Source organism: Cucumis melo, chromosome 10 (genome assembly GCF_025177605.1).
Source record: "Cucumis melo cultivar AY chromosome 10, USDA_Cmelo_AY_1.0, whole genome shotgun sequence".
NCBI lineage: Eukaryota > Viridiplantae > Streptophyta > Magnoliopsida > Cucurbitales > Cucurbitaceae > Cucumis > Cucumis melo.
The window spans coordinates 7614147-7686235 of record NC_066866.1 but is presented as its reverse complement, the minus strand read 5'-3'; the positions used below and the strand labels follow the sequence as shown (position 1 = coordinate 7686235).

The following is a 72089-nucleotide window of genomic DNA, read 5'->3' as shown; positions in this document are numbered from 1 at the left end:
TTCTTTACCTGTATGTGAGTCATGCCTTGAAGGTAAGATGACCAAAAGACCTTTTACTGGAAAAGGTCATAGGGCCAAAGAACCTCTAGAACTTGTACATTCAGATCTATGTGGTCCTATGAATGTTAAAGCAAGAGGAGGATTTGAATATTTCATCACTTTTACTGATGATTATTCAAGATATGGGTATGTTTATTTAATGCAACATAAGTCTGAAGCCCTTGAAAAGTTCAAGGAATACAAGGCTGAAGTTGAAAACGCATTAAGTAAAACTATTAAAACATTTCGATCGGATCGAGGTGGAGAGTATATAGATTTGAAATTCCAAAACTATTTGATGGAATGTGGAATTGTATCTCAACTCTCAGCACCTGGTACACCTCAACATAATGGTGTATCAGAAAGGAGAAATCGAACCTTGTTGGACATGGTTCAGTCTATGATGAGTTACGCTCACTTACCTGATTCGTTTTGGGGTTATGCAGTGCAAACTGCAGTCTATATTTTGAATTGTGTTCCATTTAAAAGTGTTTCTGAAACACCTTTAAAATTATGGAATGGTCGTAAAGGTAGTTTACGTCATTTCAGAATTTGGGGTTGTCCAGCACACGTGCTTGAGAATAACCCTAAGAAATTGGAACCTCGTTCAAAATTATGTTTATTTGTAGGCTACCCCAAAGGAACTAGAGGTAGTTACTTCTATGATCCTAAAGATAATAAAGTGTTTGTATCGAAAAATGCTTCATTTTTAGAAGAGGACCACATAAGGGAGCACAAACCGCGTAGTAAGATAGTATTAAATGAACTTTCCAAAGAAACTACTGAATCTTCAACAAGAGTTGTTGAAGAGCCTAGTGCATTAACAAGAGTTGTTCATGTCGATTCATCTACTAGGACACATCAACCTCAATCGTTGAGGGAACCTCGACGAACTGGGAGGGTTACAAACTTACCTATTCGTTATATGAGTTTAACTGAAACCTTAACTGTCATATCTGATGGCGACATTGAGGATCCATTGACTTTTAAGAAGGCAATGGAGGATGTGGATAAAGATGAATGGATCAAAGCTATGAATCTTGAATTGGAGTTTATGTACTTCAATTCGGTCTGGGATCTTGTAGATCAACCTGATGGGGTAAAACCTATAGGTTGTAAATGGATCTACAAGAGAAAAAGAGGTGCAGATGGTAAGGTACAAACTTTTAAAGCTAGACTAGTGGCAAAGGGTTATACCCAAGTTGAGGGAGTTGACTATGAGGAGACTTTCTCACCTGTTGCCATGTTAAAGTCTATTCGAATACTTTTGTCCATTGCTGCATATTTTGACTATGAGATTTGGCAAATGGATGTAAAGACTGCCTTTTTGAATGGCAATCTTGAGGAGACCATCTATATGCAACAACCAGAAGGATTCATAATTCCAGGTCAAGAGCAAAAGATTTGCAAGCTTAATCGTTCTATTTATGGATTAAAACAAGCTTCTCGATCTTGGAATATAAGATTTGATACCGCAATAAAATCTTATGGATTTGATCAAATAGTTGATGAACCTTGTGTCTACAAAAGAATCATCAACAAATCAGTAGCTTTCTTAGTTTTGTACGTAGATGATATCCTACTCATTGGGAATGATATAGGTTTACTAACTGACATCAAACAATGGCTAGCAACCCAATTTCAAATGAAAGATTTGGGAGAGGCACAATTTGTTCTGGGTATTCAGATCTTTAGAGATCGTAAGAACAAAATGCTAGCTTTGTCTCGAGCATCGTATATTGACAAAATAGTTGTTAAATATTCAATGCAAAACTCCAAGAGAGGCTTACTACCTTTCAGGCATGGAGTTACTTTGTCTAAGGAACAGTGTCCTAAGACACCTCTAGACGTTGAGGAAATGAGACATATCCCCTATGCATCAGCTGTTGGCAGCTTGATGTATGCGATGTTATGTACTAGACCTGACATCTGTTATGCGATGGGGATAGTCAGTAGATATCAATCTAATCCAGGATTAGCTCATTGGACTGCCGTTAAAACTATCCTCAAGTATCTTAGGAGAACGAGGGACTACATGCTTGTGTATGGTTCTAAGGATTTGATTCTTACAGGATACACAGACTCTGACTTTCAGACTGATAGAGATTATAGGAAATCTACTTCAGGTTCAGTGTTCACTCTTAACGGAGGAGCTGTAGTTTGAAGAAGTATCAAGCAAAGATGTATTGCTGACTCCACTATGGAGGCAGAGTACGTTGCAGCTTGTAAAGCTGCCAAAGAGGCTGTTTGGCTTAGAAATTTCTTGATTGATTTGGAAGTAGTTCCAAACATGTCAAAGCCAATTACTCTTTACTGTGATAATAGTGGGGCTGTAGCTAATTCTAGAGAGCCGAGAAGCCACAAGCGTGGAAAGCATATTGAGCGCAAGTATCACTTGATTCGAGAGATAGAGCATCGAGGGGATGTGATCGTCACACAGATAGCTTCGACACACAATGTTGCTGATCCGTTTACAAAGCCCCTCACGACTAAGGTGTTTCAGGGTCACCTAGAGAGTCTGGGTCTACGTGACATGCCACATTTAACCTAGGGCAAGTGGGAGATTTACTGGGTGCATATTGTATGCCCTAGTTTCTTGTTTTGTGTACTATTATAGTATTTTATTTTTTATTTTGTACACCCCACTAGCTTTAGGGAAAGTGGAAGATTGTTGGGGTTGATGCCCTAAATCTCGTGGTCTTGTAGTTTGTAATTGTATATATTATACAAACTTTTTATTTATCTAATAAAATAAAGTGTTTTATTTTATTTGATATTTAGTTGCATTAACTCACAAAACCAATAAACTAACATTCAAGGTTATCTTCTGTAACCAAAACATGTATGTGGAGACATACAAGTGGATCATGTTTAAGTGATAACCTAAATGGTCTGTAGTAAATGGATAAGGCTGGATACCTTATCCTGGTGACACTACGAATACGGCCTGCTTTGTAGTTGTTACAATTGTTCTAAAGTGCTACAAATGATTTGATCCTAATCATTTATGTCGAGACATTAGAGCGGGGGTATTCTATACAAAGAGTTTGTATAAGACCGGACCATGAAATGAGTAGTCTCTCTTATTAACACCGTTACTAGTTGAGACTACATTTAACCAGGATGACTATAGGTGACTTGACCTGAATCTTCAGTGAGTTGTGAACTCCTGCCTATGTAGGCGATCCTTTGATTTGTATGGGTGAGACTGGCCTATGTAGCCGACTCAATATGCCTACCATTTTGGAGATTCGTCTGATTGGGGAGCTGGGAACGCAGCTACACAAGAAGGAATTCACTCCTTCTCTATAGATAGAGTAAGTAGAGAATTTGCTCTCTTAAGGGTTGATTTCAGGGCTTGAACAATGTGGCGCCACACCCTCTCTTGGCCTGAGAGGAGTTCAGTTATAGTAGGACTATAATTATTGTTCATTAGAGGAATCAATGGTACTTAAGGAGTTAGATGTAACTACAGCGGCAAAACGGTAATTTTTGGCCTAGCTGTACTTACGAGCAATTTGTGAAGGGTCATTGCACTGTTGATTGGTTATATCTAATGGACACAAAAATATATCTACAGTTAGAAGAGTGCAACTATTAGTCTTTAGTGGAATGACTAATAGTTAATGAATACAGATTAAATTTAATTAAAGAGTTTAATTAATTAATCTGATTTCATTAGAGCTTCAATCTGTAGGTCCATAAGGTCCCCTTGTTAGCTCAATAAGGATAAATGAGAATCAAATTTATTTTGGTTTAATTTGAATTGTTCAAATTGATTAAAGGGAATAAATTGTATATGATACAATTAATATAATGTATTTGATACATTATAATGTAAAGTTTTTTATGAGAGAAGTTAATATTTGAATATGATTCAAATAATAATAATAATATGAATGAGATTCATAAATAAACTATAGGTTAAAATTGAATTCGATTCATATTAGAACTATAGATTATATAAGAGATCTAAATCATTGGTTATATTATATATGATATAATATAAAGTTTATATTATATGAGATATAATATATTTGTAATTAAATTTATATTAATTTTATATTATATGAGATATAATATATATTAATTAAATTTATATTGATTTTATTTAATTTAATTAATATATATATATATATATATATATATATATATATATATTGGGAGTTATTCTACGTGGGAAGGATGGGGAAGTTATATATATATATATATATATATATATATATATATATATTTAAATAGAATAGAATAACTTCCCCCTCCATTGTTGAGATTTATTTTAAAAGAAAAAAAAGGGAAGATTTTTCTTTTTAGAACAGCACAACACAATCTTACGATCTCTCTCTGTATCCCAACAAAACAAAATTCTCTCAAAAGCTTCTTCCCTCACCAAAATTACAGAAGCCCACAACTCTCTGTGATTCTTTACTTGGAGAATAACGAGGAAGATTTTGTGGTGTCACGAAGCTTGGAAGAAGAATTGGTTCTACAAAGGTTAGTTTATTTTCACCTTTTCCATGAGAAGCATGTTTATTATTTTTCTTTGAATTTATTGGTTTCATAAATTGAATTTCATTCGCATGGGCGTTCATAAGCTTTCGCTTTAGGAATTCTATTCCTACAGAAGAAATATCAAAACTTACTTTCACAGTATTTTAGTTGGAGAAGTATTTCAGATCTTAACAGTCATTGTGATACTTGTGATGTAAAAGTATTTCAAATCGTGTGGATGTAAAAGTTCTATGATCTTTGGATGAGTCGTGGAAAGAGCAAACTCTTAAAGTGATACTTGTGACATCTTTCCTGGACAAGCATTTTTCTGAAGGGAGGTTGCTGCCGACTAAAAACATTTTCTCTTTAAACATTATGCTTTCTATTTTCATATTTGGTGTACACACTAGGACTAACGGTTTCTAGGATTTGGCATAGCACTTAGTTTGACTGCCAAGACTCAAAAGAACGTCTACAAGAAAATGATATCTACACTCACCACCAGTTGTTATAAGAAAAAACTAAATATACAAGAATGTAACTGATACTAGAAATAAAGTTTACAAAGAAAGAAGAACAAAAAAACAAATAGTTATTGACTCATTTTGATTTCTCAGCTTATAATGCCAATGGAATCAGTGTTTTTACCCTTTTGAGTTTGTCTTTCTCTATGTCTATATGAGGATTCAATAGCTCTTTTCCTTCAACAATCTGAAACGGTAAAATTTTCAGTCAGGATACTTGTAGCAGAACATTATGATTGTATTTATTCTTCATTTTTTTCATTTTCCAATGGCCTTAGCACCAACTTTTAAACTCTTTTACTTTCTAAGTCAGTCTATCCAAGTCATGAATTGAACAACTTTACCATAATGATCAAATAAACAATGATTCAGATAATAGAAATGAAAAGGGCAGTGATCAAATCCTGTTGAGAACATGATCTAATGCAGAAAAATCATCTCCACCATACAAGTCCCACAGGTTCCTCCACCAACACAGTTCAACAGAAATCTCGACTGTAAAACAACATCAAAACCATAATACGATAATCAAAACTAATTGAAACCCCAGGTTCCTCAACAAGTTAATGAACGGGGAAACTCACATAAGGTCCATACAAGTCAATATTAGAATACAACATTATGTTTCTAAGCTTTTGCCTGCCACAAGCTCGACGAAAGTGCACATCTGGAGTTCCATCAGAAGCAACACAGACTGAAAAGAAAATATATATATATATATATATATATATATATATATATATATATATATATTAATGAACATTTTATCCAAAAAAAACATCAATTCATCATCCAAAAGAATGTAACTGATACTAGAAATAAATTCGAAAATACTTTAAAGATCTATTACAGATACCTATTGAACCTTTCGGATGACAGCTAATCGACGCTCTTGCAACATATCTAGCCACAAGTAGACTAGATTTGAGTTTGTGAGACAGATGCCGACGTGCAACGGTGGTAGTGAGGGCTGGGCACGAACGTGGTCGAAGAAAAGGACTACAGACGGTGATGGCAAGCACAAAGACGATCGAAGAAAGGGAAGAGTGATCACAACAGTGGAGGCGGGCACGAGGGACGACTATGGTGGTGGCGGCGGCGACTGTTCGAAGAAGAAAGGGAACATTGTGAGATGAGAATGAGAAGAGAAGAAGAAGTTGGAAGGAAGAATTTGTGTGGGTCATTTAGAAAGAGTAAAGTAAGAGAGCGAAATAGTTAGTTTTTATTACAAATAAAAAAATAAAAATAAAATTAAAAAGGATTTTTAATGTTGCTTTTCAAAAGGAGGATAATGCTCCCTCTTTAATGTCGGTTTAAAACCGACATTAAACATCCGCTTTTTAAAAAGCGACATTAAAGCTCATTTTTCATTTTTTCCAACCGACATTAAAGGCTAGATTTCTTCTAGTGCTTACTTGTAATGCTCATTCCTTATGTTTGTGCTTGTAATGAGATCTTGACTGTTGGGGCATTTGATACATATATACTTCATATGTAAAAACATTTCTATAGTTTGCTTCATGTTTTATAATTAGTTTTTCAAATTTGATTACTTGACAAATCTTCACTTTAGTCTCTATTCCCTTGAACAAGTTCTTATTGATCCTGAGCTACTCCCTCTCCTTCCTTCTCTCTTTTCTAGGTTTGGGAGAAAGTTGTTGACTATAAAATTGTTGTAAAAAAAAAGGTTAGTATGATTTGTGTTTGAGATAACCCTAAAAAGGTTAGTATGCATTAGAGATTGATCTAGTGCTTTGAAAGAAATGGTGCACAGTTAGAATATGTGAAAGAAATGGTGCACAGTTAAGAAAGAAGACTTCACAAAATTGAGAAACATGCTCGGAGTAACAAATTAAGTTTAGGAGGAGGTGTTGTAGAAACTCGATTTTGGGTTAATATTTTGGCCTAACTAGCACTAAGAAAAGCCCAAATTGATCTAGAAATAGTCATTAGTATAATGTTGTAGAGAAAGTAATTGTAGGAGATACTTAAAGTAGAAATATCTAAGAAGTACGAGAAAATGTGTAGCGGTAGAGAATATTCTAGAGAAATTTGTAACCATTAAATTAAGAACGTGTTGGCAAAATCTTAGCCATACATTTAGGGGTGTCAACTAGTATAAATATAGATCATGTCCTACCACTTGTGTCGAGCTAAAAATTTTTAAAAGTGACTAATAACACAAGTAGCCTCTTTTCTCGATTCTTTTTCAAATATCCTCCAACATCCAAAATTAGTCAAATTAACATACCTCTCTTCTAGTATTTTATTATAAAAAAACTATTTAGAAAACATATGGGTGCTTTCCTTTAGGAAAAGGTGCCGAATTTGTGTCATTAGATGGGGTTATCAATTACTTTGCCCAAATAAATGGGGGCTTTATTAATTCACTACAAGAAAAACCCCTATTATTACAATTTGTTTCATCCCAAATTGAAATGATGGAACAAATAACTGTCAATGTCAAAAAGCGAATTTTTGATGGGAAAAGACGGTAATTTCAGAATGCCCAAATGCATGACAGTTATTTGCTGTCGTAATATGTAAATGCATTAAAAAAATTAATTAAATATGTTTTATTGAAATTAAAGAAATAAAGAAAAGGAAAAATCCCTCACTTTCCTTCTTCAAAATCCCTCCCTTTCCTTCTTCACGCACACTCTGCTTTGCTTCTTCATTAATGGGGTTTCTTTGGAGTACGTGCAATTTCACTTCAAGATTTCATTATGTTTATATTTCGCTATGTTGATAGAAAGTTATGTTGGGGGGTCTCAATGTGGTGGAACTTATATAAAATGTCCATGCTATTCCATTACCATTTTGCTATGCTATTTGTCAAGTTTAACTCAGTGCTTGTAGCTTCGGAGTTTAACTCATTGCATTTCAATATTCCAAAAGTATAGCTAAAGAATAGCTAATTGACTGATATTCACGGAAGAAAAAGATACGCGGCTTACAATGTGTTTGATTCTTTAAAGGTATCGTCATTCAAAAACATATTTTAACTATTTTGTGATTCTTGAAGGTATATTGATGGTTTTGTGAAATATATTGTTGGCTATGTGATGAAGCATTTTGGTAGCTTACAATGTGTTTGATGAAATGCCTTAATGAAGCATTTTGTTGATTTTTAATTGATTTTTGTTCATTAGAATTAGGAAATCGAGGCCAGGGGAGATTTCATGTCTATGGGAGGAAGCTTCGAGAAAAAGAGAATGAAAAATTAACGGTGAGATTTTAAACTTTGATGATGTCTAGGGCCTTTAAGCATTTTCTAGAGTTTAGTTGTTAAATTTTAAACAAACACTTTTAAAAATTGCTGCCATAATTCTCAAGCAGTAACAAAATTGTGCAGTGACATTAATGGCGGACAAAGAAACATGTAACGTCTTCCATTCTTCTCACTTTTATTTTTAAAATTGTAAAGAACAAACTTCATTCATGCTTGTCTCATTGTTCATTTTTTAGGATCGTTATTGAAAGTCTATACTTATAAAATTATCATTTTTAAGATTTTATGCAATGAACCTAAATGAAATTAAGTTTTCGGCAGTTGGTTTACCTGGCAGCAAGTTCTTTCGTTTAATGTGATGGTGACTTTTATAGATAAGAAGCATGTAAAATGTTTTCATGGGCAATGATTATGTGCATTTAATTTCGTTTCTTCAAATGAAACATGGTGAACGAGTTGATGACTACTCTTGTTTTGCGTTTAGTTGTTTTTACGATGACTGGATTTTTTATATGATAACAAGTATCTATGGAATTCACGATTTTGCAATAGAAGGAATTTTTTATATGGTCACAAGTATCTAGAAAATGGTGAGAGCCCCCACCATCATCACAAATTTGTACATTTCTTAACCTTAAAACTCAATCTCTGACGGTTAGATGGACATTATATATGGGCATTCTGCTTGAACGATGATCTGTTGCAACCATTTCTTTCATATTTTAGTATAACTTATGGGCAATTTTTGGCAAAGACTTAGAATGATTATCACTACATTATTTTTAGGTCTCAAGGTGAGTAAAATAGAAGCTTAAGCTATACTTTTCTTTCATTTTGTTAGAAATTTCTTTTAAATTGACCACTTGTATTCTAATGATTGTTATTTTTATTCTATCATTATTGTTTATGTGTTTCCTTAACATATATCAATCACTTCCCCCGAGTAAAAGTCTATTAACATTGTTTATGTCTCTAACTACGTTTTTTATTACTTATTAGTCTTATAAATTGAAAATCTTTGGTTTTCTTTCCCCCTTTTTTTTTTACTGAATTTTCAAAATATTATCAACTTTTAATAATTCAACATTCGCTCCATTTTTTGAACTTTATCAAAAGGGAATAATCGGGAATCTATATGTAATGAAGTGTTATATTACACGTTTAAGAGCCGAGAGATAATGTTTAGCAAAATTTAGTGATAGTTTGAAGAACTAAAATTGAAAATTTTGTTCAATATTATATTAAATTTGTCTTTCCCTAAGTTTAAGTTTCATCTCATCAAATTTCTAAACCAAATTAGTGCTAACACTAGTAACTAATTACCTATTTTTTAGTTTTCTTACAAATTTGTACCTATCTTTTTAGTAAGACATTATTTGTTTTTTATTGTCTATTTTTTTACTATGTTTGATACTATAATTTAGATATTTGGTATATTTTGTAATGTTTTGAATTGTTTTTTTTTTTTTGTAACCGATAGTTGAGAATTAAACTTCAAATCTTAGAGAGCTACATTTAGACGAATTTTTAGATATATATTCTCCATTGCTCAAGTTCAAATTTTATGTGGTGTTTTTTTTTCTTTTTTGATTAAGTTAAAATTATGAGCATTACTGTAACTTTATTACGAATGTTCAACATAGGTCAAACATTTGAGTGATTATTAGAGTCTCAACCTATGGAGTGAGAAAATTTCTCTCTCAAATGTCTTAGAGTTCTATTGCATATAGTATATTTTGTAATTCGATTGGGTAGGACAACTCAAGAAGATACCTAAATAGGAAAACTCTTGTTTTGCTTCTATTTGCCCCTATCTATGTACATTGAGAAAGTGAATTGCATTATTGTCTTAGTTATTGTAGGTTAGTTGGAGGGTTCATATTACAATAGAAGTGCTTTGATTATATACGATGATTATATATGCATTACTGCCTAATTGGGTTGTAAGTCCCTTGTGATGTTTTTAAACCAGAATATTTTTTTAGTTCCTATTATTGATTTCTCTTCCATGTCTCTCTAATGGCATCGTTCTACTATCGGCAGGATGGGAAGCTTCTTAGGCTTTTCTCTTCTTCAATTAGTAAGAGCTAATTTCATTCTTGATATCCACATTAGCTTCGTGTTGTGAGGGAAATGATTGTTTGTTCTAATTTCTTCAGATGTTTGCTTAATTTGAATATGTGAGCGAGAGATATGAATTCGATTATGTTTGGTCCGTGTCTATGCTACAGACTTGATGGAATTAGGGACAATCAAGAAGAGGAGTTTGTAGTTCCAGGAGTTGATGAGGTTGTAGATATCCTGAAATCAGATTATGAGAATGCCTACTTTGTTATTGGTACCTTCATTTTTCACATTTTCCTTAGCTGATTCGTTGTTTTCCTTTATCATACTTTGATTTATGAGTTCTTCCTTTAACTGCAAATTATTGACATTCTTTCATTTCTCTTGTACATTCTTTTGTTGAAAGATCGATTTTTTCTGTCCTTGTACATTCTTTCATTTCTCTTGTTGAAAGCTCGGTTTCATACCAAACCAAATATATAGATGTATGTGTGTATGAATGGGTGCTTGTGTAACTGACGACATTAAATAAAAAATGAAGCTTTTTGGAAATGTATCTTGTGATGGGCTTATACTGAAAACAGGGATATTCACTTCTGCAATTTATACTGACGATTGTCTTTTTGAAGATCCAACCATCAGATTTTGAGCTATTAATAATCACAGAAACTTCTAATAACTTAATCGTATCATCACAATGGTGATCCTATTTTCACCTTTTCTGTTTTCAAGTGTCCAAGATTACATAAACTCAAAATTAGAAGGCATAAATTGTTTCTTATCAATGAATCACTTTAAATAGCAGAACTGAATTGAATATTAGATTGAAAAACTCATTTGATCACTTTCATAGAAGTAATTATTTATCCTCTAAACTTTAAAACATGACTACTTAATCTTTGTACTTTCAAACTTGTAGCAACTTTTACTATAGTCTTTAGCATGTAATTATTTTTTCCTTGTATTTTCAAATTTAATTTCATCCATATTGAGAAAAATCTCGTAAAAATGAAATGTCAAATTCTATTATGAATTAGTTTTGTAGTTTGAAAACACATGTTACTTTTGATCACATACTTCATTTCAGCAATATTTTCAAACATTAAAGTTGCTTTATGGACTTTTAATCCTGTAGGCAAGGAGCTGTATTCACGGAACTTAAAGTTACTTATTCCCTTTATATTGTCCATCGATCTAATTACAAACAATTAATAGGATAATTTGATCTTGTGATTTAATCCTTCTTTTGACTTAGATTGATGAGTGAGTGAAATGAATGAGTTAATATCTTTTTTGGCCTTTTAGCTAAGATCAATAGCAAATGCATGATGCTGGGATTAGATTGGAAAAAATTTCTACTATTTTTCTTTTGATGTCTTGTGGGACAAACTTTTATTGAAATTTTTGGTAAATCTAGGATGTATATGGTTGCTATGATAGGGGACGAGTGAGTACTGAATACTTCATGGATAAAATGATCGGTCTTTCCAAAGAAAGTAAATTTTAGACTTTTACTTATTTTCATGATATACATGACTGCAGAGTAACAAATCTGAGGTTGAATTTGTGCTGGCAGCCTAGAAACTAAGGTAGTTAACTACATTCTTTTGAATTACTTGTGGCTTTGGAGTGCTAGGATCCTTTCGGGAGGAGACTAGTATTTCTTTTGATTTTCATGATATATTTACTTTCTTGTTTCATGATATACTTGATTTTCAGGTGTGCAATCTTTCAAGGGCTTCACGGAATATGTTTTTTGTTTTTATTTGTTCTTCAGGTGTGCAGTCTGTGAAAGTTGAGATTGATGGTAACAAACTGGTGGTATTATACTTCTACTAAATCTTTTCCTCATGTTATAAGTTGTGTTTGCTCTGTGTTTGGAAATTTTTGTGAGTTTAAAACTTCATTTTAGGAATGGATTAATATCACATGGTTTGTAAGGATTGAGTGGATTATAGAAACTAGTACACAATGGTTGTGGTTTATAGAAGTTGACATTCCACATTGATGGGCTTGTTGCATTGTATAAACGTAAGAAAATATTTTTCTTTTCTCCCTCGATCTAATTTTAGAGGTTTACAAAGCTCATAGAGACCAACAGAGGTGATATTATTTGCTAAATTATGTATATTATTCGCTATTTTAGAAGGCAAGGGATAGATAGTTGGACGTCCCTCAGAGGTGTGCTGTTAAGTATAACAAGGCGTAGTGAGATTCAGCGAGCAACATTTATTCTAGTATGTGATGTGTTGTGGAAGTGTGTTGTGTATGTGTTGTGTTGTTGAAGTGAATGTGTTGTGTTGTTGATGCGTAGAGTCATATTGTAAAATTTCTTTTTCTTTTCTTACTAGGTTTTGCAAGAATCCATTGGAATAGTGAAGCCATATTTGAGGCAATTCTTTGATGTATAGACCTTTTTGTAGGTTTGGTAGCAAAATTTTGGTTCAAATATACTTATTTAAATAGCTTGTTCATACCAAAACGTATATTTTCATTGCTTCATTGTATAAACACTTTACCAACAATTGTACAGATATTAGAAAGTCTATGTTAAAGAATATATATTAAAGAGTTCACCGTTTCTTTCCATATGGGTGTGTTTTTGTATAGTACTTTGTGATTGTATTTGTCTATGTAATGTCAAGGCGGTAAGAAAAATAGAGATTCAATAAACAATAGGGTAAGAAAAACAGGGACTGAAAATACAATTATAACATTTGAATATAAAAAAAAATTGTCATCGAAAACGTTTTCTTGAAAGTTAATTAAAGTCATGATAGGTGAAATGATGATAGTTAATAAGTGTCATAAATGATAAATAATGACATTTAATATCTATCAAACAAGATTAATAATGACACTTATTCGCTATCATAAAATATAAACAATGACAGTTACTATCTGTCATAAATATAAGTAATGACAGTTATTATTTGTTATCAAATCTAAATAATGACAGTTATAATCTGTCATAAAATAATAGATTTGTGACATTTATTATTTTTTATAAAAAAACACATTTTGCGACAGTTTTGTAGAACTGTCATAAGATACCTTCCATAACTGCCGAATTAATGACTGCAAAAAACTGTTGCGAAATCTTTCTATGACAGCATTTAAATGTCATCGTAGGCCTTTTTTCTACTAGTGATTTGGACACTGACAAAATCAAAATATCTATAGTGGCTCTTCTCAGCAAATGGTTGTGGCTATATTTCAAATGACTATGATGTCCTATGAAAAATTCTCGTTTGATGATAAATATGATCTCTTCTTTGGGAGCTTTCATGGATAGTTGTAGATATACAAGCTGGACAATATCATTAAATGCCAAAGTTTATTGCTTAGGGTGTAATATTACTCAGCAGGTTGATAGCGGAAAAATGGCTCTTCTATATCCATTTCCTTTCTTTTTGTTTATTTTGAGCTCTCGTTTATATCTATGTATAAACTATTTTTGTTGAATATATCACTTTTGGTTCCACAAATGATGACAATGTTAAAAGAAAGGTCAACTTAGTTTAGATGTTCCGTTTTACTCTAACCCCTCTCTATTAGTTTTCTATTTAAAAAAGAAAGAAAGAAATAAACAAGTGATGAGAGGCATCAATTTCCACTGTAACTAAACTAACATAAAGTTTGCGCTATTGAATGGTCTGTCAACAATGTGAAAATCTTTCAATTTGGAAAGAAAATTGTTATGAGGTCAGTCCTTTATTCTTATACAGACTTAGACTATGTGCTTTATCTACTCTTCCAATCTGCTTCTGTTAAAGATATGTTTGGAATTCTAGCATCTACGAATAGGACATTAAACTAAGACAACGTTTTCGTAGTATAGTTTCGAATACCAACAATGGGACAATACCAAACAATTATTTACCCTCCAAATGACAGCAAAGGTTATGATTATCCCACTTGGAACTTGGACACTGATGGCAAATTTATCGTAGCATCTGTTAAAAAAGCCATTACCAACTTGGATCAAAGAAATGAGACAAATGTCATTGCTGATATCTTCTTACAACTCTGGAAATCTAAAATTTCCAAAAAGGGCTGGTTCCTCAGTTGGTCACTCTCACACAACTGCATTAACACTTCTGACGTTCTCCAAAGAAAGATCCATTCTCTCGAGCTCAATCCTAATTCGTGTTCTTTATGCAACAAGAGATTGAACACATCTTTATTTCTTGCCAAATCACTAAGGTATTTTGGGCTAAACTTGAAAGTCTTCTCGGTTGGAGGATCCATCATCAAAGTGTGAAATCTCTCTATTATGATCTTTGTTCTATCAATCAATACAACAAAAGGGAATCATCAAATTCAACACTATTGCTTCTGTGTTCAACATGGTTGGAGAGAAATAACTGTATTTTCAAGCAAAAGGAAAAATCAATCATTGATCTTTGGGAAGGCATCTATGCGTCATCGGGACTTTGGGCTAGCAAATCTCTGCTTTTTACAAACTACATTGCATCATCTATTGCTATTAACCTAAATGCTTTCTAGTTTCGGTTTCTCTTAGGTGGAGAGATGAAGAGAGAAAGTAGAGAGAGATTATCTCAACTAATTATCAGTTTTTGCGCGCAATCTCAATTACCAACAACTTCACGTTTAATGAAGTTCTTCAATGTCAGCTACCAATATCAGCTACTCCGATCACTGCAAAAAAGAATAAAAGGACTCGTTAGCTTTTCGAAAAAGGTAACAACATCCTTTTCTCTTATTCCTCTCATCTTTCTATTTCAGGCAAAACGAAAATGGCTTTTATCAAACAGTTACCAAGAACATATCAACTGGAAAGGAAAGAATTCATTCTCTCTTTGGATAGCAAAACAAAATATCTCAAAATTTGGTTGACAGAAGTCTGTTACCACAAATCCTTCTCAATGGATATCACTTCAGAAACACTCGACTGGGTAAGGAAATGCTTTAGAGCATTACTTGAAACACCATCAAACAAACACTTTTTTGTGGAAAGAAGGCAAGCTGATAACTGCATGTGGATCAGAAAAATAAAAAGCAAGCATAAGGCAGGAAATACAATAGAAATTTTCAAGATCGATAATAAAGGTAGGAAGTACAACATTCTTGTCCCTGAAGGATCAGACAAAAAAGGCTGGCAATCCTTTTTATCCTTCATCACTTTTTCAGCTGATTGGGTTAAAAAAAACACAGAGAACAAGGTACAAAGTAAACCATGAAACCAAGTATATTTCTTCATCAAATTCCGAGACACTAAGGAAATCCTATGCTGAAGTGCTTTCCGCCAACAGTGAAGAGGATAGAGAAAAGAGACACAAAAACTACTCAAACGAAAGCTTAAGTAGAAAAGGATCAAAATCTGAATAAAAAATGGCAAGTCCTGTAAATGCTCCATTACTATTAGAGGGCATGGTTGTTATTACAAGCTGCTTCTTTCATGATGTCTGGAACAAAATTATGGTTGCACTAAAAAAACAAACAGAGTTTGAGTTTTCCTTCAAACCAATTCACGTAGACAAGGCAATCATCAACCTTTCTCCTGAAAATGCAAAGTTACTGTGTAGCAATAAATGTCCACAGGGATGGTCAACGGTGGGAAACTTTTACGTAAGGTTTGAAGAATGGTCATCGGAACTACATGCCACACACTCCCTCATTTCTTGCTACGGGGGATGGCTACATTTCAGAGGAGTCCCTATTCATCTATGGAACTAAAAAACCTTCCTAAACATCGGAAAAGCTTGTGGAGGTTTTATTGCAGTGGCAAAGGAAACAATGAACTTAGAAAACTTATTGGAGCAAAAGTTATTAAAGTTCATTATAACTATTATGGTTTCATCCCTACCTCAATCCTCCTTACTGATAATGAAGGCAAGCAGTTTGTGATCAATACTATCCCTCGACCTGAAAGTAGATGGTTTTAAGAAAGAAACATCAATATCCATGGTACTTTCAAAAGCGTAGCGGCCTCAAATTTTGACGAACATAATCCTAAAGCAGAACAATATTCCTCTGCCGGCTTCCATGCCATCCCACCGGAACCCTCAGACATCTCCCCAACAAACAAAGAGCTATTGACAGATAGCTCCTCTAATGCAGATCACACAGAGACCAAGAAAAATTACTCAGAGGATTCAGGCAATAACTCTCAAGATTTCAAATTAATTGAAAAAAAGGAGAGAGAAAGGAAAAGCTTTAATGGCTGAGGATAAAGCTTTTTTTATCTAAATCCACTAAAAGAAAGGTGTCTTTCTTCTCTCCCCTTTATTCCTCTGCGCAGAATTCAAATTACACTTTCCGCCGTCAGTTGAGAATTAATAGCCCCTCGGATGAAGAATATTTGGATCACTTTCAAAAGTTAAAGGCCAAAACCAAACCCTCAACAAAATCTGTCTACCGTATCAAGAAACAACTGGCAACAAAAGCTACAAAGAAGCAACTTCATTCAATCATTGTCAAAGACAAAGGAAAGGAAGACAACAGCTTATAAGTCAACTTGGAATCCCTTTCAATCATGGACAAACAATACAACTTTGATGATTTCAACAGTTTGGAATAGACCGAAGATATTCGAGTCCTGAATAACAAAGTACACAAACTTTGGGAGACAACAGCTCAGCTGCTACCCTTCAGAGTAAAGAAAATCATAATAAAGAAGCTGAAGTAGAAAAGAACAAGCCTCTAACTGATGAAAACAAAAAAGAAGATGAAGACAAGGCTTTTAAGAAAAGACTAGTGACTTGGCTAAAACAAAATGAGTTAAAAATATCCCCTAAAAACCCTTTAGAAGTCACTAGTTCCTCTTTGTCAGGAAAGCAAGATCCTATTGTAAACACTGGCCACGAGCCTAAGGAAGATTCTGATCAAACATGAAAATCTTAAGCTCGAATGTTAGAGGGTTAGGCTCTCCCTAAAAAAGAGCCCAAATAAAAACACTAATTTCCTCTTATATGCCTGATTTTGTCATTCTCTCTAAAACAAAGCTTTATTCTCTAAACAATTTCAAAGAAAACTCTCTTTGGTCCCTAAATCTTGTAAAATGGACAACTATGGAATCTTCAGGAAGGTCAGAAGGTATCCTCATTTTATGGAATCACCTTAAATACAAGATTGCAACCACCTATACAAGAAATTTCTCTATCTCTATCCAAGTGGAAAACAACAGTGGCTACATTTGGTGGCTCACAGCCCTCTATGGTCCTTATAGAAGTGCAAACAAGGATAGCTTCTGAAGGAACTAAACTCCTTACAAGCTATATGTAACTCAGCTTGGCTTCTTGCTGAAGATTTCACCATAGTGAGATGGCATTCTGAAACTAATGCCATAAATTCTGACGATAACGGTATGCACAATTTCAACAACCTCATCACAAGAAATTGTTTGATTGAATCCCTTCTGTCAAATAACAAGTACACTTGGTCAAATCTGAGAATAGTAGCAACTCTATCAAGACTAGACCGTTTCCTTTACATTGGAAACTGGGAACAGAACAACAATTTCCACTACCCTAGAGTCATAAGTAGATATATTTCGGATCATTTCCCAATCGTCTTGGAATCTGAACAAATTGAGTGGTGTCCTTGCCCTTTTCTGCTTAACAATTCTTCTTTAAAGGAAAGAGATTTCAAGACAAACATTCAAGTTTGGTGGGAAAATACTCGTCAACCTGGAAAACATGGCTATCACTTTTTGCAAAGACTCAAAACTTTAGCTTCCTAAAGGGTTGGCAATACAAAAAGCAGAAACAATTCCTTAGTGAAAGAAACCTTTTACTGCAGAAAATTGACCAAATTGATAAAATGGAGGCTAAATATCAAATGAATGAATTACTGTACTTCAAAAGAATGGCTCTCAAAGCAGAAATCAGTGAAATTGATCTCAAACAGAATCACCTATGGGCTCAAAGATCTCGAAGTAAATGGATTAAGGAAAGAGAAAAAAATACCACTTTCTTCTACAAAATATGTTATGTCAACCAACGAAAAAGACTAATCACTGAAGTTGAAGATCACTTTGGGGTAAAGCAGACTACAAATGTTGCCATCGTGGATTCTTTCATCCATCATTTTCAATACCTCTATAAAAAAGTTTCAATCCCCCTTGTGTGGATTCAAAACCTAGAATGGAATGCTAAACCCTTTGTGCCCTCTTCAACGAGGAAGAAATAAAACGAGTTATTCTCTCCCTTCGAAATGGTAAAGCTCTTGGCCCCAACGGCTTCACTATTTCCTTTTACAAAAATTGCTGGCATTTGCTAAAGAACAACATCCTCAGTGTCTTTGAAGACTTTCACAAAAAAAGTGTGGTCAACAAGAATGTGAACAACACTTTTATTGCTTTAATAGGAAAGAAGGATAAATGCCATAAAACTTCAGATTATAGGCCCATTAGCTTAACTACTTCCCTATACAAGATCATTGCCAAAACTTTGGCCACAAGACTCTAGGAGACACCGAAGGAAACAATTGCAAAAAATCAAATGGCTATTATGGAGGGCAAACAAATCACTGATGCTATATTAATAGCTAATGAGGCTATAGACTATTGGAAAGTCAAGAAGATCAAAGGTTTCATCCTAAAACTGGACATTGAAAAAGCTTTTGAAACTATAAACTGGAACTTTATAGACTTCATGATGGAAAAAAAAAAAAAGCCACCCAACCAGATGGAGAAGATGGATTAAAGCTTGTATTAGCAAAGTTCATTACTCAATTATTATAAACGGTAAGCCTCAAGGAAGAATCAAATTATCAAGAGGAATCAGACAAGGGAATTCAATATCTCCTTTTATCTTTATCCTAGCCATGGACTACCTAAGCAGACTCCTCAACAATCTGAAGAAAAGGAAAGCTACCAATGGAGTCTCTATCAATGAAAACTGCAACTTCAACCATTTGATGTTCGCAGACGATATCTTATTTTTGTTAAAGATGAGGACACCAGTTTGAAGAATCTCCAAATGGCCTTAAAGTTGTTTGAATTATCCTTTAGTCTCAAAATAAATGCAATAGAATCGACTATAAACCCTGTTAATGTGATCAAGGACAGAGCCAAGATCATAGTATATCAATGGGATATCAGCCTGCAAAATCTACCAATATCTTATCTAGGCACTCCCCTAGTTGGTAATCCACTGACAAAGTCTTTCTAGGAAACAACTATAGATAAAGTGGATAAGAAACTCCATGGTTAGAGATATAATCAAATCTCGAAGGGGGGTAAACTCACTCTAATTAACTCTTCCCTCTCAAGTACCCCAAATTACCTTCTTTCTCTGTTGAAGGCCCCAACTTGTGTATATAAACAAATTGAGAATTCTTGGAGAAACTTTCTGTGGAATTGTACCATCACTACAAGAACAAGACATCTAATCAATTGGAACCTCTGCATAACCCCCCGCTCCAATGGAGGCTTGGGATCACAAATTATCAGAGACACAAACGTCGCATTCTTCTCCAAATGGATCTGGAGATACTACAGTGAAGACATTGCTATGTGGAAGAATCTAATCGAAGAAAAATACCAGAAGAAGTCCATAGGAGATATTCCTCGTGATCCGAAACAAAGCTCCAAAAAGGCTCATTAGAGATCAATTCTTAAAACCTTAGATTGGTTTGAATCTAAACTCAAATGTAACCTAAATAATGGTGAAAACCTGTCCTTTTGGCGCTCAAAATGGTTTGGTGCATACACTCTTGCAAAGAGCTATCCAAGGTTTTTTGCCCTCTCTACCCAAAAGATATGTGGAATGCAAATACAAACAACTGGAAGGCCCAAACAAAAAAGAAGGTTTAATGACAGAGAAGAAAATCTTTAGCAATCCTTAACATCCTCTCTCCCACACCCTGATATCAACAAAGCGCCAGATAAACCACGATGGATCCTAAACAACAGTGGTTTCTTCTCTATTGCTTCAGTAAAAAATGCTCTTTTCGAAGAATCAATTGGGCTAACAGGATTTCCCATAAGGAATCTCACTATCAACTACAAAAACCTATGGGAATCTAGCATTCAAAAGAAATGTAAGTTCTTTCTTTTGATGTTAAGTCATGGCAAACTTAACACTATGGATGCCATTCAGAAAAGAAACCCAAATACATCCTTAAGTCTAAATTGGTGTATTACTTGCAAAATGGATGTAGAGGATATAAATCACTTATTTATTCACTGCAAGAAGGCTAAAAAATTATGTCTGCCATGACTTAACATGACACCATCATCTGAAGGATTACAATATAAGTACCATTGCCATGAATTTAAATGCTTTTTGCTCCTAACTGCTTTTGGTGTTTTTGATGTATTTGGGTTCCCTCTAGCCTGTACTGCAACTCCATTTTTAATAAAGGTAGGGTAAGCGGCCTTCCCCTCTTATCCGGTTTGTTTCTTCTAAAAAAGAAATGCTTTCTAGTTTCTTTTGTACTGGGCCTAACTGTAGCCCTCTCGTTGATTAGTTTCGTATTGTCCTTGCTTCTCGTATACTGATTCTTCTTATTTTAATGAAGAGGGAATGACGATGGTGTGCTAAGGGGGTGTCACCTAATAGAGATCTCCGGGTGCACCTACTGATCCGTTGTATCTTTTCCAAAATAACATAAAGTTTGCACTATTAATCTCAAGATCAAATGTTTCATTCTCCTCTCACATATCTTAAAATAACGTAAAAAAGAAAGATAGAAAAAAAAATTAGATGAGAAAATAAGTTTTTATATATATATATATATATTATTAAATATTAATTGTGTACAAACCTGAGTGTACTTATATGGCTCTCCACTCTCATGATATATGAGAAAGAGTACATGCAGTAATAACCATTGTATATAGTAAACTTACAAAGAAAATAAAGTTCACATCTTGCACCACAAAAGAGAAATGACCAATTTATTCTCCAAAAGTAAAGACTTCCTTCAAACAAGTTCCAACTTCCAAAATTAAATCAAGCTGAAGCAACCTTAAATACTGTAATAGGGCTTCGCACATTGTGAGAACCATCACTCCACACCAAAGAAGCAGAGGCCATGGATGGTCTAACAGTTCCCCTGATAGTTAAAGTAAAATTTCCTTTTTGTCCAATGCTATTGAATGACAAACTGGTAGGGTTCACTGTTATTGTGAGTCCCTGTGGAGTGCCACGAACCGTAGATGTATATGTCGATGCGTTTGATCCAACGTTCGTGAGAGTTCTTGTGAAGTATTGGTTGAAGGGTCTTAAAGGAGAGGAAGAAAGTACAAAGGAGGGATAGTTTAGATCCCATACTCTACCCATGTTAGTAGAATTACAAACAGTATTTTTGTCGTTGGAGAAACGTTGGACCATGGAAGTGGTGTAACCTTGACCACACAAGAACTTCACGTAGTCGCTTTCACTGGCATCATAAACCAACCCTGGATTTATCGCTTTTACTGGGTTGATCTGGCCTGAACCATATGCGAATTCTGCTTGCACATTGAGTTCAGCATTCAAGGGAGTAGCTATAGAAAAAGAATTGTGTTAAATCACCAATTATGAAATACAAGACCTACATCTCATATGCTAAGATGATCAAAATTGACCAAAAAAGTTGTTAGAAGAGAAAGGGCGTGGATGACACTAATGTACAGAAAATAATTTTAAATTCAACTAAACATGCTTTTATATAGACAACAATGAAATTTTAATGGTTAAAAAACCATAAATATTTTAACTCTCGTAACTTCTAAAAACTCCATGGACTCGATGATCACAATTTAATTTTAAAAACCAAAAGTCACATGTCAATTTAATTCCTATAACCCTTCTAATTCTCATTAATATTATGAATCTTTTATAATCGCAACAAAGGTTAAAGTTGTCAAGCTGATCATTAGTTACGGTAAATTTCATTATATCACCATTTTATCTGAAAGAATTGAGTCAAAACAAATAATGGATGTTTTTGTGAAAATTAATGCTATTGTCATTACCGGTAGTCATGAGAGCTGACTTGATTGCAGCAGGAGACCAAGTGGGATGGAATGTTTTAACGTACACAGCGGCTGCAGTGGCATGCGGGCAAGACATTGATGTTCCTGAGATTATATTATACACTGTTTTCCTCGAATCTATTACTCCGCTAGAGACCGGTGCATTGGGAGGCCATGCGGCCAAGATTTGAACTCCTGGGGCTGTCAAATCCGGCTGCATGCATGCAAGTTCGTGAAGAACTAATAATGATCTCAGCAAAATATGATAAAATTTATAGGAACATATATGCACACAGGAAATTTTAATTATCCGAATGCCTACATATCGGAAATAAGAGAGTAGTTAAGTCGTGATCGAATGTGAGGTATTTTAATCTTATTATAGACCTGAGATGCCTCGTGATAGTGAAACTTTTGAGTCAAATTTAAACATGAGATATTATTTCAAAACCATTTGACACAACAAAAGTAACTCATATATCTTATAGAAATTTAACTCTCATTATCTTTTCATTATTGAGATCCTGAATGAAGAATTCTCTTAATATTTATAATTTTTAGGTTGGTTCCTAATTTTTTTTTACATGCTATATTTTTGGATTGTACGAGTGCTGATACTATTATCAATTTTTTCTATGAAAAAAAAGAATGGTTAGATCAGTTGGTGTATCAAAACTTCTTTATTAAGTGGACATTTTCGTAGAACCCTCATCATCAAATTTATTAACGATATCATATCTAATAAAACAAGTGTATTTAGAGGTTTCATTTCAAAAGCAACTAGCAATGAGAGAAGTAACTTTTTTATGAAGTATATATTGTTAGGTGTTCTTTCCGTTTATTCAGATGTATGATCTATTGAGATTTTGGAAAGTTAGTAGAGTTGAAGAATCCCACATCAATTAAATTGAAGAATGAGAGGATGAGCTCCAAGCCTATAAAAAGAGCTTATGTCTTTAGTTTCATGTTATCTAGTTTAGAGACACTTTTGAGCTTAGTGTGCTAAATTTAATTATTTTTTTTTTGTATTCTCTTGTTTATTTTTTCTAACTTGTGGTTTTTTCCAAGTTAGGATTTTACTTTTTCCTCCTATTGAAGTGGGAGGTTGTTCCCAACCTGATTCAACTATTATACAAAAATTTCAACAGTTGCAAATCACTACTTTCTCTTTGCAAGTATATTTTAAAAAATGAATTAATTTTGAGATGAAACCTTATGATACAAAAATGTACCTTGAGAATGTCGAATGTCTGGGGATTGGGTCCTCTAGAAGAAAAAGAAGCTACTAAAGGAGCAGATGTATCATTAATTGCATTACTCTTAAAAATTGTTGCAGTTGGAGCTCTGTCAATCACAAGATCAATCAAAGGCAATATCAAAGCATATATGATATAGTGTTGTTTAGAGTTTAACCGTGTTAACATTGATATCGAGATCTATATTTTATGAAAATGTTGAAGCATGCGTGCATACTCATTTGAAGACATGTAGGTTTTGATGTTGTTCCCGTCTGCTGTCGTAAGATAGGAAGAAGGCAAGGGATAGGATCCTGAACTATCCTTCGCCCTGCCGTCGTTCATAATAACGCCGGCTGCATCACTGAAATTAACGAATCTTGAAGGGGGCAATACGGAATCACAAACAAGGATTTTTCCTTTAACAAGGTTGCCATTCACTGAGTTTGCAGAGCAAAATCTATTTTGGACAATGTGTGAAATGTTAGTAAAAAAAATTCTAAAAGTACTCATTCCCATAATGATATTTGGAGATTAGAATCATGAACTTTTTGGTCCCTTTTTTTGATACCTAGACATCGAGCCAGTGAAGCCTCCAGCAATATTGGGTGCATCTCTAGCATAAATTAGAGGATATTGTTTTCCCTCCAGATCAAATGTGTTAATTGTGTATCCCTGTGTCCAAATATTCAAATATGTATCATGAGAAAAACAAGATATATTTGAAATATAGCAAAACGAACAAATTTATTTACAAATTATGCTTTCGCTGAAATATAATGTAACGTTGTGCTGCATTTGTAAATAGTTAAAAACAATTATTTAAAACAATTTTACTGAAAACGATGGACAAACTGTTTGTTATTAAATATCTAATGATAAAATTACGGTTGCAAACTGTTTTCTCTGATTCTTTTTCTTTAATTTCTATAGAATTCCTTAATTATATACTATAGTATTTGTGGGTTGGCCTGTTGTTTAAGTGTTGTATTCACAAGTCTAATTATCAATTCTGTCATATCAAGAAGAATTGTTCATGACAATTTTAAAAGAAAAGCAAAATTATCGTTAAAACCAAATAAAACATGGAAATTTATTGATCTCAGATTAATTGTTTTCACTTTTTGAGATATCCCGATCCACCTGCAAATCATCCCATACACCTAGTTGTTAAATAAAAAAACAGTTCGTGCCATTTATCAAATCTACGTAAAAACAATTACATTTCGCATGCTTCAATGGGAGAGGATGTTATAGAGCTATGCTTTCAAATTATTATTGAAGGATTAGGTAATAAGAGAGATACCTGATAAATATTCCTATTGCCAAGCTCCACATTGGACACCAACTTTCTATCAATGGTGCTTGCAGCCATGGAAAGAAGCCATGGAGCGACATTTGAGACGGAGAAGTAGTTAGGGCCTTCATTCCCAGCGGAGGTTGAGGTCAATATTCCATTCTTCATGGCGTGGAAAGCTCCAATGGCGATTGGGTCAAAAATGTAAGGAGACGATTGGCTTGGCCCGACTGAAAGAGATATCAGATTGACACCGTCGTCAATTGAATCGTCGAATGCTGCAAGAATGTCGGCATCGTCACACCCATCGAACCAACAGATCTTGTACACAGCAATGCGTGCAGAGGGAACCCCTCCTCTAGCTGTGCCGTGTGCAAGACCATAGAGACTTGCTTCATTCACAAGACCACCGACCACTGTCGATGCGGTGTGTGTCCCGTGACCGTCGGAATCTCTTGGACTTTGTATGTCTTCGGGAGGAAAATTGTTGTCACTGCGGTATGCTCGAGCTCCAATTATTTTACTAAACAATTAGTGATTCCAACATAAGATTCAACCAGCTTATCAAAACATATATTAATTTAGTTCCCAATATCAAATCTCGGTCTCTTTCTTTTCTCTCTAAGAAGGAAAACTTTATATGAATTAATTTTTTTCTACATTTTAGTTTGATAGTGAAATAGACGAAGTAGCCCCGCCATCATATATATTGCACTAGCTTTCAAACACGTTCATGTGAAATTTTCTTGGGAAATTGCCAAAAATAGGTTAAAAAAAGAGATTTAAATGAATTTTGGGACAAGTTTTCAAAAGAAAGACTTTTAGGACAATTTGGGTGTGAATAGACAAAAATGCCCTTCCTTTCCTTTCCCTCTTCCACGTTGCTTTCCCTTCTCTGATTCGTTCTCTTTCGCGTATAGTTCCGTTTCCCTTCTCTTTTCTTTCGTGTAGAACACTTGAACCTACTCCGGCCATCGTCAGTTGTTCATCGTCACTTGCCCATCGTCGCTTGCCCATCGTCGTTTGCCCTTCGTCGCTTGCCCTTCGTCGCTTGCCCTTCGTCGGTCGTTGTCCAGTGCATTTCGTCGCTCCTATTCGGACCATTCAATCAACTTCGAGCGTCTTATTTAGGTGAGTTTCATGTATAACCGATTTTCAATTTATCTGCTGTAAGTAAATGTTTGTTAGGGTATTTGGTGCTATTTTCATCCGTAATTGTCTGGTTTTTGGAATTGGACTTATTTGCCGTAAATTAGTTTAGTCAAATTTTGGTTTTAGGTTCTTAGAAAGTTCAATGTTCAATGGCTAGTGAAAAATGAATTGAACTAGAGGATGAGGATTTAGTTGGATCAAATAGAGGAGGAGTAAGCAATAGGAATAGAAGGAATTAAGGTTTTTTTTTTTTATCTCGCATTTTTTTTTTATCTCGCACTTATCTCGCACGTATCTCGCACGTTCCAAACTTTCACTATTTATTTCAAAATCAACTTGGTACACCTCCTAATCCATTTAGAGCTATTCTTTGCATGTTTAGTAACTCTCTTAGGCCCTCATGCTTTATCTCGCACGTATCTCGCACGTATCTCGCACACATCTCGCACGTTCCGAACTTTCACTATTTATTTCAAAATCAACTTGGTACACCTCCTAATCCATTTAGAGCTATTCTTTGCATGTTTAGTAACTCTCTTAGGCCCTCATGCTTTATCTCGCACGTATCTCGCACACATCTCGCACGTATCTCGCACACATCTCGCACACATCTCGCACGTTCCAAACTTCCACTATTTATTTCAAAATCAAATTGGTACACCTCCTAATTCATTTCTTTACATCTTGCACGCATTTTGTAGGTTCTTAAGTTCAAATCAATTTTTTAAGATACAAAAGTACTTAAGGTAGTTTAAGGATGGCACATGTTCGGATTTTAGTGCGTCACGGTGGTGAATGGGATGAGGGACGAAGAAAATATGAAGGAGGAGTGTTAAAAGGCATTGTTGTCCCTAAAGAAATAACACACAAAGATTTACAGTCTGAACTATATGACCTTGCAGAAGTTGACCCTACAAAGTTTGACATAAAGATAAGATGTATATATGAGATCAAAGGGGAAAAGGAAGCTCCTCCATTTGAGTTAAGCAATGACCGTGATTTGAAGTTTTATATTCTTAGTGAAAATCCATTGGAGGTCCCCCTATACCTATCGTTTGAGCCTACAAGCAATCGAAGCATGAAAGTGTTAAACAAAGATTACAATTCAGTATCTGGGAGCAACCAAGTTCAAAATTTAAACCCTCATCCTCCTCCAATTGGAATGGATAGATTAGATGAGAATGAAGTTGATATTGGTGAAGTCGAGGGTGGCTTGTGTCATAACATGATAGGGACCAATTCGGCTATATGGGAATCATATGAGTCATATCATTCAATAGATGATACTTTTACATTGGAGTCAGTTGAGATGTACAATGAATTGTTTGACATCCCAGAACAAAGAGATGCTCCTACAAAAGATTGCAAAGGAAAAGGTAAAGTTGACTACAGGTCCTCTAGTCGGAAGTTGAAGACAAAAGGAAGTGGCTGGTCGGAAGAAAGCTCTACAAGTGAAGAGTTGGATGTAGGACAAATATTTTTTTGCAAGAGAGATTTGTCAATGAGATTAAGTGTGTTGGCAATGAAAAAAAATTTTCAGTTTGTAGTAAAAAAGTCTACAAAAGAGGTTCTTTTCGTTAGATGCATCGACAACAAGTGTGGTTGGAGATTGCGAGCGGTTAGACTGAAGGATTCAAATATATTCAAGATTAAAAAGTATGTGAAAGTTCATTCATGTTCTCTTGAGTTTTTGAATCGTGACCATAGGCAAGCAAAATCTTGGGTTGTTGGAGAATTAATCAAGTCCAAATTCAAGGGGCCCGGTCGCATATACAAACCACGTGATATCATAGAAGACATGAGGCAAGACTATGGCATAAATATGAGTTATGAGAAAGCATGGCGTGCCAGAGAAAATGCATATGAACGAGTGCGAGGGTCTCCTGAAGAGTCATATAATCTTTTGCGTAGATATGGTGAAGCACTCAAATTTACAAATTCAGGTACAATATTTCACATGGAACTCGAAGATGATCGTTTCTTTAAATATCTTTTTATGGCTGTTGGTGCATGTGTTAGAGGATTCTTAAATTGCATTAGACCGGTCATAGTCATGGACGGAACATTTCTTAAGAACAAATATCGGGGTCAGTTGATAGTGGCCGTTTGTTTAGATGGTAACAATCAGATCTATCCTCTAGCCTTTGGAGTAGTTGATAGAGAAACAGATGACTCAATACAGTGGTTCTTAGAAAAATTGAAAGGTGCAATAGGGGAGGTGCCTAATCTAGGCTTTGTGACAGATCGGAAAACATGCTTCGCCAAGGGTATTTCATCAGTTTTCCCATCTGCATTCCACGGCCTTTGTGTCCAACATTTGAGTCAAAATTTGCATGATAAATATAAGAATGACACGGTTGCTACTTTGTTTTATAATGCATCGAGAACATATCGTGAATCAACGTTTGTTGAAGCGTGGAGACATCTTCTTTCATTTCCTAATGGTTCAGGGAAATATTTAAATGATGTTGGAATAGCACGATGGTCTCGTGTTCACTGCCCAGGAAGACGGTATAACATGATGACAACAAATATAGCGGAGTCCATGAATTCTATACTGAAAGAACCTAGAGATTTGCCTATTGCTTCATTCCTTGAAAATGTTCGAGCTTTGCTACAACGTTGGTTTTGGGAGCGTCGAGAAGAAGGCATTAAAGTGACGTCTACATTGACCAAATGGGCAGAGTTAGTTATTCAAAAGAAACAAGAAGGAGCTTTGACAATGAAGGTCAACCCAATTGACTGTTACCAATTTCATGTCAAAGATTTAGATAAGGAGGAGGTCGTAAACCTTCAGACTAAAGAATGCACTTGCAAGGAGTTTCAAGCTGAGCAACTACCATGCTCACATGCCATTGCTGCAGCACGGGTTCGTAATATAAATGTTTATAGTTTATGTGCTAATTATTACACTAATGAATGTTTGTTGGCTGCATATGCGGAGGCCGTCTACCCAGTTGGGAATCAGTCAGATTGGAAGACAAGCGAAGACTACGTACATATGACTGTTTTACCTCCAAAAGTAGTCAAAAGAGTTGGTCGACCGAAGAAAAAGAGGATTCCAAGTGTTGGTGAAGCTCCGAAATTGCATAAGTGTGGTCGGTGTAAACAAATAGGTCACAACAGATTAACGTGTACCAATCCAATTTCATATACCGACAAGTCGAGCATACAAGATTAGAAATTTCCCTACCAATGTACCAAGTATTACACTAATTAATGAATGTTTGTTAATGATGTGTTTTCTTAATGATTTGTCCCAACATTCTTACTTTCTGTGCGTCCAAATGGATGAAGAAGACGAAAATAACGATTGACTTATTCATTTAAGAACACAAACACTGGTTTTATGATCGTTTAAAAATAACTAAATGTTCGTTTAAAAATATGTAAACGATCGTTTAAAAATAACTAAACGATCGGTTAAGAACAACCAAACGATCGTTTGAAAACAACTAAACGATAGTTTAAAACAAAACTAAACGATCGGTGAAACAAAACTAAACGATTGGTCAAACAAAACTAAACGATCGTTTAAAACAACCAATCGATACCTTGAAATTAACTAAACGATCAGTTAAACAAAACTAAACGATTGGTCGAACAAAACTAAACGATCGTTTAAAACAACCAATCGATCGTTTGAAATTAACTAAACGATCGACTATAAAAAACTAAACGATCGTTTACATAAACTAAACGATCTTTTGAAACAACGAAAGACACCCGCGAATTGTTTACAACCGCGATTCAACATTTCAAAAAAAGTATGCGAATTTACAATATTGCCCCTTTGGTAAAAACGACCGATATATATATACGTTCCGCCTTCTCACTTTTCGTTTTTCGTCACTACGCAATACACAACCGCACTGATCACACCTTCGTTTTCTCTCAGTCCATTGTTCTCTCAGACCATTTTTGTCTCAGTCCATAGTTTTCGTCAACGTTAAAAGGTATTTTCCCGAACTTTTCCTACTATAACGTTACACTTTTCCTTTGTTTATATTTCAAACGTTTCAACTTCTGTCTTCAAAAACTATCACTGTGTTCTTATATTATTATTGTGAAGCGTTTAGGGTTTCGGGTTCGACTTCTGTCTTCAATATATTATATTCATTTCAGGATGGCTGTACCTAGCGAAAAGTATTTCCCTGCCACTGTGTCATGCCAAGTGCACAAGATTGGCAGTCTTATTAAGGATAAACTGACCAAGGACCAGCTGCAAATGTTCGAAAAAACAATTTTTGGTCCATTGCTGAATGTGAACATGGTATTCAACGGCCAGTTGATCCATCATTTCTTGCTGAGGCAGATACCTGAAGACGGTAACGCAGATGGAATCTGTTTCTCGGTTTTAGGGAAGAACGTCCGTTTTACCCAAAAGGAATTCAACATCATAACTGGATTGTGGCCAACAAACAATCCATTGGAGAAAGATTGCGATAGCAAGCGACTGCAAAGTCTTCTATTCGGATCAGAAAATAAGAAAGTAATAACATGCTTGGAAATTGAGGAAATTTTCAAGAATTTTGAGTTTACAAATGATGACGATGCTGTGAAGGTCGCCTTGGCCGTCTTTATAGAAACTGTGATGGTCGGGAAGGATAAGAAAACACAGTTTGACATGGACATTTTGGGAAGAGTTGATGATGAAGAAGCATTTAAAAGCTTCGATTGGTCAACTTTCTTCTACACTCGTCTGCTCAACAGTTTAAAGACAAGTCTCCAAGGCAAAAAAGAAGCATACGAGCTGAAGAAGACACGAAGTTCCAAAGCAGTGTCATACTATAACATCAAAGGCTACGTCCTTGCTTTTCAGGTGATTTTTATTTCTTCATACACTTTAAGTAAATGCCAATTGAACATCAAAGTTTAACATATTTGTTTAAATGTTGTAGGTGTGGGCTTATGAAGTACTCTCAACCGCAAATGAGCACCTGGCCACAAGAAACAGTAAGGGATTAATCCCAAGGATATTGAGATGGAATTGTACACAAGCTTCATCTTACAAAATGCTGCAGAATAACATATTCGACAACAAAAATGTAAGTAAAACCTGTCAGTCATCGTTTAATATAATTACACAATCCAATAATACAATTACATTGCAGACTGTTGTTCAACCTAAACTCAAGATGTCAACCCAAGAGAAGGCTTTCATGGAGAGTCGAATTCGAGGGGATGATAACATGCAAATGGAGGAGGATGAATCCATTGGAGCAATGAACAACAAATCATTGGAGCAATCAGACTCATCTCCACAAAGAGAACAACTCTCACCCCAAAGGGAACAAAGTCAAACAGTGGCTGAGGAGTCTGAAATGCATCCAATCACCAAGAAGAAACATTTCAGATCAAAGAAGTCCAATGACAAAGAAGAACGAAGTCATTCAAAATCCTACAAGAAACTGAAGAAGGAAATAAAAGAAGTTCGTAAGGATTTATCCACACTGACTTCTATAGTCTGTAGGATGGATGACACAATCACAAAGCAGTCATTGGAGCTGTATGAAATGAAGCAGATGCTGGAGAGATTGGTCCAGGTAAAATTTGTTTTCATCATACATTAGATAAACGATCGTATAACTTTGATAGACGATCGTTTATCAAAGTTACTCGATCGTTTAACTTCGATAGACGATCGTTTATCAAAGTTACGCGATCGTTTACTTTTATATACACGATGGTTTAACAATACATTATTTTTTTAATTTTATGTTCGTTTTTATTTGTTTGTTAGAATCAAACTGAAAATCAAGGGAATGATCATACTGATCAGAATGACAATGAGTATGTTGTTCAAGAACAACATACTCAACAACAACCTACTGAAGAACAACATACTGAACGTCAAGAGGAAACCCAAAGGTTAACATTTCATTCATTGTTTACTAGTTTATAAATACCTAACAATTGTATTTTTTTTTCTTATTCTCATGTTTCTTCTCATTTTGTTTAGGGAACATGAAGAGGAACGTGGTAGTGATATAAGCATAGACGGTAGGGATGCAGACTTGCTAATGACTATAAGAGATATATCGGATAGTCTAAGTCATCAAATTCAGAAAGAATCAGACCTGCCACAGATGATTACTACCCTTCCATATGTGAGCCAACCTCTTGCACTTTGTGAATTGGCTCCAATGGATCAAACTGTACAAATTGTAAATGAAGAATCTCAACTGGTATGTATACACAACAAATTTGTAGTCGTTTGAATGAATAGTTTGTTACTTGTTTAATACGATTACATTGCAGGAAACAACAAAAAAACAGGTTGAGATGAAAAAAAATGATGAAGCAGTTACTTTGGTTGAAAAAGAACCAGTAACTGTGCCTGATAAAGATGTGGAAGAAAAACCAATAAAGAGAAGAAAGCTATGTAAAATAGCAAATAAAGAGGTGCAACATGAAGATGAACAAGGTAATCCACCCACAACATCTGCTCAGATCATATCAGTATCTACAACACCTGTCCCAGATGTGGAAATCAGAGAAGTAGATCCATATAATCCGATGTGGAAAGTGGATCCAAAATTATGGAAGGAATACTTGCAATGGAAAAAATCAAGAAAAACAACCCATGAAGAAAGGAAAGTAGTCTCCACAACCAGAAAGAAAGACTTTTTCAGACAGCTTGAAGAAAACACATGGGTACATGGAGACGTAAGTACTCTTCCCAAACGATCGCTTATATTTGATATACGATCGCTTCTATTAACTAAACGATCGCTTCTATTAACTAAACGATCGTTAAGTTAATATTACACGATCGCTTACTACGTAAACGATCACATGTACATTTCTTATGCGATCGCTTATCCTCTCCTTTCATTCATTAAACGATCGTTTATTTTTTCTTTGTAGACATTGGATCTGCTATTCGCCCACTTGCAGAATAAAATGTTGCATCTCAAGCACCATTGCAAGCGTTCTTTTAGAATATTACATTCCTCTTTTCTGGTAAGTTGTTATTCTTTAATTTTTTTTTTTGTATACAAGTTAAACTGCATCATTATATTCTGATTAAATTTTGACTTGTTCTTGAAGACTGGAATCAATAAACCAGACTGCATTGTTTGGAACCACATTTTTGATACTCATCTGGTGACACCAGATAATAAGAAAGCTGAATGGACAGACCCAACAGCACACCTAAGTATATGGACAGAAAAAGATGTCGAATACTATTTCAACACTGCTGTTGGTGATTACAACGACATACCAGGGTGGGGAGATGTCAACTACGTGATTACCTGCATCAACATAAAAGAACACTGGTTGGCTATTGCAGCTGATATGAGAAAATGCAGGATCTACGTGTTCGACTCAATGCCAAATTATGTTGAGCAGAAACTTGTTGATGAAGCTCTTCAAATGCCTGCACGATGCATTGCCTCACTCGCGATTGCAATTGGAGTCAACCTCCATTCAGATCGTTTCACATATGGCCCTTGGCCAATACGCAGATCGAAGGCCACATTACAGAAAGGGCGTTCATTGGATTGTGGAATTTTCTGTACCAAATTTGTTGAATGCCTTGTAACTGCTAGTGACCTTGGTTGTCTAACTGTGCCAAACATGAAACTGTTTAGACAACAATATGTGCTGGAACTTTGGGCCAATAAATACTTTTGTTAATATTTGTATTCGTTTATATAATTTTTTTATGTAATTTTTATAGAGAGAATAACATATTATAATTTTAAACTTTGTTATAAAATAAATACTTTGTGATATTTTCAATTAAACGCGACCAAAATTGAGAAAGAATATTTGAGTTAATATTTGTATTCGTTTAGATACATATCACAAAATATTCGTGTAGAGAAATACTCATCGCGCACATATGTATAAACGATCTTCTTAATAAACGATGTCTAAACGATCTTCTTAATAAATGTCAAAATATTAAGCGATCGTTTAGTAAAGTCTAAACGATCGTTTGGTAAAGTCTAAACGATCGTTCGGTAAGTGTAAACGATCTTCTTAATAAACGATGTCTAAACGATCTTCTTAATAAACGTCAAAATATTAAGCGATCGTTTAGTAAAGTCTAAACGATCGTTTGGTAAAGTCTAAACGATCGTTTGGTACAGTCTAAACGATCGTTTGGTAAAGTCTAAACGATATTCTTAAAATCATAAAAAAATTCAGCGATCGTTTAGCTACAAGTAGTTTTGCAACATAGAGAATAATCGATACTACTAATTGAAATGCAACATACACAATAATAGAACAGCCAATTGATACTTGTGATTTATGTTAATATTTCAATACATAGGAGTGTTGGTTGGTCCATACTTGAAATGCTAATTGTTTTCTAAAGTATGACATGTTTTCTTGACATAATGTATCTAAACCAACACCAGCAGCTATGTACTCAAAATACTTAATTGCGAATACGCCACAATCACAATTATTTCGTTGAAGTGGAATTGGGTCAACAATGACAACTGGCCAAGGTTCCTTGTATGTCGATGATCTACCTCTCCTATCAAAGAAGCCAGTACTATCTAACAACTTTGGCACCAACTGTCGAATGGGCAGTAATATGTTTGTCATCTCTTCGGCAGTTGTAAGTGACGGAAGCGAATCCCATACCTTCACTTGACAACTTACCAAATCCAAGCATAATAGAACCCAATGGTTGCCATGGACATTGAATGGAGAGTAAACGTAATCAACACTTGCCCAAGGATCTTGGAAGTCCACTTTTGACCCGACAACATAGTCAACCAACCTATACTCTTCGTCCCAGTCAAACGGGCGATTCTCTTTAATACATTCTTTGTATAGGGGCCACTTCGAAACTAAAATGCGCTGCAAAGAAAAACATACAAACGCAAATATCAGACCGAAAGACAAATATCAAACGCAAATACATACATAAAGTAACGAGACGATTACAAACCATAAAGATTGTGTCCGCAGTTGTGAAGTTCTGAGAAGAAGGTATCCCGGCTGCCTTAATCTTCAAGCGAATGAAAAGAAAAAGTGCATCCAAATGCTAATACAAACAAAAGTAAGCAGTAAATGTATAGAACCATAACAATGATAAAATTATAATTGCATAAATGATAAGATAATCCCATACCTCATCCGACAACCACCGGCGACACATAAACAAGTCTCTGAAAAAAGCCTTCGATTTTTTCCCATGAAAGGTTTCACGCAGCTCATCGTCTGTACGCTTGTCTGTAATCCACGCTCGAAGTCTATCTAAATGGACGTCAAGTATTTTGTGCATAGGATCATAAACAATTGCTTCAGACTCAGAGGTGCTGGTGGTTGATGTCAGAGACCGTTTAGGTAGAGTTGTGAATGGGGTTGATAGGTAAACACTTGCACGCTTCCTACGGGCGGGCCGAACGTGTGGTCGTTGAGTGAGAAATGGTTCTATCTCTATGACGTCCTCATCGTCAACGACATCTATTGGCTCCTCTAAACCAATATCAACCTTCTTCTCCAACACATCTTCGTCACCCTATGGAAGCTCATAATGCATTAGTGTATATAATGATAGAAATTAAACATCAATATTAGCATGAACATGGAACCAAACCTTCTTTTTAACTTCAATGTGTTCATCCTCCAAGCCTTCGGACACCTTGTGGTCCCCTTCGTCACCCTATGGAACCTCAAAATGAATTAGCGAGAACATGGTTACCAAATATGAAACAACTAACGTGAATACACTTAACAGTTTCATTCCTAACCTTTCTTTGAAGTCCAATGTGCTTCAATATGGTTGACATCAGGCCCTTCAATTCGTCAATATCGGATTTTATAGTATTAAGTTGGCCTTCAACAACCGCTACTCGATCTTGGAGATTTCGAATAGCCTTTTTCATCTTAATCTTGGACTTCTGTTTCTTACTCTTTTTCAACTCATCTTCATCGTTAACAACTTCTCGTACTCTTTTTGAACCACCATTCTTCGACTGAATAATGGTAGATGAGCGGAAGTTTTCAAAAAGTTCACCTGAAGCAATTTTCAATTGCTCCTCTTCAGGTGTCATCTCAATGACCGCCTTAATTATAAACTGCAAATAGAAAAAGGCAAATGTATTTAGGACAAAGAAATAAGCACAAAATCACGCGATCCTTAAGTAAGTTACTATTGCTTGCTACTTACCATTGGCGAGTCAAACACCTGGCTTATAGTTTGGGACTTTGGTGATTGTTGGCACACCCACCTCAGCATTCGTGGTATGGCATGATCGTTTACTTTATCTACACCACATCCAATGATGGTTGGTATAGACTCATATGCCCAAACCTATTCCACATTTGACAAACAAGTTTAGAAAGTGCCACAAGATATATATAGATATATAAACAAGTGGTTATACAATCGTTTGAAAACAACTATACGATCATTTAACATAACTAAACGATCGTTAAAAAGAACTAAACGATCGTTTAAATAACTAAACGATCGTTTAAAATAACTAAACGATCGTTTAAAATAACTAAACGATCGTTTCAAATAACTAAACGATCTTTTTAAAGTTTTGAAGTAAGAAGTAAGAAGTCAAATACCTGTAATGCATGCGGAAATCCATTGATAGTATATTTTTTTGTCTGTGTTGATTTCTTCTTTCCCTTGGCATATTGCTTGTCCAAGGCTCTTTTCAATGCACTTAGCGTGCGTACAAAAACAATCCGACCCCAATCATAATTATTAAATGAATTCCAATCATCAGCAATCTTCAAAAAACCAATGTCCACTTTGGTTCGCCTATCTTTTCCCAACAAAGATATCTCTATAAAGTAGACTAAAGCTAATTTGACGATATCATCGTCATCACCCTCGTATTCCAAAAATATATCTTCTAAGTCGCTAACGTAAACACAGTCCTTGTCTTTGAAAAACTTCTCCAACAGTCGACTGTTCCCACCCAACTGAATATAGTCCTCTTTAGGACCCCATAGTCCAGTTACGATGTTAAACTCTCTCCTACCGAAAGTACAAACAACGCCCCCTAGTAGGAAACTTATAGAATCCTTTCCTTCATCTTCCACCTCCCTTAACAGTAAGTAGTGGATGAGTGGCCCATTGAAGACAATATTTAGGTCCAAAAAGTGCCCAAACTTTGTTTTCCTAAATAAGGCTAATTGATCGGGTTTGAGTTTGGCCTTAATATTATGTGTTGTCTTTTCCAAATGAGACAAACAGCTTACTAGGGAATAAAAATGATGGGAAGGATTAATCTTGTAGAAGGGTCCGTCGGTCGATGTTGAAGTCGATGTCATGATTCAAGCCAAGAAAAAGCAAATATATTGAAAATGGGTTACAGATAAAACTCACTGAAATAAGAGAACACGCTCAAAGTTGATTCTTAGGTTCGAAAAGGAGAAGCGACGAAATGCACTGGAGGACCGACGACAGACGAACAGTCGGAGTATCTTCGAAGAGCAGAGCGGGAAATTTGAAAAGCCAAAGAAAGGAGATGTTTTTTTTTTTTTTTACTTCAGGTGTTCTATGCGAAAGAGAAGGGAAAGCGAACGTGGGTAGGCGAAACAATCAATAGAGAGCGATAGAAATTTAATGAAGGGCATTTTTGTCTATTCACACCCAAATTGTCCTAAAAGTCTTTCTTTTGAAAACTTGTCCCAAAATTCATTTAAATCTCTTTTTTTAACCTATTTTTGGCAATTTCCCAATTTTCTTCTTCTTAAATGAAAATTAAGAAAAAATATTGAAGTAATTAAAAATAAAACTGAGAAATTATGTTAAATCACAAGACTTCTTAAAATATTTACAAATAACCCCTTTAATTATTACATATTCCAACTTTGATAATTTCTAAAACTATGCAAATCTATTAAACATAAAAACAATTTAGAAGTTTAGCTTTCACATCCCAAAATTGAATGTTCAAGGTACTAGCATACACAAAAGCTAAAGTTTCAACGTTTTTTTAAACAGCTTGGATGATTAATGACCAAATAGACGCGAACATCAAATTTGATCTATTCACAAATCATTTAACCTGATTTATTATAACACCGTTAATGATCCTAAGATATTAGTTGAAAAGCATTCGGTGCCGATGAAATGAAATTTAAAAGCTTTTACGAACATTAATGAGTGTGTTTACTTGTTGCAAGTGAAATTGGCAGAGGTTTGGCAAGTGCCCTTCCATTTAGCAGGTATAGGGCCATAACCAACATCACTGAAGCTTGGATTTTCTGGCCATATTCCTGTGTCAAAAACTCCAACCACCAAGTTGCTTTCGATTTGATTTACACGAGGAACATCCTTTGTAAAACCAATGAAATCCCATGATCTTGTCGTGTGAAGATGCTTCTTTCCATTTGGAAACACAGACACAACCTCCTCCATTTCTGAATATTTATACACACACATATAGATGTCCCAAATAATTAATTATATGGAATACAACTTATTTGAGGCCTAAATAGGATGAACTAGTTGTAACTATTATACGTGGATCAATGCTCAAGTACATCCTGCAGTACACCCGAATTTTCACATCTCACTCCAACCATATAAATGACAAGAAAAACTTCTTAAAATATTTTTTATAGAAAATAATAAAGAAAGGATTTTTTTGAAAACAAAAATACTAGATAAGTAAGATCACACTCGAACGTTTAAACTAGCTTCACAACTCTTCAACACCCTTTGTTGAGAATATAAAAGGTTTATATTAATGAGAATTTGAAGGGTTATAGAAATTAAATTGATTTGTGCCTTTTGGTTTTCATATTAAACTATGTCCTCTAGGAGTTTTTAGAAGTTAGGAGAGTTAAAATATTTTATGATTTTTGAACCATTGAAATTCCATTGTCGCTTTTATAAGCCTATATAAAGGCATGTTTATTTGAATTAAAAATTACTTTCTCAACACAGCTTGTGTCATCCGCACACCATTTTTCTTTAACAAAGTGGTATTCATAGCCCTGCAACAAATTTGAGAGAAAAAGTATGGCCAATAGTGGGATGAATTTCGCTTCAATTACCGATATGCTTACCAAACTTAACTATAACAGTTGGAGCATCAAGAAAAAAGCATTACTAGGAGCAAAAGATTTGCGGGAGATCACGGAGAACGGTTTCGAAGAGGTGGAAGGTGGAGACAACCAAGCGCAAAAAGACGTGCTAAAGGAGACATGAAAGAAGGACAAAAAGGCCCTATATATCTTGTACCAATCAGTTGACAATGATATACATTTAAGACCACCTACCAATGCTGAAACATCATAAAGCCAACATGGGACAAGCTCCAATCAACTCATAGAGGAGTTGATTATGTTAAAAAGGTACGATTACAAACTTTACGTGGTGAGTTTGAATCATTACAAATGAAGGAGATGGAGATGAGTAGCAGAGCATCACACCGTTGTCAACCAATTGAGGTACCAGAATAACAAATAAATCAAGGATGTTTATGTCGTGGAAAAGATTCTACGAAGACTAAGTACCAAGTTGAAGATTATTGCTACGAAAATTGAGGAGACACAAGCTCTTGAGACCATGACGATTGAACAATTTATAGACTCATTACAAGCTTGTGGGAAGAAAAAGAAAAGAAATATGGAGCAAATGGAGACCGTGAACAACTTCTCAAACTTAAACTCAAGGAGGAGAATAGTGATGGACGTGGAAGAGGCTGCAGTGATTGAGGCCATTAAGGCAGAGGTGAAGCCAACACCAACATTTCTCAAAATTAAAATGAATCCTCAAGAGGAAAAGGAAGTGGAAATTGTGGTAGAAGATTTTGAAGAGATAAGTCTCAAGTAAAATAATGTTTATAATTGTAATAAATATAATGGACATTATGTGGAAGAGTATTACTCGTCTCCAATCAAAGATGATGGATCAGAAGCAATGAAACCGGTCAATCACCGATACATCCAAAGGTCATCAAGGCAGTCTAGTTATGCAAAAGAAAACGATACCTTATTCATTGTTTGGAAGGGAGGTGAAGAAAGTCAAGATAGTAAATAGTATCTTGACAGCAAAGCCTCAAACCACACATATGTGTGGAAATTGTGTGTTGTTTGCAGAGTTGAACGAGATGGAAAAAGGCAATATTGCCTTCGGAGACAATTCCTTGGCCGCCATACAAGAAAAAGGTAAAATTGAAATCAAGAGATTTCTTGAAAAGGAGGTCTATGTGGAACAACCATTGGAATATGAAGCCAAGGGTGAAGAAGATAAAGTGCTTCGATTAAAGAAGGTTATTTCCGATTTGAAGAAAGCACCAAAAACATGAAATTCAAGGGTTGACAAGTATTTCAGAGAGAAAAAGTATATGAAGTGTCCTTAATTATGAGCATGATCTATCAAAGTGCATGGTGAAAACATATACTAATCATTTGTTTATATGTTGACGATTTTGATATTTATAGAGATTCTCGAATGTATGATGAATTAAAAAGTGAGATAACAAAGGAGTTCAAAATGATAGACACTAGTCTCGTGAGTTCTTATCTTGGGATCAAGGTTAAACAAAGTGAAGAGATTCTTATGTCTGAAAAGGGTTATGGTGGAGAAATGCTTAAAAGCTTCAATATGGATGGTGCTAATCCAGTTGGAACTTCAATGGAATGTGGAGTAAAAATAACCAAACAAATTGGAGAGAGAAGGTAGATTCTATATCTTTCAAAAGTTTAGTTGACAATGGGAGATATTTGACACGCACAAGGCTGAATATTCGTTATTCAATTTGAATTATTTGTCGATTTTTAGAGCAGCCAAGAACAACACATTGCAAAATGACAAAGAGGATAGTTCGTTACATCAAAGGCACAATATTGGGTACCTATGATCTTTCATATGTCTCGTCTAACACATTTGATATTATTGATTATTGTGATAGTGATTGGAGTAGTGACTTTGATGATCGAAAAGCAATACGGACTTTGTATTTTTAATTTATTGGTGAAACGGCATTAACATGGATGTCAAAAAAACAACCCATAGTCATATTTTCAACATGTGGGCTAGAGTATGTTGCGGCAACTTCGTGTGTATGTTATACAATTTGGCTACAAAACTTAATGACGGAGTTGAAGTTTCGAAAGGAGGATCCAGTGAAGATTTTTGTTGACAATAAAACCGCCATTGCCTTAGCCAAACATTTAATATTTCATGGTAGAAGCAAGCACATCGATACACAAATTTCAAAGTTTCATTTATAATTGTGTTACAAAGAAAAAGATGGAACTTAAATATGTCAAGTCACAAGACCAAGCAACACCGGACATTTTCACAAAGCCCCCAAGCTGGAGAGTTTTATCAAAACTAGTAACAATACGTGCTATATAGTATGCATGTCGAATGTCAAGGTTTACTAAAAATTTTAAATATATATATATATATATATATATATATATATATTTTTTAAATTATAATAGTTTTTTATATTTATAACCTACTCTTATTTTTATAAACTTGTTTATAGTTAAAAAATATCATATAAATTGTGCTAATAAATTATTTGTTTAAATATTAGGTATTGTAATATACACAATGAATCAAACATTTTTTAATGATGTTTTCAAATACATATATATATTATATTTTTCATTATATATGTTCTTATTAAAGTATACTTTTTCATAAAATATCTTCTACATAGTACAAATATAAAGTAAAGTAAAGTATTAGAAGAATAAATTTAAATGGAAAAAATGTTCGTTGGAAGTATGTGTGTGTTTTTTTTACGTATTGCTAATAATCTTTTTTATACTAATAAACATAAGTTATTAATTGTCTATTTTTTAAAGACAATCTATGATTATGAAATACAATAAAAATAAATTCTAGAATCACCTTTTCATCTTCGTGTGATAAAACAAGTGCAAAGATATAATTTCCAAATCAAATTGCTATATGTAGTTAAAATACATTTACCATGAGTAGTAATTAATTGACATTGCCATGACAAAAATCTTGTGCTCACTATTTGTCAAATAGGAAATTTTGAATAAGCTATTTGTGATATTACTCTAATGATTGTTGTGTATACTTACCTTAATCAACAGTACACCAATACGAAAATTTCTATTAACTTTGCTAGCTAGTGACTTTTAGTGCCTCATTCCTCTATTTTGGTTTTTGTCTTAATGGATTGGTTTCTATGTGACTTGATGATCTAATCGCATGGCCTCAAACACTCTCATATTTTCATTTCGTTATCTGTCATCGCAGGCTTGAGAGTGATATTTTTCAATTAGCGAGCTTTATATAGTGAATTAAATTGGTAGAATGAGAAGAGATCTAAGATGCAAAAAATTATTTATTTATTATGGGTGTGAATTGTCTAATTAATGTTAGTTAGTAAATGGTTTTGTAACGATAAAAAAATTAATGAAAATCATTTTCTAAAATAATGAATGAAAATTTGGAAAGCTAAAAAGTTTTTGGAAATAAAAAAAAAGTGTAACATCTTATTAATGTATTTAGTGGTAATTTGCTTTAAATGTAATTAATATGTAGATATTAATTATTAATTAATTTAACAAGTTATTTGACTTTACAATTTTCTTTTAAATTTTTATTTAACAAATTTTAAAATTGACAAAATTACCACTAATATTATAGTTAGGATACAAAATTGGGAGTAACTTTCTATAAGCCTTTTTGTATATAGTATAGATGAGAAATTTACTAGGTGTAACAAATCAAGTTTTATTGTTGGTATTATTAATGAGAATTTAGAAGGTTATATAGAAATTAAATTGATTTGTGACTTTTTGTTTTTATATTAAAATGTGTCCATTGAATTATTGTGGGAGTTTTTTGAAATGAGAGAGTTCAAATATTTATAGTTTTCATACCCTCTCTTCTAACACCATTATCATACCCCTATTGTAGAAAGACGACTGATAAATTATGGTTGGGTACCGTTTGGATGAGTAGCAAGAAGATGGGGAAGCCTAGGATGCATGAAAATACTTTTTTTCAGTCTTCCTTGTGCTTACTTTAATTCTAAACTGACAAAACATACCGGAAATCTTTTGAGCTTCTTCTTTGGTGAGCTTCGCCACGAATCCATTAAAACTTCTCTTGTAGCTGTGGAGTAGGAATTCTCGAGCGAAATTGCTAGAAACATATAGAAAAAGTTGAGTAATTAATTTTTTTTGAAACAAATTATAAATAAAATTTTCAAAATTTATTGGGAAACTTTCATATATATATATATATATATATATATATATATATATATATATATATATATAACAAACTACTAAAATGTTTACGGTGGTCTGTGTAACAAAACTCATAAGGTTAACCATTTTTTAAATATTTTAGATTTGCTTCTTCTCCAAAATCGTCTTTCTCTTTTACTTTTTTTTAGTTGCGATTTCTTTCAATCTTTTTTCTAACGTCATTTAGATTTGAGTAACTAAATCAGATTTTTTTCTATCGTCCTTCTTTTTTCGCTGTGTGCATGTCTCTCTTCTTCTTTCTTCGTTTCCCTTTTTTTTCGTTCGCTACATGTATTGTCTTCCTTTTTTTTTAAGTTGTTTAGATTAAGGTAACAAAATCTAAAAGATCTAAATCTAAAAGATCAGATCGTGTATAAAGAATTTTGAAAAAATTCGTTTACCCATTTAGATTTGAGTAACCAAATTGAAAAGATGACATATAAAGAATCTTGAAAAAAAATCGTTTAGCCAAATTTAAATGATCGTGTGACAAATTTTGAAAAAAAAAAGAATCGTTTAGATTTGTCTACCCTAATCTAAATTATCATGTAAGCTAATTAATCAAATGATCATGTAACCAAATTAAACGATATAACTAAAAAAACAAATATTGTGTACCAAACAATAGTCAAATCTAAAACGATCGTATATACAAAACAATAACCAAAATCTAAACGATCGTGTACCAAATATATTACGTGCGTTACCAACTATATTATGAGCATTGTTGAGGGAATTTTTTGTATTTTCTATGACAGACCTGTGGGTTTTTTTCATTTTCAGAATTTTTTATATAGTGTAAATATTTTGCCGATTTGTTACATTTTTTAAAAGACCCCAAATTTATTTTATTTTAAATAACAAAATGTTTGAAATATATACAAATATAGCAAAATATGATAATATATCTTGATGTACCCATAGTAGATTTTTTATCGTATGTTGTAACTATTTTGGTTCATTTGAAACTAACACGCCTAAAATTTATCATCGCAATGAAAGAAACGAATAATGAACCTGCTGGTGCCTTTTTCCAATATTCTCATGTGATGGAAAGGAGCGGAATCTGTATCCTCTAGCTTGTTCCCCATGTACACAATATAAACCTGAACATAGTGTTTTGACATAACTCACCATCTTAATTTAAGGACATAAAATTATATATATATATATATATATATATATATATATATATATATATAAACTTTATAACTTAATTAAAAAGAGGCACTTAATTCATCATTTGAATTGCCTATAGTTCTCTCCCAAAAGAGTCAACAAAACAAAATTATATATATATAATTTCAAAAGTATGTGTCTATGGCAATGTTTTGTACCTTTCGACCATTATGATCGGAATCAGAGCTAGAAACGAGTAGGCCAGAAATGAGACAAAGGACGACAATGACAGCGAACTTGAGGATAAGAGAAGAAGACATGATGCGTTTCTTATATTTGTCATAACTGGAAAATACATGTATATATATATATGATAAGTTTAAAAGGAAAAGTTTGAGGAAATAAAAGAAGAAAATAATGATGGCATTCATTGAAGCTTGAAGAAAGTCATATATCCAATTAATTAATGACTAAACATTATTCTTGCCGAATTGTGTTCAAAATTCTTAGTCTATTACAACTATATTGGTATAACTTTAGCTAACCCTTTCTACCCTTATTTTTGCTCTAGTCTATCATATTATATCGAACAACTTAAACATTCTCGCTAGACTTTAGAAAGAGGGAAGAAACAACCCATTGAGAATTGTTATTGAATCGTCTAATTTGAACTAGATTGAACCACTTTCTCATAAAGACACTCTTTTGCATCGAAAATGGAAAAAAGGCCATGGTTCAAAACAATAATTCATCTTGTTTCTCCTCCTTTTGATCCCATTGTTATTGGTTGCGAATGAGTTTTTTTCTTTGAAGCTAAAACCAAATGGTGAAATAGAAAAATATAAGGCAAGTTTAGTTGCTCAACAATGATACAAAAAAAGCATTTGACGTGAACATGAGCAATAAAGTCAATAAGATATATTATGATTCGGGTCAAAGGTAATAACTCACGACCAAAATGAATCTAAGCTAAAACCGAACTTCACCAAATACCTAAAGATGCATGTAGCATGTTAGCTCAAGTAATCATTATAGGTTCAAAAGATAACTAAAGTGTGGTGCTCGGCCTAGACCTTGGGAGGCCCCAAGCCTAGCAAAACGACAAATAGGACACGCCCCTAACCGAATAACCGATTAAGTCAAAAAGATAAACCTAAAACAATTGAAATTTTTTTTAAGGACCTCTAAGACAACCACATCTATAAATTAATGCCATCAAGATAGCTTCAAGAGAATCAAGTCTATTCTAACTTTCGAATGTCAAAACCTAAGTCCTTTTTTTTTTTTTTTTTTTTCCTTTTGTACAATTCCGTGAACACTATTTCTTTTTTCCTTTTTAATTTTAAAAAATTGGCTTCGTTTTCTTTTACAACTCTGTAAAATGTGGATACATAATAAAGCAATATAAACTATTTCTTCTTCTTTTTTTTTCCTTCTCAGATTCCAAATTTTAGTTTGGATTCTTAAAAAATTTGTAATAACAAAAATGAAGAATTTAGTTGGTAAAATACCTAATTTTTTTTAAATTAAATAAATCAAATAAAAATTGTCAAAAATAAATAAATTTGACAAAATATTTACAACACATAACAAAATTTCAAATTCTCTGTCAATAATAGACATTGATAGATATTGATATACTTCTTTCAGTGGCATTGTGATGGATAGTGATAGAAGCTTATCAATTTTTATCATCGATAGAATCCAAAATTTTCCTCTAGTTTATAAATATTTTAGTTTATTTTGCTATATTTGAAAATGTCTCATTATCAAACAAGTCTAAAAAAGTAACGTGAGATAATCAATTAAACCTTCAGTTAATACTAAAGCTAATGATCGTTGTAATAGCTAGAGGAACAATAGAAGAGAATAACACAAGAAACTTTGGTAACCAAGTTCGGTCAATGTTACCTACGTTTGGGGAGGTGCACATAACCCTGATGAGTAATTTTATTAAGATTCACTTTAGTCAATATACATCGATACAACATATAAACTGTGTTCAACTATATGACTAAATAACATGCGTATTAGCTTCAGACTTCAGGCTCCTCTTGAATGCATGAGTAACTCTCCTCCATGATGTCTCATTTTCAGGCTCCCCTAAATGCATGGGTGAATGTCTTCGACGATATCTTTATATACTTCTAAAGATTATTGTGACCACACAGACTACTGTCTCGTCCTTTTCATTACTCATTAACAATATCGACTTAGATCAACATGCTGATCTTATAGACATAAAATCATATTATCTTTTCGTTCTTGCAACTTCTGCAACAGATCTTTGAAGAACTTCAGCCGTAAATAATCTTCTTGATCTTTTTCCACACCCACGCGCAGTCTACGAAAGCCCTATTTATATATATATATGCATAAATCTTGTTTCTTTTAAAGATAATTACCAAGTTTCCTAAAATCAAGGAGAATCTTTTTATCCTCTAATTATCTTATCTTTTTGAAAAAAATCTAATAAAATCTTTTACACAAACTCTTTAACAAAGTCTACTATTTTAAGTTTAGTGATGATTAGTTATGATTGAACATAGTATGAAAACAAAACGTAATATTATTTGAACCTTTCTATGTCATTCCAAGTTAAAAAAAAAAAAAAAAAAACATTGGTTGAAGTCATCACTTGATTGATTAAAGTATTGTCAATTATAATTAAAAGTATCATAATAGCTAGCTTTAAACTTCATAAATGATTTAATAGCCCATTCTATAAAACTCTCTAGGTAGCAGCTAATTGAAGAGAAGTCAAATATATACAAAATACTGCACTCTCTTTTGTTTCTAAAATTTGAAAAACGTTTTTAAGGAGAGACCCAAATTTAGGAAACAATAAAAAATAGTTTCTCCTATTCTCTGTTTCTATTTATAATTATTCGCATTCCCTTCGATTCATTGCCCTTCTAATTTGTTCTATTGGTGTTTCTGTGTGTCATCGTGTACCATGATCCTTATGGTAGGGCTTAAACCTTACTATCTCATTTTTTATGCTATATTTCTTTATTTTTGTTTTTTTTATATTTCTATAATTTTTATTTCTATTTATTATATTCTTAAAATTCTTTTCGGACATTTTTTTGTTGTCATGTTATATTGCCTTTTTTTTCTTTCTATTATTTTATAAACTTTACTAAAACATAATATAGTTGCAAATTAGATGCTAGTCAAAATCATTTAAAATAACGTGGGAGATGAATTTCTCAAGTAAAATTATCGAGTTATACACCAATAGCTAGTCCTATGAGGTAAGTCTGGATTGAACTCAATGAACACATGAATTTCTCAAGTAAAATTATTTTCCACCCAAGATATCCGAGGGGGGTTTGATGGCTTTTGATTGCTAGAAACAGAAAATAACGCAAGAGTAAAATTGGAAAGATGCTGAATGACTTAAAAATCCTAACTAGCTTGAGTCGAAACAAAATTCTTTATTTTGATTTGTGTCATCATGGCATTTTCATTATTAGATTTTAATGTTAAATCTTAACCAATTTAAGTAGAAACTCTAACAAAATATTGTCCTAATATATAAATTAGTGAAATATAATAAGAAGAAAAACATACTTTTTTAATTTCATTAATCACGTTAAGATTTAGGGCATTTTAGGTGAATAATTAACTTTCAAGTGCCTAGTTTATTGTTCTATTGATTTGATCCTAAGTCGGTTAGATCAATACTTATCTCTAATTGATTAGTAAGCTAACTTAACCCTTTGCTTCTAGAAATTAAAATCTATACAATGAAACTGTCACGAAACTGTATATGAATTCAAGCGATATACATACATCCCCAAACATTCGATAATATGTCTCAATCAATATTAAACATAATCAAATCAGTCATGCATCAAGATTATGGTTCCATAGCTCATAAACAATGAAATAGGGAAGGTATATCCTAACGACTAAAGCTAGAAAATGTTTCCTGCACCACTCATCCACATGATGGATGATAAGATGCTTGGGGACATGAACTGACGAAAAAATTAGAGAAAATTTGGTAAAAACCGTGTAGGAATGGAGGAAATGGAGGTCCCTTTGACCTTGCACTGAAAATGAGTATTCATAAAAAAAATTATGAGATCCCGACGCTGACAGGAATTTCACGCTCAACAAGTTCGTAGCGTCATGATACTCTCAAAGACTGAACTATGGTTTCGTGTGATTTTAGCAAAATTATCCCACCCCTACTGCCTTACAGTGCCACACAATAGCACCATAGGGCACCATAGCACTACAAAATAAGATTCTTTAGTTCTCATTTTTGCTCTAGTTGATGCTGCTTGACTCCACATTCTTTCAATTAAGCTCCAAATCAACATCAATAATGATTTTTCTGTCATTTAATTGATCCAAACCTATAAAATATCCAAATAAGATGGTAAAACTATGGAGCGATCTTGAACTAAGCGGAGCTAGATAACACATTATCGATATTACCATTGGACAACATTTGGAAGATAAATATAACTTTGCTTTTGCATTTAGTTGTGGATCAAAACCTTATTTATATTAATTGATATGAACTTTTGTTAATTATTTAATATATGTTATATTATTGCAAGCCAATAAATATCGAGAAACTAGAAACAATTAATAGTTATCAAATAAATTTCTATTTCTATTTCTTTTTTCAAGAAACGAGAAGCAAGAATAGTTACCAAACATATTTATGTTTATAGTTTTTTAAAAAAGAAATAAGAAACTGGAAACAAGAACAATAAACGAGAAACAAGGAAACAGAAACGTTATTAAGAAGGCCATAGTCGAACAATTTTTTACACCTTACGTTGAAGATTATTTGAGATCATTAATCACTAAGTTAAAGTCTGTCATTTTGCTAATGATTCAACACACATTAAAAAAAAAAAAAAACAAGAAAGCTCGTACTATGTTAAAAGATAGCTGACTTTCATTGTGAATAGATTTGAGATGTCTTCTCATTTGATATATCTAATATGGTAGAAGAGCCAATGTGAGCCTTATGTAATTATTCTTGAAAGTTACGTTAAGGATCTCACATTGATGAACCTAGCTTAATAAATAGGTTTAAAGTTTATTGGTCATTAAACTTTCATAGAAATTGAAAAAGCAATATGAGATAATCAAATAAACCTTCAGTTTATTCAAAAGATAATGACTATTGTAATAGCTAGAGGGACAACAGAAGAGAATAACACAAGAAACTTTGGTAACTCAGTTTGGCCAATGTTGCCTACATCTAGGGAACTGCGCTCAGATCTGATGAGTAATTTTATTAATATTCACTTAAGTCAATATACATCGATACAGTATATAAACTCTGTTCAATTATATGACCAAATAACATGTGTTTTAACTTCAGACTCTAGGATCCCCCTGAATGCATGAGTTATTCTCCTTCATGATGTCTGACTTCAGGCTCACCCTGAACACATGAGTGAATATCTTTGATGATATCTTTATATACTTCTAAAGATTACTGTGACTACACTTATCATTGTCTCGTCCTTTTCGTTACTCATCGACCATCTCAACTTAGATCAACATGCTGATCTTATAAACATAAGATCATAATACCTTTTTGTTCCTGCAGTTTTTGTAACCAGTTCTTCGAAGACCTTCAGCCGTAAATAATCTTCTTGATCTTTTTCCACACACGCGCACTGTCTACGAAAGCCCTATTTATACATATATAATCTATATGCATAAACCTTATTTCTTTTAAAGATAATTAGCAAGATTCTTAAAATCAAGGAGAATTTTTTTATCCTTTAATTATCTTATCGTTTTGAATAATAATCTAATTAAATCTTTTAGACAAACTCTTCAACAAACTCTCCCTTTTGTCTAAAAGAAATTTCTTTTCTAGTTCAAGACAATGCTTCCACATAGATCTCTTTAGATAGATTTTATCATGTTGTAGACAAAATATGAATAGTATTTTTCATCACACACTTCCATCAATATGAATGGTCTTCTTCACCAAACGAGCCAAAGATACATTATCCAGGGTCATCTGAATCCATATCAGACAGAGGAGACTCAGAGATATTCAGTGCATGTGTACCCGAAGTCGCATGATAAGAGGAATCAACAGTCTCTAGCACAAACTTAGGTAGCTTGCTTGAAACCTCCGCTTGAGATTTTTCGGATGGGAGACGATATGGTCTCCATGATCGAGTACTTTTAAACCTCCGACCTCCCACCTTTTGTATAGAGGGCGACGAGATTTGAACTGCAGATTCATCTTCGATCGATTTCACCATATACGAACCCTTTCGAGTATTCGCCATAATGCAGTTTACACCAAGGTCCAAAGCAAAAAAAAAATTTTCAAAAGTGAAGAATGACAAAGATGAAACGAGCATGATAATCTTACTTTAAATAATTAAAAGAAAAACTCTTCAAGTGCCGAAATAATAGCCATTAAATCTGAAGATGGCGCTGACACCATTAATATTTTGAACGTCTAAACATGCACCCTCCTTTTAGCTGCTCATGGAGTTAAATACGACAAACTCCTAAGCCAGTGCGTAAATGCTCAAATGAGTTTGCATCTAGTGGCTTAGTGAAGATATATGCCAATTGCAAGTTCGAACGAATATGGTCAAGTTTAATAACCTTATTTTCAACAAGTTCTCTGATAAAGTGATGTCTAATATCAATATGTTTTGTTCGACTATGTTGAACATAATTTTTTGATATATCAATGCCACTCATATTATCATAATATAAAGTCAAGATATCTTGTGTGAGCCCATACTCATGCAATATATTTTTTATTCAAATTAACTGGGTACAAGCACTCCCTACCACTATATATTCAACTTCAGTTGTAGACAAAGAAACACAATTTGTTTCTTACTGAACTATGAGATAAGATTGTTTCCATGAAAGAAACAACCTCCAAAGATGCTTTTTCTATCATAAGAAGAATCTGCCCAATCAACATCACAATATCCGACCTAAATAGAAGTCGTGTCATAGGAATACATAATTCTAAAATCACTTGTTCCACGAACATATTTGAGGATCCGTTTAACAGCTTTTAAATGTGACATTCGAGGGTCAACCTGATAACGAGCACATATCCCAACAGCATAAGCTATGTCAGGTCGACTGGCAGTTAGATATAATAGACTATCGATTATACTTCTGTAAAGTTTGTGATCTGCTCTTGCATCATCAGTATCTTTGGTAATTTTAACATGTGTTGCAGCTTGAGTTCTTTTGTGTCGAGACTGTTCTAATCAGAACTTTTTAATTATGTTCTTGGCATACTTTTCTTTAGATATGAATATACCTTCAATTTTCTACCTAATTTGAAGCCCTAGAAAACACGATAGTTGTCCCACCATACTCATCTCAAATTCTAACTTCATGATATCAATGAAGTTATTAACAAAATCTTGAGGAAAACCTCCAAATATGACATAATCAACATAGATTTGAGCCTCAATGAGTTGATCATTTCTTCTATGAATAAATAATGTTTTGTCAGCCTCGTCTGTAGAATAGCCTTTACAACTTAAATAGACTGTTAGTTGTATGTACCAAGCTTTAGGTGATTGCTTAAGCCCATATAGAGCTTTATTAAGCTTATACACATGTTGTGGATACTTAAAATCAACAAATCCCTTGGGTTGAGCAACATAGACTTCTTTGTTTAAGTAACCTTTCAGGAAAGCACTCTTTACATCCATTTGATATAATTAAATTTCTGAATACATGATATTTAGAGTAACAAGCGAATAGCTTCAAGTCTGGCAACAGGTGCGAATGTTTCATCAAAGTCAACCCCCTCGACTTGAGCATAACCCTGAGCCACTAAACGAGCTTTATTCTTTGTCACACATCCGACTTCATCAGTTTTGTTTTTGAAGATCCATTTTGTACCTATAAGATTTGCTCCTTCTAGCTTGGAAACCAATGTTCAGACATTGTTACGCCTGAATTGAAGTAGTTCTTCTTGCATTGCATTTATCCAATATTCATCTTTCAGAGCAACATCAACAGTTGAATGTTCAATAGCAGATGTATAACATAAATAAACAATCATCTTCGAGTAATCTACTTTCTCCCTTTTTCTGGTAATGATTCCAACTAAAGGATCGCCTATTATAGAACTTGATGGATGATTCTTTCTCACATGTACAGATGGAACCAGTTCAGAGTTATTAGCTATAACTTCCTTAGATATTATTTTTTAGTTTATATTAGTACCATCTGCTTGATCATCAACTTTAGGTACTTCCATAAGAAGCGTAGAAGAATCCTCAGGCATATTTAGAGTCTCATCATCCTTATCATAAGTTTGTATGTCAATTGATTCAAAATCATTTACCACAACATTTATCATTTCCATAACTGTATAAGATTTATTATTAAAGCCTCTATAAGCTCGACTATTGTGAGAATATCCAAGAAAAATTCATTGTTCTGATTTCACATCCCACTTTCGATCATATCCTTTACATTTGGCTTTCTTCCCTTCCATAGTTCATATAAAGTGACACTTGTTCTAGATCGAGTAATAATTCTGTTATGAATATGACACGTTGTGTAACAGCTTCTGCCTAAAAATTCAATGGTAAATTTTTGGCATGTATCATGACTCGAGCCATTTTTTGTAAGGCTCTGTTTTTCTGTTCAACTACTTCATTTTGCTAAGCAGTTATGGGAGCAGAAAATTCATGATCTATACCTTCGACTAACAGAAATTATTAAGATCTTTATTATCAAACTCCTTACCATGATCACTTCAGATTCATATTATCTTTTTCTCTTTTCCACGTTGCAAATTCAAGCATAGACTGATACAAATTTTAATAGTGTCTGATTTTCCTTTCAAGAACCGAACCCAAGTAAATCTTGAATAATTATCCACAGCAACTAAAACATACTTCTTTCCACCTAGACTTTCAATTTGCATAGGACCCATAAGATCCAGATGTAGGAGCTCAAGTACTCTATTTGTGTACAATTTTTTAGACTTTCGTGAGAAGTATTAGTTTGCTTTCTAATTAGACAGTCACCAGAAAAGAATTTACTATTGATGTCTATAGTAGGAATGCCCTCAACAACTTTGTTTTTTATAACTTTATCTAAGCTTTTCAAACTAATGTGCCCCAACTTTCTATGCCACAACTAAGTTTGATATTCTTTAGTTAAGTGACACAAATTAGAGCTCCATTTATAACAGTTATCTGCTTGTCGTCTACCACTCATAAATACTTGATTATCTTTGTCAGTAACAAAACAACTTGTTTTATTAAAACATACACTATAGCCTTGATCACATAGCTGACTCACACTAATCAAGTTTGCCTTTAATCCATCCACATATCTAACATCATTTAGACAGGGTAGATTATTTTTATCAATGTTTCCTGTAACTGTAATTCTTCCTCTTGCACCATCACCAAAAGTGACATGATCCGAGGCACATTCCTTTAATCCAGAGAAGAATGACCTGTTACCAGTCATATGTCTAGAACATCCACTATCAAAGTACCACACATCACTCGTGGTTGGAACAATCGTAAATGCAATATTGTAACTTTCAGATGATTTAATTAACTCTCCAAACCATCCGACTTTTTTTACTTCCGTTCCATTTTGAAAATGTAGGATTTCGTTTTTGGCTTCCATAAATAGTCTTCTGCTGATACCATAAGTTTCTTCGTAATTTATAGCAAAAAGGTCTAATATGACCTTTTTAACCATAGTAATTACAAATCCTTCTGGGACATTTAGCACAAGGACTGTTGACAGTAGTTGTTAAAGTTGTTTCAGTTTCGGCTTTCCTTAAAGCAGGAACAAATTTTACTCCATATGTAGATTTAAAACTACTTACTGAGGCATCAAAACCAAGACCATATATATTTGAACTGTTCTGTCCTGATTTTAGTATTGAATCTAAGTTTTCAGTCCCTGAGTTTAACATCTTAACATATTTAATTGTCTAATCATAATCATTCTGAATCTCTTTCAATTTTAGCTTTAGAGATTACATGGCTGACATTAATCGTTAATTTTCTTCCATTAGATATTGAATTCTTTCTTTTTGAATTGCTCTTTCCTCAACATCTTGTGTTCTTCAAGAGTTAGTTCTTCATCACCATCCTCATCAGAACATTCACTATCATCTTCGAGATTAATTTCGGTAAAACATGCTGTGAAGGCATTATGCAACTGTCATCTTTAGTATCATCAATATCCTCATCTGACAAGGTAGAATGATATTTTTTCTTTTGTCTTCTTAAAAATGTGGGACATTCAGTTTGGTAATGACCAACTCTCCCACATTCTCTAGATCTTAAAAACCTTCCTTCTCCCTCATTTTTTTCCATAATAATCGCTTCTCCTGTTTGAGGCTTCATTATACGTTCTTTTAATGTTCTCACCATCCTTTCTTTGATATTTATTTGAAGTTTGAGCATTCAATCATGTAGTATTCATATTTTTGAATCTCCTGACCACTTTAGAGAACTGCTTAGTTAGTAGAGCTATAGACCCATCCATGTTCGCTTCATTATTAGAATGATTCACTGTAGCTTCTTCTTCATATGTGGATTTAAACGCTATCCCCTTGCCTTTCTTGTTCTCTCTATCAGATATAGTCATTTCAAACGTAAGCAAGGACCCAAATAACTCATCAAGTTTTAATGTAGTAATGTCACGTGCTTCCTCTATGGCAGTGACCTTCATGTCAAATTTCCTCGATAAAGATCGAAGAACTTTCCGCACAATCTTAGAAAAAGCAATGTGAGATAATCAAATAAACCTTTAGTTAATACAAAAGTCAATGACTATTGTAATACCAAGAGGGACAACAAAAGAGAATAGCACAAGAAACTTTGGTAACCCCGTTCGACAAATGTTGCCTCCGTCTGGGGAGCTGCGCACAGCTCTGATGAGTAATTTTATTAATATTCACTTAAGTCAATATACATCGATACAACATATAAACTCGGTTCAATTATATGACTAAAAAACATGTGTCTTAGCTTTAGACTCCAGGCTCCCTCTGAATGCATGAGTTATTCTCCTTCATGATGTCTTACTTCAGGCTCACCCTGAACACATGAGTGAATATCTTCGACGATATCTTTATATACTTCTAAAGATTATTGTGACCACACTTATCACTGTCTCGTCCTTTTCGTTACTCATCAACAATCTCAGTTTAGATCAACATGCTGATCTTATAAATATAAGATCAAAATAACTTTTTGTTTCTGCAGTTTTTGTGTAACGACCCAACTTTTTATACTAAGCTGAGGTCATTACTAAAAAGAAACAATAACATGAGACACTTTCTTTAAAGGAGGGAAACTAAATTTTCATTAAAAACAAAATATTAAAACACTGAAACATAAACGCAGAAGCAAAACTGAGTCCCCACATGGCATGTCATGGATCCTTCTCTGTCGCTCGCCAGCTTTACTCTACCTTTACCTTCGCCTGAAATGTTAAACATAGAAAGAGTGAGTATAAACATATACTCAGTAAGGGACCTACTACTAGTCCCGCTAGGTGTCTGTTAACTTCCCATTAGAGTCCTGAAAAGTGGTACCCAAGAACTGACACGTTTCCGAACACGTGCAACATGTGATCCCATAGGAACATATTTGGTCTTCGGTGAACCCAAAGGAACACCTAGGACAATCTGGTATTTAGTGTACCCGAAGGAAACACTAAGACAATCGGGCTGCGGGAGATCCCGTCGAATCACTCGAATCATGTCTATGTCAATGTTAGACTGGCGGTCCCGTCGGACTACGCAGTCCTAAAAAGGTGGTGATCCCGAAGGACACTCATTCAGGTACGACTCAAATGGACAAAGTTAACAGAACACCCTATCCATAGCATGTAGCATAACATAACATCAGAACATGGCATGAATATTAATCTTAACGTTCTTAATTATGTGATTAATATATCATGCATCAACAATCATCAACAGTCATCATCATCAACATACTACCGGTCATTAACATAACCTCAGTCATCATCATCAATCATCCATAAAAGGACAGTCATCATCAATAGCATCAAGTTATGCATTTTAGCTACCATCAATGCATATTCATAATTACACGCGGTCTCTTAAATTCAGTTCGAAGGTCTAGTAGGAGAATCTCTTACCTTGAGATTTTAACCAAACAATGTACTCCCTAATTGACAGTAAAAATTCTCAAATTAACTTGATCCTAATAATAAAAGGAAAACTCAGTATCTTAATTAATGAAATTGGATTGAAGCCAATTAAACCTTTATTGGGAAAAATCCAAGATTTCGATCTTAAAAAGTTTAGCCAATTGAATCTTTAAAGAAACCCAAAATATATCCAAAATTAAATTAATAAAATATTAATTTAATTTCATTAGTTTACACGGTTGAAAAATCCTCTTATCCTTGATGGAAAAATTTATCTTCCAAAGAGACCAATCTTAACTTCAACTGATGAGGCGGCGACAACAGAGGGTTATCTTAGAGAAGAAGATGAAGAACCTTTTTCTTTTTCCTTTACTTTCTAACTTAAGCATTCCAATGCTATTTATAGACCCAAATAATAACAATAATAATAATTATTATTATTTCCTTTTCCTTTTCCTTTTAGGATATATATATATATATATATATATATATATAATACCAAATATATACATATATCTTTATTTCCATTATATTTCCTAAATAAATGCCTTAGATGCATAAAATCTTAGGCATTTATAACCATTATTAATAATAATAATACTTCTTTATTATTATTATTTTTCTCTCACAAAAATATACAATAAACATATATATTTATTTAAACCATTATTCTCTCTTATAAATATACGTCTTTTTCGTCCAATCAAATCAACCATCTCTCTTCTCATGGATTATCTTCTTTTTCAAACAAATATAATTATATTCCATCATATAATTAACTACACTTTTCCAAATTATTAATTGAATATATATATTCACATATATATACTCAATTAAATCAAATTCCACCAAAACTAACTTTTCCCTCCAAAATCTCAAATTAACTTAAATCCTCAATTAATTTAATCAATCAAATCTTTTCCAATAAATCACTCATAACTTCCAACATTAATTATCTTAACCCAACCATAACAACTCTATTCCATAATCAATATTTATCTTTCTGCAGAATAATTAATTATCTTCCACAATAATTAATTATTATTTATCTTTCTCTCAAATAATTAATTATCTTCCACAATAATTAATGGATAATTGCAAATGTAGCAATTATATTCAAAATAATTAAGTATATAGCAACATTTAAAAAAAAATTGCGAATATAACAAAATTTGTCAAAATCTATCAATGGTAGGAGTCTATCACTGATAGACCATGTAGCAAATGTTGGTCTATCACTGATAAAACATAAACTGATAGACTTTGCTATATTTGCAATTTTTTAAAAATATTGCTACATAATTAATAATTATTCTAAAAATTGTTACATATTATAATTACCCAATAATTAACTTATTTATCTTTCTCCAAAATAATTAATTATCTTCCACCATAATTAATTATTATTTATCTTTCTCCAAAATAATTAATTATCTTCCACCATAATTAATTATTATTTATCTTTCTCCAAAGTAATTATCCTTTTACAAATAATTATATTTTCTCAAAATATAATTATTTTACTTTTTCTCCCTTACTAAGTATCCTTTCTCCAAAATACAATTATCTTTTCCTTAAATAATTATATTTCAACAAATATCTTTTCCTTTCACATAATAATTATATATATATTTCCACATATACATATAATTATTAAATCTCCAACAAACTTTTCACCCCACAATTTAATTAAATAACGTCTAGAATTATTTAATTAAATTCAACTTCAACAACACTAAAAATCCACAACGTTACTTAATCCTCTTAACCTGCCATTTAATCAAAAAACTCAACAAACACCATATGCCAAAACTTCTAATTAATTAAATATTCATCCAAGAAATATTTAATTAATTTCAATTCCAAACAAATAATTCTCATTAAATGAATTCCAAATAACGTCCAATAAATTAAATCTAATTAAAAAAATTAAAATAATTAACTCCAAAATTATCTTAATTTTTGGGACGTTACATTTTGTAACCAGTTCTTCGAAGACCTTCAGCCGTAAATAATCTTTTTGATCTTTTTCCACACACGCACACTGTCTACGAAAGCCCTATTTATACATATATAATCTATATGCATAAATGTGGTTTCTTTTTAAAGATAATTAGTAAGATTCCTAAAATATAGGAAATTCTTTTTATCCTTTAATTATCTTATCTTTTTGAAGAATAATCTAATAAAATCTTTTAGACAAACTCTTCAACAGAAATACTTAGTATTTGGATTTTGGTTCCTAATGCTCGAAGTCATTGATCCTTTGACAATTACGATGTTTCGTATATCCCTCAATTTGGATGCTTTTATATAATTTCTTTTGAATTGTTTTTCTCTAATTCTCGATCTTCCCTCTAGCTCGTTTTTGTACTCTTCTTCTATTATGAATGAATCTCTTTTAATTTGGTCTTAGTACATGATGAGGGTGCTAGGAGGAGATGTCAACTTAGTTGAGATGTCTCGGTGCAACTGCTAGATCCCTCTTACCTTGTGAAGATTCTTTTAGATAAAAGATTTTGGTTCTTGAACTTTTAAAATATTCATTCTAGTCCTCAAACTCCATTTTTCTAAAAAATAAATCTCGAACTTAATTGTTTTTATTTTGGTTTAAAACAACTTTGCAACATTTGTATTCAAGTTTGTATACTAACCAAAACATGAGTTAAATATACAATAGTAACTGAAAACGAACACCATTATGAATAAAATAACGCAATTATAGCTTTCTAGGTCTCAAAACAATATATACATATATATAAAAAAGGTAACAAAAAGGTTGTTTTTTTTCTTTCTCTAAAAGTTGGAGACCATATAACAAATCTTCAAGACCCCAAATTTTTTAAATAAAATAGTTGTTCCAGGTGATTTTGGATTAAAAGATAAAATTGATCAACAAATCAAAGAAGAAGGAAGCTAATGGATCTAAGAGGATGATAATATATAGACAAGCTATTGTGCGTGTACAATGAAATGGATTTAGAAAAAAAGGTTTAACTAGGCCTAAAACCAAACTAGCTTGGTCGGATTTGACCAAGGTTGAGAGCCAACCCATCATAAGGATAATCTAGCACACAACTCTGGAGAGGGGCACTAACTTGGCCCAAAGCCAAGTTAAGTCGTTCAACCTGAATTTTGGCCAAGGTGGAGCCCCAAATTAGTCCTTAATTGCATGATTTAACCATACAAAGAAAGATAAGAATCCAAGATTCAAGGTTAAACCCTAAAGTGTGAAACGAATATGACCATCTATCCTTTAAATAAATAAAGGGAGTCAGAAGAGCTAAGTTATCGTCTGTCCGTTAGTAAACTTCATACTAAAATGAATCTTCAAACTTTTTGATGTAACCATATCAGAGTGTGCATGCCTTACACAACACTAGTATCGTTTCCAGTTTCTTACAAGTGTTAAATGTGCTATAATATTCTTTTTTAGCTCGAGATTATTCATGTATTTTATATGTTTTATTGAATGAGCTTATTGGTGATAGACAATTTAGAGGTAGAATCGAGCATTAGGAAAAAAGGTGAACTAAAATGGATCAATTTGGAGTCCTAACTAATTATGAAGCAATTACACCAAAAAATGCAATAAAAATATAAAACCACTGCCACGGAGGCACAATGCCTACACGTTGGTTGGCGCTGCCATACATGAAGATAAAAATAGTAGGTTGTAGATTTTGAGAGTATCAGGACATTGTCCCCTAGTAGTTTTTCAAGTGTATATTAGTAGTGCATCGAGAGTATAAAGTCTATCGAAAAGATATCAATAGTAAAAAGAAAAAGGTGAAATGTGGGTCCAACTTGTTTTTGCCATTTAAAAAAAGAAAAAATTGTACGGATTATGTGCTTGAATTCTTAAATTTATTTTGCAAATATACAAGAAGTCAATTTATTTTGCATCTTTGGTTTCATTTTAAGTTGACCTAAGTATAGGTAGGTAACTTATTTATTTATTGATCGAGCCAACATACATAATGTTGATTAATGGAACAAGTTTTACGTGGGTTGACCGTAATTCATTTAATTATATATTTACTAGCAATTAATTGAGTGGGTACGGTCACGTTTATTTTTTGGGAAATTTATTGTTTTTTCTTTTTGAAAAAACATTTCATTCATAGAATCTATTTAATATCTAAATGGGGCTATGGAGAGAATATTTGACTTTTATTGCCCCGTTTAGTGTATGGCCATGGAGAGATAATTTCACATTTAAAATCATTAACTAAACTATTTTATCTCAATTTTCATAAATATAACAAAACATCCAAATATTTACTCTATGCGTAACAAAATAAAAAAGTTCATTATATTTTCATAAATTTCAGATTTTTCCTTAAATAATGCATACGATTTTTCACTTACTTTTTTTTTTCTTCTTTAAGATTTATTCATCTTCTCTTCATATTATTAATTTTTTCATATTATTACTTCTTCGGTTTACAATATTATGGTTATTTATGTAAATATTTACCAATTTCTTCATTTTGTCTTCCACAATTTCTTCCTACTTCTTCATTTCTCTTCTTTTTTCTTCTTGGTACAAGATCTAAACGATCATGTACCAATATCTAAATGGTTAGTTTTCTATTACAGATAGACAAAAATAGATCACTATCACTAATTGATCATTTAGATTTGGTACAAGATCGTTTAGATTTGGTACAAGATTGTTTAGATTGAGTACAATATTGTTTAGATTTGGTACAAGATCGTTTAGAAAAGGTACAAGGGTACGAGATCGTTTAGGCTGAGTACAAGATCGTTTAAACTTGGTACAACTGTAAAAGATCGTTTAGACCTACTACGAGATCGTTTTGATTGAGAACAAGATCATTTTGACTGAGTAAAAGATCGTTTAAACTAACTACAAGATCGCTTAAACTTGGTATCAGGGTATAAAATCAACTTGCTACGAGATCGTTTTATACTGGTAGAAAACCATTTTTTCACGTGTGTGTGACCAATTAATTGTGGGGGTATTTTTCTTATTTAACGTTGTGAGCCTGTGAGCTTTTTCTTTTTTAAAATTGTTCTATAAGTAAATATTTTCGCGTTCTATTCTATTTTTTTTTTAAATATCCCTTTTTAAAATCACATCAAGGGAATACAAAAACCCTTATGTTTCTCCTATTTTTGTTTTAGCATGAAAGGTGAATGATCTTTTTTAGGAGAGCGTGTGAATATTTTAGTTGTTTATTATATTTATGAAAGTTTTCCCTATTTAAATCTTTTTTTCTTTTTAAAAAAAAGATAGTGAATTAGATTTAAAATAATAAAGTATATAGTAACATTTTTAAAAATTTGAAAATATAACAAAATCTGTCAAAGTCTATCAATGATAAGAGTCTATCACTGATAGACTATATTGTAAATATTGGTCTATCACAAGTAAAGCATAAGAGTCTATCAACGATAGAAGTTTATCACCAATAAACTTTGTTATATTTGTAATTTTTATAAAATGTTACTATATACTTAATTAATATTCTTAAAATTGCTACCTATTATAATTATAAAAAAAATCTACAGTTTTGGATTTTATTTGTAACGACCCAACTTTTCCGGACTAAGCTGAGGTCACTACCAAATACCAAAACTCGACCATTCAACGTAAAATTCAAAACGGACCAGATACGATTCATTAAAACAGTATAAACCTTACAAAAGACAGTTTCGGGCCCTATTTTAACTAATTCAAAAAGATCACAAGATAAAATGTCAAGTCACCAGTCCAAAAACCACAATCAAAATATTCTGACAAAATACATAGCGGAAGCGAAAGAAAATCAGACGCGTCCATATGGCCTTCACGCATCCTTCCTGCCTCTCGTCGGTCTGCCCCTCGCTGTACCCCTACCTGAAAAGTTAAAGAAGAGAAAGGGTGAGTATAAACATACCCAGTAAGGGACCCACTACTGGGCCCGTTAGGGGACAACAGTTAACTTCCTATTCGGGGGTACCCTACATATCAGTCTAGTGCTCCCGAAGGATGCACATATCAGTCTAGTGCCCCCGAAGGATGCACATATCAGTCTAGTGCTCCCGAAGGACGCACATATCAGTCTAGTGCTCCCGAAGGACGCACATATCAGTCTAGTGCTCCCGAAGGATGCACATATCAGTCTTGTGCTCCCGAAGGATGCACATATCAGTCTAGTGCTCCCGAAGGTTGCACATATCCGTAAGGCACACTACCCCATAGATGAAGCTAACCGTTACCCCTCAGTCCAAACTAAACTGTCTACATCAATCACATCCCAACGGCATTCATATCACAGTCCCGCCATATGCTTTATCAGTCAGATAGTATAAGTTTAAACATCTACACCCTCAGTTGCTATATGCATTACCGATTCGCACACCAATAGGGAAAACCCTAAGTCCAATCGACTAACCAACCAAAACCGGACTCACGGTCCATCCCCGTCCAAATTCCATGAACCACATCCAGACCAGTGTTTTACTACATACTGAACCGTAAGTTTAGGGTCCATCAACATAAATTCTCAATCCACAAATAGCAGTCACAGTATATTTTCATCAGACAAAATATAGTATCAGTACTTAACAGTCAACACGCATACAGATATTCAGTATAGTCACAAACGTGTAATCTCCTGTGGATTACTACGGTTTCAGCCTGGACTCGGGGTCCAGTAGTAGGAAAACCCTTACCTGATACTCGGTTATGCCCCTCGATTGAATCCACGCCCAACAGATCAACCTAAACGAAAACACAACGGTTTTAGTTGATGACGTTAGTAGCAGTTGTTTTAATAGGTCATCCGTTGACTCACCCCAAGGAAAGGAAACTATCTCCAACCATATCTGCCGCGGAACCCGAGAACTTAAGCGTCAACTCTGTACTACCTTCAAGGGAGAAAAGTAGGGCCATATCTTAATCCAACATTCAAACTCGAATCGGACGAGGTAACATTAGGGAATTCATCAAAACAATCCTTACCGAAGACTCACCGTGAACCGAAGTGGAGGAAGGAAGGCTCAGGTGGCTCGGCTCGGCTCGGCTTGGACTCGGCTCGGCTCGGCTCGGCTCGGCTCGGCTTAACTCGGCTTGGTTCTCGGCTCGGCTCGGTTCGGCTCGGCTTGGCTCGGCTCGGCTCGGCTCGGCTCGGCTCGGCTTGGTTCTCGGCTCGGCTCGGCTTGCTCGGCTCGCGGCTCGGCTCGCGGCTCGGCTCACTCGGCTCGCGGCTCGGCTCGCGGCTCGCTCGGCTTGGGGCTCGGCTCGGAAAAGGATGGCGGCTCGGGTACGGCTTGGAACCGGGTCGGGTTGGACGAAAAATGGCAGCACGGTTCTGGGGCTTCTTCCTTCCGGCGAACGACGGCGTGTCGGCGTCGGAAACACGAGCTGATGACGGAGAGGTTGACGGTGGTGGCAGAAACGGAGAGAGAGAGGGAGTTATCGGCTGCCGGCGGTTGGAAGCGAATGGAGATGGATGGAGGTCGCGGCGAACGTCCGGCGAGGCTACGCACACCGACGGAGATGAAGATAGGGCAGAGGACAGAGACGGAGATGAAGAGAAGGATGGAGACGGAAGAGAAAGAGAAAAACGGAGGCGGACGAGAAGAGGAAAACGGAGGCGGCGTCGGGGAGGAAGAAGGAGAAGACGAAAAATCGGGGGGGGGGGGGGGGGGTAGGCGGCGCGCGGTTAGGGTTTTGAATTAAAAAAAAAAAAATCTATTATATATATATATATATATATAATTCTTAATAATTATATAATATTAATAATTTAAATTAAATAATAATATATATATTAAATATAAATAATAATAATAATAATAAAGTAATAATAATAATATATTAAAAATATTAATATTAAATAAATAATAATTTATTTTATTGTTTTAGAAATAACAATATTTCTATAATATTAATTTATAATAATATTTATAATATTAATATTATAACCAATAAACATTAATAATAATAATATAATTAATATTATATTATTATTATATCAACTTGCATTTTACATAAAACGAGAAAAAATTTTACCTTAAATTTTTGGGGCGTTACATTCTTCCCTCCTTAGGGAACTTTCGTCCTCGAAAGTTTTATTCCTCGAACAGTTCGGGATAACGGGACCTCATGTCATCTTCACGCTCCCATGTAGCCTCTTCTACCCGATGATTCCGCCATAAGACTTTAACTAGGGGAATTTCTTTATTTCTCAACGTCTTCACCTCTCTAGCAAGCACCTCAACAGGTTGTTCAACATAGCTCAAGTTTTCATCAATCTCTAGTGGCTCGTAATCCACAACATGGGATGGATCTGGCACGTACTTCCTCAACATAGAAACGTGAAACACATCATGGACTGTCGTGAGTGATGGAGGCAACGCCAAGCGATAGGCTACAGGGCCAATCCGCTCCAGAATCTCAAACAGCCCAACAAAACGGGGACTCAACTTTCCCCTCCTTTCAAAACGCAAGACACCTCTCATAGGTGCTACCTTTAAGAACACTTTATCCCCTACCTCAAACTCAAGGTCCTTCCGCCTCACATCTGCATAACTCTTCTGCCTACTCTGAGCGGTATGCATGCGTGATCTAATCTTCTGTATCGCTTCGTTAGTAGACTGAACTAACTCAGGACCCATCAATCTCTACTCACCTACCTCACCCCAGCAAACCGGGATCTACAACATTTGCCGTACAGGGCCTCAAACGGTGCCATGCCAATAGTAGCCTGATAACTGTTATTATAAGCAAATTCCATCAAATGTAAGTGGGAGTCCCAGCTACCTGGAAATTCCAATGCACACGCTCGCAACATATCCTCTAAAACCTGGTTCAGACGCTCAGTCTGACCGTCAGTCTGTGGATGGAAAGCCGTACTAAAGTCCAACCTCGTGCCCATAGCAGTCTGCAAACCCTTCCAAAATTTGGAAGTGAAACGAGCATCTCTATCAGAAACAATCGACACTGGCACTCCGTGTAATCTCACTATCTCAGACATGTACAACTGTGCCCACTTACTAGCAGTATAGGTGGATTTACCCGGAACGAAGTGCGCTGATTTAGTAAGTCTGTCCACCACAACCCATTTCACTGTAAATCCCCTCAGAGTTCTCGGTAGCCCGGTAATGAAATCCATGGACACGTTCTCCCACTTCCATTCCGGTATGCTCAAGGGTTGTAATAAACCCGCTGGTTTCTGCCTTGGTGCCTTAACCTGCTGACACACCAAGCATTTACTAACAAATTCTGCTACTTCCCTCTTCATGTTACGCCACCAATAAACCCGCTTTAAGTCCTGATACATCTTCGTACTACCTGGGTGCATGGAAAATGGGGAACTGTGCGCCTCAGATAATAATTCTGTCTTAACCGCACTATCTGACGGAACACAGAGGCGTCTCTCAAACAACAGTCCACCATCAGAGGATAACGAGAACTCAGCCGTTTGCCCTGCCTCTGCTAGGCCACGTTTCTCAACCAGATAAGGATCATTACTCTGAGCATCAATGATCCTCTGCCTCAAGGTCGGCTGTACCGTCAACTGGGCTAACTGCATAGTAACTGCCCCCACTGACACTGCAATCCCAGCCCGCTCGAGATCCCGATGCAATGGGGCCTGCCGGGTAATGAGTGCTGCTGAATGTGATACCTTCCTACTAAGAGCATCAGCTACCACATTTGCCTTGCCTGGATGATACAGTATCTCACAATCGTAATCCTTCACTAACTCAAGCCACCTTCGCTGTCTCATATTCAATTCTTTCTGAGTAAAGAAGTATTTCAAGCTCTTATGATCTGTGAATATCTGTATCTTTTCACCATATAAATAATGCCTCCATATTTTCAAAGCAAAAACTACTGCTGCCAACTCTAGATCATGTGTAGGGTAGTTCTGCTCATGACTCTTCAACTGACGAGACGCATAAGCGACCACCTTACCCTGCTGCATCAAAACACAACCCAAACCTTTCTTGGAAGCATCACTATAAATCACGAAACTGCCAGAACCATCAGGTACAGTAAGAACCGGCGCGGTAACTAGCTTCTGTTTAAGGTTCTGGAAACTGTCCTCACATGCCTTGCTCCAAACAAAAGGAACTCCCTTTCTGGTCAACTGAGTAAGAGGAGTAGCTATACGAGAAAAGTTCTCCACAAACCGTCGATAATAGCCTGCTAAACCCAGAAAGCTACGAACCTCACTGACTGTGGAAGGTCGGGTCCAACCGGTGACTGCCTCTATCTTAGCTGGATCCACAGAGACTCCAGCCTTAGAAACCACGTGACCCAGAAAGGACACCTGCTTCAGCCAAAACTCGCATTTCGAGAACTTTGCATACAACTTATTATCCCGAAGTGTTTGCAAAACCAAACGTAAATGCTCCTCGTGTTCGGCCTCCGTCTTGGAGTATATCAAGATATCGTCGATAAACACAATCACAAAAGTGTCTAGAAACTCCCTAAACACTCTGTTCATCAAGTCCATAAACACTGCCGGAGCATTCGTCAAACCAAAAGACATTACAATAAACTCGTAGTGTCCATATCTGGAATGAAATGCTGTCTTCGGTACATCCTCATCCTTAATTCTCAGCTGATGGTATCCCGACCGAAGATCAATCTTAGGGAATACTGTGGCTCCCTGTAACTGGTCAAATAGATCGTCAATCCTGGGCAAGGGATATCTGTTCTTTACGGTTACTTTGTTCAACTCCCTATAGTCAATGCACAGACGCATCGATCCGTCCTTCTTCTTAACGAATAAGACTGGCGCACCCCAAGGCGACACGCTCGGTCGAATGAATCCCTTATCAAGCAATTCCTGTAACTGTACCTTCAGTTCTTTCAGTTCTGCGGGGGCCATTCTGTAAGGGGCTCTGGATATAGGAACCGTGCCCGGCTCCAACTCTATGGCAAACTCAACCTCTCTGTGCGGAGGTAACCCTGGAAGTTCCTCAGGAAAAACGTCCGGATAGTCCCTCACTACCGGTTCTGATGACAGGGATACATCGGCCTCTCTAGTATCCACCACGCTCGCTAAGATACCCCAAGTACCCTGACAGAGCAGTTTACTGGCCCTGATGGCTGAGATTACCTGAGGCAACGACTTTGACCCTCCTCCCTTAAATTTAAAACTGGCCATCGAGGGAGGGTTAAACGTTACCTCCTTACGTGAACAATCTATACTGGCGTGGTTAGCGGCCAACCAATCCATACCCAGGATTACATCAAAGTCCAGCATATCCAGAACTATCAGCGTTACCTCAATCACATGGCCTGCTATCTCAATCTGGCATGCTTTCACCTTTTCCTTCGACAACATACATTCCCCGGAAGGAGTAGATACTGACAGAATCTGGTGTAAGGGTTCTACCTCTAAGCGGGCATGCGACACAAATGCGGAAGAGATAAAAGAATGTGACGAACCCGAATCAAACAAGACTAAGGCGTAATGCCCCAACACTGGGAGCGTACCTGTCACTACTGTGCCTGCCTTCTCAGCCTCAGTCCTGTTGGTAGCAAAGACTCTACCCTGATGTGGAGCACCTGCTCCCTGATTCTGCGCGATCCCCGTGAGTCTCAACGGGCATCTATCAGCTGTATGACCCTCTTGCCTGCACTTAAAGCAGGTCCTGGTCCCGAATAAGCAACGGCCCAGATGGCGCTTCCCACAAGTGGTACACAACGGCTTTCCTCTGGCAGCCTCCCCTGCCTCAAAAGGTTTCTGCTGGAAGCTGCGAAACTCACCACCTGGTCTGAAATTCCGCTGTGGCACTGGAACAGGCTGCTGCTCAGCCTTCCTCTTCTGTCCTGACGTCGAACCTCTACCAGCGGTCTTAGACGAGTTAGCCCTCTCCTGTAAACTGAGATCCACTGCCAGGCGCAGTGCATCGGCATGAGTAGCGGGTCTGAAAGCTCGGACCAAACCCTGAATGTCCAGTCGGAGGCCTCTAACAAACTTATCAGCTCTGGCCGCCTCGGTCGCTATCATCTCGGGAGCGAAGCGGGATAACATGTCAAACTCCGCATCATACTGCTCCACTGTCATGTCACCCTGCTCTAAGTTCAGAAACTCCTGCCGTTTGGCATCTCTCAAACTGGCGGAGAAGAATTTCGCATAGAAACTCTCCTTGAACTGCTGGCACGTGATCTGACTCACATCACCACCTAGCATTCTCTCTGTAGTCTCCCACCATGCAGTACCTCTGTCAGTCAACATAAAAACAGCACACTGAACCTTCTGATCCTCAGGGCATTTCATGTAACGGAATATGGTTTCCAAGGACGATAACCACATCTGAGCCCTGGTGGGGTCCTCCAAAGACCCATCGAACGTCGTGGGATTATACTTCCTGAAATCCCTCAGATGTTTAGCCTCTGCCGACAACTGATCCGGCACAAACTGAGGCGCAACTGGTACCGGAGCCGGAGCTGGAGCAGGAACTGGTGCTGGAGCTGGTGCTGGAGCTGGCGCCGGAGTTGGCGAGGCAGGCTTCTGCTGCTCCCGCATCTGCATAATCATATCTCTAAACCTCTGCTCCATGGCGGCTAGGTCCGCATGAGTAACTGGCGCAGCCGGGTCAGGGGCTTGGGCTACAGGCTGCACCTCAGGCTGAACGCGTCCTGCTCCCCTTCCTCGGCCTCCTCGGCCACCCCTACGTGCACCTCTCCTTGGTGGCATTTTCCTAACAACCACCAAACGATTCCTTTAGTCATAAATGGTAATTGAATTTGCAGTTTAACTTAGGTAAGGTAATGCATGTAGAGTTATACATATACTCTCATGAGAGCGTACCTGACGAGCGGCAAGGATCGTTTCAGCCATAAGGACACAAAACACAGATTCACATTATAAGTCAGTCTACAGAACCTAAAACTTAGGCTCTGATACCAACTGTAACGACCCAACTTTTCCGGACTAAGCTGAGGTCACTACCAAATACCAAAACTCGACCATTCAACGTAAAATTCAAAACGGACCAGATACGATTCATTAAAACAGTATAAACCTTACAAAAGACAGTTTCGGGCCCTATTTTAAATAATTCAAAAAAATCACAAGATAAAATGTCAAGTCACCAGTCCAAAAACCACAATCAAAATATTCTGACAAAATACATAGCGGAAGCGAAAGAAAATCAGACGCGTCCATATGGCCTTCACGCATCCATCCTGCCTCTCGTCGGTCTGCCCCTCGCTGTACCCCTACCTGAAAAGTTAAAGAAGAGAAAGGGTGAGTATAAACATACCCAGTAAGGGACCCACTACTGGGCCCGTTAGGGGACAACAGTTAACTTCCTATTCGGGGGTACCCTACATATCAGTCTAGTGCTCCCGAAGGATGCACATATCAGTCTAGTGCTCCCGAAGGATGCACATATCAGTCTAGTGCTCCCGAAGGATGCACATATCAGTCTAGTGCCCCCGAAGGATGCACATATCAGTCTAGTGCTCCCGAAGGACGCACATATCAGTCTAGTGCTCCCGAAGGACGCACATATCAGTCTAGTGCTCCCGAAGGATGCACATATCAGTCTTGTGCTCCCGAAGGATGCACATATCAGTCTAGTGCTCCCGAAGGATGCACATATCCGTAAGGCACACTACCCCATAGATGAAGCTAACCGTTACCCCTCAGTCCAAACTAAACTGTCTACATCAATCACATCCCAACGGCATTCATATCACAGTCCCGCCATATGCTTTATCAGTCAGATAGTATAAGTTTAAACATCTACACCCTCAGTTGCTATATGCATTACCGATTCGCACACCAATAGGGAAAACCCTAAGTCCAATCGACTAACCAACCAAAACCGGACTCACGGTCCATCCCCGTCCAAATTCCATGAACCACATCCAGACCAGTGTTTTACTACATACTGAACCGTAAGTTTAGGGTCCATCAACATAAATTCTCAATCCACAAATAGCAGTCACAGTATATTTTCATCAGACAAAATATAGTATCAGTACTTAACAGTCAACACGCATACAGATATTCAGTATAGTCACAAACGTGTAATCTCCTGTGGATTACTACGGTTTCAGCCTGGACTCGGGGTCCAGTAGTAGGAAAACCCTTACCTGATACTCGGTTATGCCCCTCGATTGAATCCACGCCCAACAGATCAACCTAAACGAAAACACAACGGTTTTAGTTGATGACGTTAGTAGCAGTTGTTTTAAAAGGTCATCCGTTGACTCACCCCAAGGAAAGGAAACTATCTCCAACCAGGTCTGCCGCGGAACCCGAGAACTTAAGCGTCAACTCTGTACTACCTTCAAGGGAGAAAAGTAGGGCCATATCTTAATCCAACATTCAAACTCGAATCGGATGAGGTAACATTAGGGAATTCATCAAAACAATCCTTACCGAAGACTCACCGTGAACCGAAGTGGAGGAAGGAAGGCTCAGGTGGCTCGGCTCGGCTCGGCTCGGGTCGGCTTAACTCGGCTTGGTTCTCGGCTCGGCTCGGTTCGGCTCGGCTTGGCTCGGCTCGGCTCGGCTCGGCTCGGTTTGGCTCGGCTCGGCTCGGCTCGGCTCGGCTTGGTTCTCGGCTCGGCTCGGCTTGCTCGGCTCGCGGCTCGGCTCACTCGACTTGCGGCTCGCTCGGCTTGGGGCTCGGCTCGGAAAAGGATGGCGGCTCGGGTACGGCTTGGAACCGAGTCGGGTTGGACGAAAAATGGCAGCACGGTTCTGGGGCTTCTTCCTTCCGGCGAACGACGGCGTGTCGGCGTCGGAAACACGAGCTGATGACGGAGAGGTTGACGGTGGTGGCAGAAACGGAGAGAGAGAGGGAGTTATCGGTTGCCGGCGGTTGGAAGCGAATGGAGATGGATGGAGGCCGCGGCGAACGTCCGGCGAGGCTACGCACACCGACGGAGATGAAGATAGGGCAGAGGACAGAGACGGAGATGAAGAGAAGGATGGAGACGGAAGAGAAAGAGAAAAACGGAGGCGGACGAGAAGAGGAAAACGGAGGCGGCGTCGGGGAGGAAGAAGGAGAAGACGAAAAATCGGGGGGGGGGGGGGGGGGGTAGGCGGCGCGCGGTTAGGGTTTTGAATAAAAAAAAAAAATTTTATTATATATATATATATATATAATTCTTAATAATTATATAATATTAATAATTTAAATTAAGTAATAATATATATATTAAATATAAATAATAATAATAATAATAAAGTAATAATAATAATATATTAAAAATATTAATATTAAATAAATAATAATTTATTTTAGTGTTTTAGAAATAACAATATTTCTATAATATTAATTTATAATAATATTTATAATATTAATATTATAACCAATAAACATTAATAATAATAATATAATTAATATTATATTATTATTATATCAACTTGCATTTTACATAAAACGAGAAAAAATTTTACCTTAAATTTTCGGGGCGTTACATTATTTTTCTAAAAAAATAATTAAAGAAATCTATATACCATCTAATATCTAATCTAAGCTCCAAACGTTTATAAAAAGATGATTTTTGTAAAAATAAAAAACCCTATGTATTGAAATTTTGGTGTTGTTTTTAAAAAAATATTTTCAAAAGTCTATATTTCATTTATATCAAATCTAAATCTATCTTTATCATCCATCTAAACCCTACATCACTTTAAATAAGTTTTATAATAAGTAATCCTCT

At 35.1% G+C, this 72089-nt stretch overlaps 5 protein-coding genes across 7 annotated transcripts; 2 read left to right on the top strand and 3 right to left on the bottom strand.

Annotated features, from left to right (window-relative positions):
• Positions 1–21022: 21022 nt before the first annotated feature.
• LOC103500262 (cucumisin-like) lies at positions 21023–44598 on the bottom strand. The gene is made up of 10 exons (XM_008463504.3): positions 44494–44598; positions 44174–44262; positions 42955–43049; positions 38074–38320; positions 24821–25334; positions 24086–24189; positions 23753–23974; positions 23512–23623; positions 22280–22493; positions 21023–21808 (listed from the first exon to the last, which is right to left on the bottom strand). Exons 1-10 carry the CDS (start codon positions 44593–44595, stop codon positions 21273–21275), a joined length of 2235 nt encoding a protein of 744 aa, XP_008461726.2. The 5' UTR covers positions 44596–44598; the 3' UTR covers positions 21023–21272.
• On the top strand, positions 25556–30966 carry LOC127151277 (uncharacterized). Of its 2 annotated transcripts, XM_051090746.1 has the most exons (3): positions 25556–29919; positions 30089–30785; positions 30865–30966. In XM_051090746.1, the coding sequence occupies exon 1, from the start codon at positions 26721–26723 to the stop codon at positions 29142–29144; it is 2424 nt and encodes an 807-aa protein (XP_050946703.1). In that variant the 5' UTR covers positions 25556–26720; the 3' UTR covers positions 29145–29919; positions 30089–30785; positions 30865–30966. The 2 variants fall into 2 exon arrangements, with proteins under 2 accessions (XP_050946703.1, XP_050946702.1); XM_051090745.1 differs by having other exon boundaries at positions 25556–30785.
• Positions 30974–33659, top strand: LOC127151278 (uncharacterized). 2 transcript variants are annotated; one of them, XM_051090748.1, is made up of 7 exons: positions 30974–31011; positions 31078–31509; positions 31707–31834; positions 31926–32151; positions 32243–32632; positions 32834–32929; positions 33017–33659. In XM_051090748.1, exons 1-7 carry the CDS (start codon positions 30979–30981, stop codon positions 33605–33607), a joined length of 1896 nt encoding a protein of 631 aa, XP_050946705.1. In that variant the 5' UTR covers positions 30974–30978; the 3' UTR covers positions 33608–33659. The 2 variants fall into 2 exon arrangements, with proteins under 2 accessions (XP_050946705.1, XP_050946704.1); XM_051090747.1 differs by having other exon boundaries at positions 32225–32632.
• On the bottom strand, positions 34203–36007 carry LOC127151279 (uncharacterized). The gene is made up of 5 exons (XM_051090749.1): positions 35686–36007; positions 35532–35597; positions 35064–35453; positions 34881–34976; positions 34203–34789 (listed from the first exon to the last, which is right to left on the bottom strand). Exons 1-5 carry the CDS (start codon positions 35986–35988, stop codon positions 34232–34234), a joined length of 1413 nt encoding a protein of 470 aa, XP_050946706.1. The 5' UTR covers positions 35989–36007; the 3' UTR covers positions 34203–34231.
• On the bottom strand, positions 36003–37633 carry LOC127151280 (uncharacterized). The gene is made up of 2 exons (XM_051090750.1): positions 36512–37633; positions 36003–36248 (listed from the first exon to the last, which is right to left on the bottom strand). Exons 1-2 carry the CDS (start codon positions 37223–37225, stop codon positions 36087–36089), a joined length of 876 nt encoding a protein of 291 aa, XP_050946707.1. The 5' UTR covers positions 37226–37633; the 3' UTR covers positions 36003–36086.
• Positions 44599–72089: the final 27491 nt, after the last annotated feature.

Excerpts from the sequence above, each read along its gene's own strand:
- LOC127151277 (XM_051090746.1), top strand. The coding sequence starts at position 26,721 with ATGGCACATGTTCGGATTTTAGTGCGTCACGGTGGTGAATGGGATGAG.
- LOC127151278 (XM_051090747.1), top strand. The coding sequence starts at position 30,979 with ATGCTGCAGAATAACATATTCGACAACAAAAAT. Across the intron at positions 31,012-31,077 it reads ACATATTCGACAACAAAAAT|ACTGTTGTTCAACCTAAACT; the intron begins GTAAGTAAAACC and ends ATTACATTGCAG. Across the intron at positions 32,152-32,224 it reads TAAATGAAGAATCTCAACTG|GAAACAACAAAAAAACAGGT; the intron begins GTATGTATACAC and ends ATTACATTGCAG.
- LOC127151279 (XM_051090749.1), bottom strand. The coding sequence starts at position 35,988 with ATGACACCTGAAGAGGAGCAATTGAAAATTGCTTCAGGTGAACTTTTT. Across the intron at positions 35,598-35,685 it reads ACATTGGACTTCAAAGAAAG|GGTGACGAAGGGGACCACAA; the intron begins GTTAGGAATGAA and ends GAGGTTCCATAG. Across the intron at positions 35,454-35,531 it reads ACATTGAAGTTAAAAAGAAG|GGTGACGAAGATGTGTTGGA; the intron begins GTTTGGTTCCAT and ends GAGCTTCCATAG.
- LOC127151280 (XM_051090750.1), bottom strand. The coding sequence starts at position 37,225 with ATGACATCGACTTCAACATCGACCGACGGACCCTTCTACAAGATTAAT. Across the intron at positions 36,249-36,511 it reads GATTTCCGCATGCATTACAG|GTTTGGGCATATGAGTCTAT; the intron begins GTATTTGACTTC and ends AATGTGGAATAG.
- LOC103500262 (XM_008463504.3), bottom strand. The coding sequence starts at position 44,595 with ATGTCTTCTTCTCTTATCCTCAAGTTCGCTGTCATTGTCGTCCTTTGT. Across the intron at positions 44,263-44,493 it reads CCGATCATAATGGTCGAAAG|GTTTATATTGTGTACATGGG; the intron begins GTACAAAACATT and ends CACTATGTTCAG. Across the intron at positions 24,190-24,820 it reads GCAATAGGAATATTTATCAG|GGATACACAATTAACACATT; the intron begins GTATCTCTCTTA and ends ATTTGGACACAG.